This window comes from Toxotes jaculatrix, chromosome 3 (genome assembly GCF_017976425.1).
Source record: "Toxotes jaculatrix isolate fToxJac2 chromosome 3, fToxJac2.pri, whole genome shotgun sequence".
NCBI classification, from domain to species: domain Eukaryota; kingdom Metazoa; phylum Chordata; class Actinopteri; family Toxotidae; genus Toxotes; species Toxotes jaculatrix.
The window spans coordinates 5,591,430-5,663,518 of record NC_054396.1 but is presented as its reverse complement, the minus strand read 5'-3'; the positions used below and the strand labels follow the sequence as shown (position 1 = coordinate 5,663,518).

At 40.1% G+C, this 72,089-nt stretch overlaps 1 protein-coding gene across 1 annotated transcript; it reads right to left on the bottom strand.

Annotated features, from left to right (window-relative positions):
* Window positions 1-14,482: 14,482 nt before the first annotated feature.
* On the bottom strand, window positions 14,483-54,008 carry cntn3b (contactin 3b). Its single transcript, XM_041033820.1, has 22 exons — window positions 53,954-54,008; window positions 51,526-51,661; window positions 42,313-42,488; window positions 38,182-38,280; window positions 35,871-36,074; window positions 33,933-34,035; window positions 33,409-33,593; window positions 32,829-32,965; window positions 30,320-30,449; window positions 29,516-29,666; window positions 26,610-26,737; window positions 25,255-25,430; window positions 21,974-22,091; window positions 20,969-21,127; window positions 20,681-20,830; window positions 19,221-19,291; window positions 18,595-18,829; window positions 18,062-18,171; window positions 16,583-16,769; window positions 15,375-15,487; window positions 15,114-15,279; window positions 14,483-14,574 (listed from the first exon to the last, which is right to left on the bottom strand). Exons 1-22 carry the CDS (start codon window positions 54,006-54,008, stop codon window positions 14,483-14,485), a joined length of 3,081 nt encoding a protein of 1,026 aa, XP_040889754.1.
* Between the last annotated feature and the right edge of the window lie 18,081 nt (window positions 54,009-72,089).

Genomic DNA, 72,089 nt, shown 5'->3' with positions numbered 1-72,089 from the left:
TCTTTTAACATGATATCCAGCTCTGAACGCATATATGAGACAGACTCAGTATTATGATCTTCTTCTTTTCAGTATGCCAAGCTGAATGGGTGTTACCTGTCTCTGCGACAGACGCTCGCTATCACAGTGAATAAAAGAACCTGATTACTTTGGGTATCAGTTATGGCATGGCAATATTCTGCTTTTCACTAGCCAGACAGGACAAAATTTCCCATTGTTTGTCTATATAACAACATGGATGAAAGAATATTAAAGCTGCATGAATCAGTTATTGCATAAACGATGACACTGTGTTTTGTTAAAGGGTTCCACTGTAGTCACAAAACAACATAGAGGCAGCTGTTTTCAGCACAAAATCAATGAAGTGCAATGAAAGCAGATTTAGAGAATAAATCTCGACATACATGAATCTTGTGACTTCAACATCCACTGATGTTCCTTAAACTAACACATGAAATAAACATAAGTGCCACATTTTCATCATGTTTTTTACATTGCTATTTGAGGTTTGACTGGTGCTCCTTTAATTAGGTCGTCTTGTTGCAGCCTCTTCTAGCACAATGGCTTCGTTTCATAGGAAAACCCTGGGACACTGCCTGATAATATATGACATCTTCTTCTTGTGCCTAGTGCCTGTGCTGTCAGTGGGTGAAAACCAGTGTTGAACAAAAGGCATGTGATTCCATCTTATTGTCATTATCGATTATAAAATTTAAAAAAAACTATAAAACTATAATAATAAAACTATAACACCAGTAACTCCATTAAAGCACAAATGAAGAAAGTGTGATAGTGGTTATAACTATGATTGCATATAGCGTTAACTTGTAGTTGGCAGAATCCTCAGACTGTCTAATTAGCACTATTTGGCACTCAGTGAAGCAGGTGATCAACCTCTAATGGAGCTGGTGAGTTGGCAAAAGAAAAGAAAACTTAAACAACTGTTCTCCTCACAGTTTTCTAAATGAAGTTAAAAAGTGATTTTGGTGTCAAACAATGTCACTGAGCTTAGGAGCGTGAGGTTATTGTGTTATATTAAGTTAAAAAATTTGTGGATAGGATGTTTCCTTAAACATTATTTAAAAAAAAAAAAAAAAAAAGAACTTTTAAAAGATCTGACATGATAAGCCATTAAAACAGAATCAGCTAACAGTTTTTTGTTTTAAGAGCCTCTGGTGGAAAACTTAAAACTCACTTTTTTATATATACTGAGGAAAGTAGAAAGTTTCTAAGGTGCATCAAGTCTTCCTATAATTCAGTTTCAGCACCTTGTTTCTCAGATCCAGGGACCGATTTATCATTAAGGTTTATTATTTGAGCTTTGGCATAATCATTTTAAGTTGTTTTAGCAGAAAATTTCTCATGGTATAGGAAAAATTATAAAGCATGAAAATGATCATCTATCACTGTCTTGATCATCAAGGTGCATGTACAGGTATGCTTTGCTGCCATGCAATGCTCTGCAATAAAACTGGCAATGAAAATATTAATCAAAGAAGATTCACCAAAATGCAATTAGACAAGTTAAATTAAAAAGAGAGAGAGAGAGCACAAGTACACATTATAAATATCAGCAGTCTTTTTCTACTTTTGCTGTTTTCAAAAAGGTACATCCAGTGTTACATTATCCACCACCTGAACATTATGGTCAGGTGGTGGATGAGTCTCCACATGAACAGAAAAACATCATTCAGCATTTCATTTGGGCAGACATACAGCTCTCAGTGACACATACAGTATAATTTGCAAGAATCCAGATGTACACCTGCTTGTTACGTGTTAGCTACCTAGATGTTGGATTAAACTATTTGAACACTTGTAAATGACAGCTGCTTCTATTCATCCTCTGCAGAGTGATAATGAATCCAGACTCAGAGGATTAACACTCAGAGAAACTATGGCTCATGAAATTGATTTACTCAATTAATTACTTTACTAAGGTGGATCCTGAATATTCCAGGCTGATCAAATCCAATACAATGGAGATAAAGCTTAATTCCAGTTCATAACAGCCTCTTTTCCAGTTTTATTTTCATAGTTAATTTCTACTGGTAGCCATAAAATTCTCACTGCTCTCACCAAAACACACAGAAAAGTCAGGTTAATTTTATTTATAAACCCCCAATATTACAATTTTGACATAAAAGACTTAACAATGTGAACAATATGACTCCCTCTATCTGTCCTAGACCCTTGATTCAGATAAGGAGAAGCTCCACCAAAAAATACAGGAGTGATAGACATGCAATAGATGCCTGTAAATACAGAGCAGATACGAGTAGCAGTACAGTAAGGATAAGCAGCACAACCACAAAGGGAGAAAAGATGAGGATCCCATTCAGACAGCGTGGAGAGAGACAAGAGGCAGATAACTGCAGACAACACATGATGTAAGAACAGTATTGAACAAAGACAGAGCAGGGGATATTTATGCAAGAATCTCTTGTGGATGTGCAAGTAGTGTGACATTGTTACAGCACCACGAAACCTCTTGAGGAGACGGTCATGTGGGTGGTTGGAGTCAACAGTGAACGTGACCTTGACTTTTAAATACTCTGTTTTGCATCCTTCCTCCTATAAACGGTCCACATTGTTTTGTCTTTTACCCATGATGACATTCTTTCAGTCTTTAACCTTATCCTGGTAGTTTTACTTGTCTAAGTCTGACAAAACGTTAACCATAGCTGTGACAGATCAGAAAACACTCATGTAACTCAACACTCATTTGTCATAGTTTTAGATGGTACTTGCCAGTAGAGACGTTAGATCATAAATTGTGCAAATGAGTTTTAGAAGCAGTGACAAAAAACACCTGTTCTGTCGTTTACGTGGGAGAGCTTGTTGGTAACACAAAGCCACGGTTCACAAAGTTAGCTAAGATCTTTGAACATAGCTACATCACTTTAAAGAAGTGCAGTCGGGCAATAAACACAGTCAGGTAACTGTACAAGGCAGAGAAATCACAGGCCAGCTGTTTTACCCACACTGTCCACTGTAAACATCTATGTCTGTCCGACCTCCTACTGTACTGATCGAACATACTCATCGTTGTTGTGCTCACTCACAGATTTTCCATGCAGTGATGGGTCATTACCAGAATTTCAGTGCTAGCCACAGAGACTCACAGTGCATGAAGACTGAGGCAGCAGACCCAGAGAGATTTCTATGAATTTCTTTTTTTTCTCACGTTCCTTTTCCTTGTCAAAACCTGGTGCCTAAATTACCCACAATGGGCTACAGAGTTAGGTGTGTTAAGCTCACCTCTTCCTAACTCCACTGACTACCAACTAACTGTCGACTCAAGTGACATTACTTGAGGCAATTTACCAGACATCCTGTAGCTCCCTCTGGAGCCTCAAAAGTCTTTTTTTTCCACACATGCAGTGGTGCTCCAAAACACCTGTAAATAGACTTTAACCTGTTATATTGGCACATTTCCCCTTTAATAAAGGTGGATCATGTGGTGATTAGTATATGAATTTCTGTTCCCAGGTAGAAATTTCTCTGACTTATTAAAGTGGAATGATCCTCTTAAGTTTAGGTCAAACATTTTTTTCTGCCTTTTCTTAAACTTGCTTCACCTTCAGAAATTCATAGAGGACGGTTACAGAGACTGTTTTTTTTTAATTGCTTGGGATACAATACAATACAATTTTAATGTCCTCTTAATGTCCTATTATTTAGAATGTCTTATTCTTAATGTCTTCTTTTTAATGTATTTTTATGCTTGTGTAAAGCCTTTAAATTGCCTCTTGGCTGAATGGTGCTATATAAATAAACTTGCTTTGCCTTTAACATCCAAGTCTTTGTTTGGTCACATTCTGGGATAGATGCTGTGCTTCCTACTCACTCAGTTACATTCACAGCTGGAAGCTGCCGAGCACAGTCACAGTTCTCTGCTGTTGGCCACAGAGCAGAGCCACAAGGGCAAACAGGGTTTAAGTGCCTATATCAAGGGCAGTTCAATGGTAGTCGTTGAGGGAGGAAAAAAAACATTCCTCAATCACTTTCCAGATTTTCCCTGCTGGTTTGTGATTTGAAGTGGAAAGCCTCTAGAAACCTGCTTATCTAACTTGACCCTGCTAGATAAACAGCAGTACTGAAATTCAGTCTTTTTAATTGATCTTGATCAAATCTCGTCAGGTCAGGTGGCCTTGTGTTCCTGTGTTGGACTTGCCGGTGGTTTAGAAGTCACCCAATGAAACAGGCAGCACAGCCGCTGCCTTTCAGCACTCCACGCCTGACCAGTGGCCCCCCTCGTGGAAGCCTGGAATTTATCTTCCAAATCTCAGTGAGATCTGAGAGCAGGCTGAGGTGGTTCGGCTGGAGCCCCATGTGAGTCAAAGCGGCTGTGGGGGTGGGTGGGCTTGTCCAAGTTTGTGCTTCTTGTGCCATTATCTTTTTGTTTCTCACTCATGGATACATTCAAATTTGAGATATGATCCACCTTTCAAATATAAATACAATCTGAGATCTGAAAATTCTCTACTCTCTTCTCTGTGGTGCAAAAAAATGTTTTCATGTCCATTCAAGCCCATGGTGCAGTAAAGCTGATTGTTTTAACAAGTTCACATTGTGCAACTCTACTCTCTCAGTCAACCAAATTTGCTTGTGCAATGAATCACTATTCTCAGAACTTTTCATTTCTTCTGAAATGTAAACTGATTTCACTTTATTACAAATTGTATAAAACATGTCCATATTTTGGTCACTTTGTACCACAGTTTGGTTTATATTTTCATTTTCTCTAAAGAACAGCCTGCATACAAATTATGGCAACTGTTAAACATAGCTGTGCGTTTGGGACTACCCAAGGACACGTTGAAGGTTTTCAACAATTTTTAACCATGCTAGCACAGCACTTTGGAGATAGCAATGTTATCTAGTTAGACCAGACTTCACAAATAATTAAAATTTTCACTGTTTCCAGAGGATGAATTGTAATGATTTTGGTGATCACTACCAGCAGGTTCCCATGTTTGTAGAGCTACCAACCGTCCTGTGAAATACAGAATGACCCCGTCATTGGAAACTAAAAGACGTGTTCTGTACTGAACTGATTTGGGATCGTGCTCTCCCTCAGCCTGTCACGTTTTGTTAAACTGCCCAATGATAACAAGCCTGACAGCCGCGGGGGTCACAATCAAGGCAACCGGGAGCACAAGGGAAGAGAGGACCCAAATGGAAAACCCCCCAAGAAAGGTGATGAGTAAACAAAGTCTTTGAATAAAGCAAAGTCAGTGGAAGAGTCCAGGGCCAGGGAACAAAACTTAAACAACCAAAAATCATCCACACAGGAGAAAAAGACTTAGGAACAAAACTAAACGAAAATACAAAAGTCTTTACTTGCAAACAAAGGAAACCAAGGTAAGTCTATGAGGGGGAAGACACAAGGCACAGATACAGGAACAAACACAGGGACTTGATGTGGCACAGACACTGGCAGACTAAAATACAGACAAAGACACAGACTTAGTCACAGACACAGACAAACCAACAAGGACACAGGGAAACGAAACTTAAATACACCAGTGGGCAATGGGCAACAGGTGAAAACAATTAGGGCGGGGCAGACAATCAGAAATGGAGGGAAACTAGACAAAGACAGGAAGTAGACTATGACAAAAAAACGCATGGGCTATGATATCAGAATAAAACAGGAACTACTAACAAAACTTAAGAAACTAAACGAGTCCAAAAAGGTCCAAATGTCCACAAAAGAGTTCATAACAAAACAAACGGGTTCAGAAAACAGACCCCTCAGGGGATAGTCAGGGAATGAAGACGATTACCCGCGGGTGCCACCGTGTTTGTGTGTTTGCTTGTCTTTATTTATATCTTTATTTTTTTTCATGTAGACAAGATAATTTGAGCTCAGTGTCACAAATTTTTAGGTTGAAAATTTTTGACTGAAAGGTGATAAAACAGCTGCAGAGAAACAGACCAGCAGATTTTGATTAGGACAGAATTACAGCTAGATTAGAGATGAGCTGCTGACAGCCCAAATCACACACACATGCAGGACCGGCTCATGTGTTGTGTATGTTTGTTTTCCACTATTAAAAGAAAATTCTTGAATGAGTACACGCCCATGTGGATCAAAAATCCAAAATGTTTGCATTACTGAGAGAAATTGTTACACAATGCTTTTATCAGATGGCCTTGTTTCTGATCAAGACTGAAACAAAGCCTCTTTGTGTTAGGCACTTGAGTCATGTGTCGCCATCCGGACCACTGGTCCTGTGCCTGCTGTGACTACTGGCAGAACAGCAAAAGTTGTCATGTGGGATGCAACTTGATATGATTCATGATTTGGAGAACTGAGAACTGAGAATTTCATGTGGGTGCAATACACAGGTTTAATTTACTTTAAATCAGCAGAAATGAAAATTGCAAACTGGTTAAACTCAAAGTTTAAACTTAAGAAATGATGTGTTGCTTTGAATTTTGGAGTTTTCTCATGTAACTTTTTTTTTTTTTTTTTTACAGTTCAGGTGACTTCTCTTTACCATTGTCAGGTGGGTTGAATAGTAGCTCAGAGACTGAATGTGTCTCATTTTCACACAGTTGCTGATGTGACATTATTGGAATAGAAGACGATCTGAGTTCAGACCCTGCTATTGCAGCGTGCACACTACATCATATGTAAATCATGATGATTTTGTAGAGATGAAACAGGTCATTTTTTGGCACTGATGTCATATTTTAAGTAATGTAGGAAAATCAGCTGTCATGTCATATAAAGCAGGAATCTGTTCAAAAAATATATTACATGTCCCATGTATGTATGCTTTAGTGTGACCCATGATGCTCCTTGTCATATCCAGCAGTTCATTAGAGGACTGGATTTTAAACATTTCTGTCTGTGGGCTTGAAAATACTACCAGAAAGGTCACAGGATGACATCCAGGAGCTCTTTCAGCAGAAATTCATCCAGGTCCCCACAAACTGAATGTATACAGTCAATCTGCCTTTTGAACAATAGCAAACATTAGAGGCCCATCTCAGGTCTAAATAATTATATGCTATTTGAGATGATGTTTTTTTTTCTTCACTTGTGCCCACAATAAAAATTGCCTCTAAAAGCTTTGCTCTGCTGGTGTCTCCACACAGTTTCCAGAGTGATGGATGGAGCTTGCCTCTGATCTCTCCTTCTCATATTGTTCCCTGGCTACACAGGGCAGATACCCCACCATTAATAAACCTCAGTGATTAATTTCCAAACCTCCCTCTTGTGTCTCTTCCCTTGTCGTCTGTAAAAAAGGCGCCCCACTAATTAGTGAACACTGATGGAGCATCTATAATGCCAAGGGACAAAGCTAAAGAGCAGTGCTGCTGTTGAAAAGAAATCTATGAATACTCGCTGTGGCAGAACCCTTTATTTGAGCCAATTTATGTATATGTATATGCTTATACATATATTTATGTGTGTATATATATATAAAATACACACACACAGACACATATATATATATGTGTCTGTGTGTATTATATATACTCTTATACACATATATTTCAGATTTGAATACTTTTTTAACTTTTAAGTCACATTTAAGAATCAATAGACTGAGGCTATGATTATTTCGACACTGTGTGATGAGGCTAAAATTTCCTCCCTTAATTAGTGAAAGTGTCGCCTCCTTAATTAAGTGCTATTTGGTGCAACAACAGCCTTACGGTAAGAATGACCTGATCCTGACACAGAGGTTGAAAAGCATGCATTCAGCACAATGCTAGATTTGAACCAGCTTTCACACTTTGAGGCATTCTTGTCAACAATTGTGTACAATCGCTAAATATAGCCACTAATTTCATTCCTGTGGAGAGCTACATTTTGTTACTGCTGTGCAACCTGCTACTACAATGACTGTTACTGTGGTGGTATTGTATTTAGATTCGTGAATGTACATTTTCTCCTAACTTATTATGTTTTAATTCTGACCATTACATTGAAAGGTAAGATGTCTAGCTTACTTTAAGCTGTCTAACTCATCTAACTCTTTGCAAGTGTTGAGCTACCTGGAATTATTTTTGAATTAAATGTAACTTTCTACTAAACACGTTTTTTTTTCTAGCATTAGGAACATTGAGGGTCACAGCTTCTATCAAAGCAGGATTGCTTTGATATTTTTCCACTAATCGGTCTTTCTTATCATTTTAAATTAAGCAGAAGTTAAATGGGAGGAAGGTCGGACTTTTGATTTTTTCTGAAAAATGAAATTTGAGATAACCTATAAATGAAAATAGCTGTGTTTTTGTCTCTTCAATGCACATTTACATTGAATTTTGTAATCAATCTGTTTGTACATCAGTGGCTTTGTGAGAACCGGACCAGAAGACCTTAATTATAAAGCTATGACTCACATACTGTATTAGAAAAACACTAGAAAGTGTGAAGTGATCTTAGCCTGTGACCTGTATGTTTACACTTCTGCAGAGCTTACTGCTGCTTCTTTCTGTAGGAAAAATGTTAAATGAACTTTTTGAAATCCTTTTATGTGAGTATTTTGTGGTATGAATGACGGCACAGCTCCGCATTCTGCTTATTTAAAAATTATTTTCTTTAACTGGAGGAAATATCACTTTGAAAAACTTGAATAGACCACATGAGCATGGACAGTATTGCTTTAAAGAAAAGATTTCATATATTTCTCATTACAACAAGACGTTCAGTGGCGATCATCTGCATGAATAATAGATTGCATCTCTTCACAGATACTATAAAAACCAAACAAGGAGGTCAGCAAGGGGTGAAAGCAAATGAGCAACCTTTTCTGACACATAAGCTTGAGTTCAAATCGAAGCTTGTGCATTACTTAAAGAAGACCTCTGGTCAGACATAAAGCACATCTATTCTTCATAGATACTGTGTCTGTGTGGGGCTAATGATGGGTAAAATGCAGCGCAGTGAAGAAGGCAGTGCAAAGCTGTGCTTTGATGAATCGGGTGATTATATTCTGAAACACTCCTTTGCTCTACAAACTTCTGTGGCATACAGTAATCCTGTTTAGGTCTCATAGACTAAAAAGGCACCCTTGCCGTTGATGTGTGAATCCCACAAGCAGAGGCTTTCTGCAATTCCTGCCTCAGATCATGGATAGAGGCACCTATGGTTGAATTGAAATTTATGTTAGAGCTAATATATTTCATTTACACCTCAGATTTCACTTGATATCTGTAAAGTCAAAGCAATTAAGTGTTATGAATTACTTAACTGCAGAGCCTATTAATCTATTGGCAGTCTTGTAGTTTCACACATAGTATTGGTTAAAATAGGTCATATTATTGAAGGCCTAATTTCTACCCACAACCAAAAACACTGTCAGGGATTTGACCTGTAGAAAAACATGTACTGTATGCTGTCATGCTCACTCTGTTATGCATAAATTGATCCATTTTAATGCATGATGGGATGCTCAGGGACACAACGTTCCTGTGAACAGATCTCTGTTGCCGTTTATCCCTGAGAAACCCAACATATCACATACGTACTATCATCACGCTTGATAAGATATTTACACCTTTGGAGTAAATTTAGTATTCAGTTGGTCTTGATACCCTTCAGATCTGGTCTTGTCTCTAGGTTCACTAGACCCAGTTTTGGGGGTGTTCTGGACTTTACTTGACCTGTAATTCTGGCTCAATGTTAATTCAATTTTACTATTTATCTTTTAGTAACAAAATGTTCTCATAATCTTTTAAAAATGTCTGTTGTCCAAATAAATGATTCCAAACAAGCTGTTTTTAAAAGATCTTTCTCATGTAATACATAACATAAAATCACAGTTCATTGCTTTGTCTATCATTTTACATATGGTTAAGCATACATTTGTAGTACTGTGACATGTATTGATATTGGAAAATATCAAAATATGATATAACAATTGTTTTAAACATCAGCACTGACTGTCAGGACTGAACCCAAATGCACGACTCCAAAGCGAAAATTCAGAAAAGCAAAGTCTTTATTAAACAAAGTGACAAAATAATAATCACCCAATAGGGGAAAAAGGCACAAAAAACTAAAGTCAAAACGAACAGAAAATCACTCTTTCGAGGAAACCAAAAATCACTCTTACAAGGAACAAAAGGAGAAGCAAAGGCAACTAGTCAAAACAAGGACGATAAAAAGCCAAAGGAACAACAAAACCTAACAAGAGATACGAGGACAAGATATGGACGCTGGTTTTCTTGACAGAGGACAAGACGAACTGGCACGGAACAAGGGGAGACGCAGACTATATATACACAACAGGTAAGGGGAAACAGGTGGAAACAATTAGGGCGGGGAAGACAATCACAAAGGCGGGAAACCAGACAAAGGCAGTAAGTAAAATGAGACAAGAAACACAAGGGCAATAATTTCTAAATAAAACAGGAAACCACAAGACAACATAGACACGAGACAAAACATAAGGCATTATTTACGGACCATGACACTGACCTGTTAGGAGGCCCAGAGGCAAACATTTGCTGTTGTGTCCCTTTGCTGAACCCCTTTCACCTCTTTGCAGTGTCTACGGTATGTACCCCGTTGCCTGCAAATTCCCAATTAGTACAGTGGACACAGCTAACTCTGCAGTTTATTCGCCCAGAAATCCAGAAACTAACCAGCCCTCCTGACAGGAATAACACTCCTTGGTTTTATGGTATTGTCAGACAGTTCGTGGTAGTTTTGAGAAAACAAAACTTTAGTTAGAATATGTGCACAATGGAAAGAAAGTGAACAAAAATAATAAAACTCTTAAAACTTGTGTCCTGTGTCAAAAAAATGTTGACACAGGGCCTCCATAAAAGGCAAGGGCTTAAGATACGTTAGCTGATATTGTACTTTAAAAGTGCAAATTCTCTGGAAAATCTGCATGTTATTCTTTCAAAGAATAAAGTAACCAAAATAAATCGACATACGAACAGAACACTGGCTGGAATAAACATTTTTATTAAGTTATAGTTTTAGAAAAAATCCAACACAAATTCACAAACAATGATTAACATGCACAATTTTAGTATACAAGACAAAACAGTTACTTTTCAATATGAAAATGCCATTCTACATGTCAGTATCTCACAGAGATCATTGATTAATACACCAGTATTAAGGTCGGAGAACACACTATATAAAAGGAATAAGGTTGTCTTTGATGGCCATGTTTAAAAAATATATGCAAGCTATTTACACTGCACCAGATACACTCCTCTCTAGCAACAACAACCACAGAAACCAAACCACTTCAGCTGGTGGCTCCAGCCATTTTCTCAGTTCATTTAGATTGTACTTAATGTTTGTACGTATTTATTAACCACAAAAACAATGGCCAGAAACAATAGTTTTTCTTTCTTATGTGAGCAACAGCAGAGGAAAGAAACATTAGGCTGAACTACAACTATGTAAATAATATGAAAGCTTTGAGAAACTGCCACACATTTAAGCATCGTAAATTAATACCTATCAGCCTGCCATTTGGCAATGAGGTTACCTTATTTGAACATCAATGGAAATGTTAACACCACTTGGATCAAGTATTTGCACACACAAGCAGCTTTGAGGCTCGGTCACACCAGAAAGTGCCACAGCGAAATTCCTCCGCACATCTTCGTGAAACAAAGCTAGTTTGTGAACTACTGTAGCTGTCGAGCGAGTGGCTATACATGCTACACAGATGAGAACATGCTAGTGCTAGCCAATCACAAAAGCCCTCTGAGCTTCTTTTTATTTGTTCAAAATTTTTTAAGGGATTATTTCTGTACTGCGTTTACTTCTTGTTTTCAGGATTCATTCAGTAAAGAGTAATTGAAGGGTAAAAAAAACTGAAAGCTAGCCGTGAAACTGTTAGCTAACAAGCTCATAAGCTCGGCTGATAATAGGTTCACATAGTTTATTCAGTCAAAACTAATCACATGACTTGTCTAAAGGCTATGCCTCTTTTGTGGAGAAAGACTCTTTCTACTTATTACTTAAGTAAAAGTGGATAGAGCAACCCATCTAATTACATGTAATTGTTTGATGTTCTAACAGCACAAAATAGTTCATCAAAGTAGAACCTGACATTGCATCAGTTCCATTTGCCATGAAATTTCTCTGTTTGAAATCCTGGTGTGACTGGGCTTTTATACAGTTGGAAAGAAAGATACAGTAGTTCTACTGCTAGAGCACAACAGCCCAACAGTGGTCGTGTTCGACGTGTAACTCAAAATAATCAACCAGCCAATCACTTTCAGGTCACTGCTCCAATTCAAAGTCACAACCTACCACTACACTACAAAATACTTGTAAAATCTGTGAAAAATTGAGCAAATAGATAAATGAGATTTCTGGTAAAAACCAAACCAAAGCAAAACACAACAACAACAAAAAAAAAAACAAACGAATGCCTTTGAAGTCGTCTGATAGGGAGTAAAGTAGTGGAGGGCATCTGAAACATCACTGAATGTAACACAACAGAACGAGTGCAATAAGAACACGGCCATCAGTCAATCAAGCAGCTGAATTGTGACAGCTGTAATAATGGGGCAGGAAAATCAATATCCCATTGACTGGTCTGCAGCAGTCTAATCAACGAGCACAGAGCTTTATGAAACCAGTCAAGGAGCAGATAGGACAGCCTGATTATGTCGGCCGTTTGGACTTTTTACGAGGCCTCTGGGGTCTGCACACCTGTTCAGATGGCTAAGCGAGGACATCCAGTCACCTTGCATCAATTCCTTGTGCTTTCATTCGACTTTGGGGTGGGGCTGGGGATTAGAGAGTGCAAAATACAGACGACGACAGCCTCAGAGCTAATGACCGTACACAGGCCTATGCTCGGCAAAGGCACAGTAATGTGTAGCAGTTCAGTTGCCTGTATCCTTCCACATCCACATGAACATTGTCAGGACCCCAGTAATCACACCTCGGCTTTTACTTGGGTGGCTTTTGACAGACTCATCCACATGATAAAATGGCGTGAAAAGTAGCTCCCTCAGCAGAGTTGCAATCTTCTGTTGTTACTGTTCAGTCTGGTATGTGTCCAATAGATGGTGATGGGGTGGGTGTAAAATGACAGCCATGCCTTTCGCTCCATTTCCAGTCAGCGCTCTTTTCACCGTTGGCATTAATTATTCTGATGCCTTAATAGCCCATAAATTATGCTACGGATGGAGTCATACATTTATTATACCACAGACCATAAATACTGGAACCAAAATTCCCAACATATATCTCAATCCATTGCGGCTTTCCTAAAGCTTCAAACCCATTTTGTCTTAGGTGCTCCGGTGTACTTGTCTCAATAAAAACTGAATCAACATTCCCTTTCCAATAATGGGCTCCTCTACATTCTGAGTTTCCTTTCCTTCATAACTAATTTCTACAGAAACAAAAGCAAACAATGCCTCCTCTACAACATGAATCTTTCTCCTAAGCTATTTGAAAAAGAAAGAAAGAGAAAAAAAATCAGAGTGATCTCTAGTGAAGGCACTGTTATCCTGTGGTCCATTGTGCACTGGGCCAGCTGGTCATCTGGGGTGTCGATGGTGCATGTTCAGTGATATGATATACGTATCTAGAACACAGGTTGTCTAAATGTAGAGAAGGAACAGTACACATGGGATCTGCTTGACATAGTAACACCACACGTCTCTATTCTCTGCAATCCCGGCCTTTTCACCAGACTGGGAATGCAGAGTGTGATAGGCATTTATTATTTAGAGGAGCATGAGATAGAGAGCAAAATGCCAAGATCTATCAGAGTATTGTAGAGTAGCCTAAAGCTCAGGAACTCTCAAACAGACTTAATTTTATTTCAGAATGCAGAGATATGTTGGTTTGAGGCACAGTTGATCAATTTGCAATGCATCTTTCATATATTTGACAAAGCCTGGTAAAACTTTTAAGTCTGTAACTGATGTTTCTTTTGGCAAAAGCTGCAAAAAAATGGGATGTGTGGTTATTAGTTAATGGTGATGTTACACAGAACTGGTTTAGCTTAACCCATAAGATTCATTTTGAGATAGTAAAATATGAATGCAACCGATGATCTTAGGCTAATCTTTCTGCTGAGAAGATAAATTCTTGTGAGTACAAAACATTTTTATATAGGGTTGAAGAAACCATAAAGCAAGCAGCCTCTGTCAACTACTTTGGTATGGACTGTATGTGTAAAATGGGTTTTAAGGCATTAGTATCTCCAGAGATACTAAGAAGATAAGTCATAGAGACATCATAACTTCTAAAATGAAACCTAGAGCATGGCGGCACTTATGACACTTGAAGAAATACCGAAAGATATCATGCACGCAAATCATCACATCTCTATCTGGTGGTCCTTTAAAAGATGTGGCATGGTCCCTTTAAGAGTTCCACACAGTCCAGTCCTTTCCAGTCTTTCCCAGTCCTTCCAATGAAGCCCGGGCCGTGTGCCAGTCCAGTGGAGGGTTATCTTAGGACAGGCTGACTGAAGGGACGGAGGGGGAGGGAGGGCGCTCCGTAAGCTCTGATTTGACATCACCAGATGGAGCAGAGCAGTGCACTGATGAGGACTGCAGAGAGGTGCAACGGGCTGAGGGGGCTCGTTCCAGAGCCCCGCGCTCCCATGCCTGCAACCAAAACCAGCACAGCAGCTCGTGAAGAACCAGGAGCAGCCCTCCAATCAAAAGAAGAAAACCTGCGCTCTGCTGTGCCAGCCTCTAAATTTCTGACAAGTCATCGTAAATCAAAGGCCAACTGCAAAATTTTTTCCATATCTATATTATTACTGGCTTTCAACAGGAGAGGCTATTTAAGTATCCTGAGAAGATAAAGTTCATATCACATCAAAGAGGAGAGTGGCAAACTGAGCTGCCTCACAATTTTGCACAGCAGCAGGATGGGAGCACAGTGCTGCTTTATATGCTGCAGCGCTGTGCAGCCAGTCAACAAGGAATAATAACCCAATGGCAGAGATGGATGACACCGCGCACGCATTTTTAAAAAGGTCGCTTTTCTCGCACTCAAAATAAGTCTATTACACATGGTTGGAAAGGGATGCAATGGAGCCAAATTAAATGTTCTCTCTAAATTATTGAATCCTCACTTAAGCTGAATCAGTGGTCAAAAGGAAGAGAATATGAAGAAGGAAAGAAAACAGTAAACTCACTTAGTTTGTGGATGTGGATGGGTTCACTGCCCACACCTTCGCCGCCCTCACTCGTGGCCTTGATCTGAATGAGATAGTTGTCATTTGTGGAGAGGCTGAGCTCCATAGTGGTTTTGTTAGTCAAGATAGTGTTAATGTCATTGTAGCGATGTCTCTTCAGCAGCACCTGAGGCAAGAGGGGGTGACGCAGAAAACTAATGTAAAAAACGTCATCCTTGATTATGGAGATAAATCAGAGCTTCGCAGCGAACTGGGACCCACCAAATATCCAGTGACCTTTGACTCTGTCTCCATGGCTACTACAGGATCCCAGTGCAGCGTGAGTGTGGAGCCAATCATGGTCCATTGTATGTTGAGCGGAGCCCGATCAGGAGCTAGAAAAAGGACCAGAGGTAAAGATGTACTGTAGTACAGGGTATGAACAGCTAGTTCCCATGGCTGTCTTTGGAATACACTGTATACAGTAATTTACAGGCTCCCAGTTTATGTAGCAGCTCCACTTGGAGAGATTTTGATATAAAAAACTCATCTTATCAGTCTGAATAATAAATTGTTGCTGCAGCAGAGAACCACACTAATTAAGAGCCCTGAGCCCTGAGAGCTCAATGCACTGCAACTTAAAAAACACATGCAAACAGACAAAGCACAAGCAAATGAAGAAAACATCTTTATCAATTTGACAGCACAGGCACAGCGTTTAGAAACAGTGTGGTAAAGGAAGAAAATATCCAGAGCAAAAACAGAAAAGAAAACTGAAAACAAAAACACCATAGTCACACAGAGCTAAGTGAACAAAAACGAACAAAAACAACAGGTTTAGTCCAGGTGGCTTAAGAATTTTGAGCATGAAAGTCCCTGGTTCGAATCCTATCATCTCTCCACTGCTGCCGCCTAATGAAGGTATAAAATAAACATTTTCAAAATGTTGCATATGTGTTTTCAAATTGTGAAGATGTTTTCTTCACGTGTGCGTTCTTAAGCTGCAGTGCAGTGAGTTCTCAGGGACTTCCATGAATTTTCACTATTTTCTCAAGCAAAAGTGTAGCGCCAAGTACTGTGCCGTCACTGGCAGCAAATTTCTGGACACAGGAAATGAAACAGTGAAATAGCCAGAGATAGCTGCACCCTAATCGTTTTGGAGTCATGAAACATGAACAGTATTTACTTATATTTCAGAATGTCTGTGGGTCGATGAATCCCAAAATTTCAAGAATCTAGATTTCGCAGCACTTTGTCCATTTTAAATACCTGAATTGTCACTGTCGCTACATTCAATTCAACCCACTGATTTATCTTTTTATTGGTCTTTGTTCTATTCCAAGGTAACTGGAAAGCACAACGAACAAAGCTGAAGAACCGCTATGCCTATCTTGTTGAGGACATTACCATGTCATTCGAGTGGGGTTGGCATGGTTCGTGAACGGGGAACATTTAGAAATGACTTCACTGCCTATGAAGAATGGACTCACGTGGTTTCTTTGTGGTGGTGTTGATGGGTGCTGACTGCGGACCAGGGCCAGCTGTATTGAAAGCAGCCACAGAGAGGTAGTACACTGTGTTAGCTTTCAGCCCTGTGATGTTAACCAGCGTGTAGTTTCCGGATATCCGCACTTTGCCAACAGTGTCTGGCTTGGTGTCGTCTTCCCAGTACACAACCTGTTGTGTAGAAAAAAAAAAAAAAAGAAGTCGCAAACAGCCAGATTCTAGTGGTGCATTTCACTACATTATTTAAATTCATATTCCATCATGAAATCTAAAATGCTGCTTGTATTACAGAGGTGGGAGGGGGGGAGTCATGATGAATAATAAATTTTTCACGAGTGGAGTCTCAATTACTGATGCACATCCTCTCAACCACCCCGGTCATATCAACAGGACATTAGTGGGTCATATGATAAGTGACCCAGGAGAGAAAAAAAAAAAAAATCATAACAATTGCCTGTTTTGTTCATGAAGACAACCATAGCTCTAGATATTAAAAGTAAGGATGTTATGGATAAATATGTTACAAATATTCTAAAATGCTTTATGTGTACTAATAAATCACCACTTTCTACAGCAAAAACAAGATGTAGAGTTTGTTTTCCTTCAGGGTAGTAGCCTTCAATTAAGGTGAAATGATATTTGATAAAGCAAATGGACCAAATTGCCACTTGCTTTGGGGCATCTTCAATATGCATGTGTCTGGTATTAAGTGACATAAGAGTTAAGTCAATAAATAATTTAATTGGAATGTGAAGTGTGCCCTCGGGAATACTCCTGCTATTCCATCTCCCATAAATTACTGTATTTCAAATTTGTAATCAGTAAAAGATGTGTATGATAAGCACCAGTGTTGAGTTTACAGTAATGTAATCTTTTGAACAGTAATAAGTGATCACATTAAACTGAAACTGGATTGCATTTGCAATCCTAACAAACATCTAATTAAAGCCTGAGAGTCACACATATGCAGACCTATACTGTTGGTGGCCTATTGAGATTCAGCAGCTTAAATCCACTTCAGAACCACGTTTGGATAAATGAGCCCTGTTCTGAAAGGACAATGTGGCCAGCGCTATGGCAACTGGAGAGCTTTGTGCCGAGGGCCAGAGGTGACAGATATTGAAAGAGCACCGGGGGGGAAAAAACAGCAAAGCCCTCTTTGCATTCTTGAAAGGATGAGGGATTTTATTTTCCTCTGGTGGGTTTGCTGCTGGTGCGCTAAAGTGTTGAGGTCATTTCATGATATTATTACGCTCAAAACAAAATCTGTGCTGAGATACATGAGAAGATATGGTAGAATATTATAAGTAAAAAAAAAAATGGGAAAGGGAGAAAAACTAATTTAAAGAACAATGAAAGGATGGTTACGAGCTGATAAACAAGCCACAGGGAAAAGCTCAATTATCATGTTATATAAAAAAAAAAAAGAAAAAAGAATTATTTTGTAGTGAGTCATAACATACCTCATATCCAAGCACTCTTTCAGGGATGGCAGGGAGAGCTTCCCAGATCACTTCAATTTGTGCTGCAGACACACTTCTAGCCCAAACCCTCTTAGGAGCCACACTGGGGACTGCAGAAATAGAGCGCTGGTGAGAATCCCACAGACTCATCCAACACCATCACACACACTAATAGCAATAAAAGGAAAGGCACAGAATAGACCTGTAGTTTCACTGAAAAGCTATTTCCCCCGCTCTCTTCTAATGGGATCTGTGACTGACATAAGGGAAGACTATCTGCCCAGCAAATTCAATTAACGGGATACCTCCCTGACAGCACGGTGTGGTAAGTGTCTGCTAGGATTTCCTGTAATCTACCAGCATGATAACTAATATCAAGCTGACATTCCCAGCTTGAGAGGGGGAGGGAAATAACAGCACAGGAACTAAAAAACTCATTTCATCATTACTATTCAAGGTCACAGTCGTAAGGAGAGAGATTATAGCTTATTTAAGCATCGCTTTCTGCTGCTGGGCTGTGAAGTCTACTGTACCTTCCTCTGCTGAGTACACTGTGGCAATAGAACTGAAAGGCCCCTCCCCTCGGTTGTTGTACGCCCCCACTTTCACGTCAAAAGGCGAGAAGGGTGGGATGGTGTCATTGCGGAAGACGTAACGTGCCACACCGGTTGTGGAGATAACCGCTCGCGTCCACGTGACTGTGCCCACAGGCCTGAAGGCGATGATGTAGCCGAAGCCCTCTCCGTTCTGCAGTTCCTCGGGCACAGGCTGGGAGCGAAACACAAAACTATAGTGATATTAAAACGCATACAGACAAAGACACAGACAGGCCCGTCTCTGCACTGTACCTCCACAAAGGCTTCTGTGATTAGTCAGAGCCTCTTTCTTTGTCGTTACCACCCAGAACACTCCACAGTCACCTTTTACCTTATCTTTTCCTCTTGCATGGCTATGTAATTGTGGCTAAAGTGCAAAACTCTTCAAAGGAAGTGCTCTCTGTCCCTGCTTTTGGAGGGAAAAATGGCACTTGGAGGCTGAGCCAGAGGAGAGGTGTCTCGCTCTAATGTGGGTCATAAAATTGCTCCGTTCAATTCTGCACAATTAAGCAAAACCATTACTGGGCGATGGAGAGAACAGTAAAATGTGACAGATGACTTACCTCCCATGTTATCACTAATTCAGACTTTGTGCCGCCTCCACCTCCGACATCAGTGGGAGCTGTATCAGGAACTGAGAGGTAAAGCCCAGAGGGGAGCAATTAGAACACAGTTTACAAAGCTCAACGACAAGCCTCAACTGTACTTGTAGCCTTATGACAAGGCTGCCTGCTGCAGATACTGTCTTCTATTTTACACCCCACAAATCCCTCACTCTGTGCAAACACAAACATTTCAGCGAATAGTGAATTACTGATATTGCCCAAATGTCACTGTACATAAACCTCAAGCCAAGATTTGTAATTTTTGCAAATGACATTCGACTCAACCCACTCCATTCCTGTTCCCACTCAGCTGTTTGTGCACTGCAGTGTGATGGCAAAGCTCATAGTGTAGGTGGAGAAGCAGTTGTGTACGTCCTTATGGTATCCTTTAGCAAGTGAAGCATCACATTTAATGTGTCATATCAGCAAACGGTTGAAGCAGCATTTATGTCTGATGCTCGTGTGTGAATGCCTAGCAGGGTTTAATCCTGGGAATTAAGATCCTGATTTTTCTCCGGGAATTCTCGCCTAAATCTGCTCCCGCTTCCCGAAAATGGTGATATTTATATGAGAAATCTGTCGGCCCCAAAAATTTAGTGTTGGTCAGGCTCTAGTGTGTATGCGCTGTGTGTTTGTGTATTATAGATTGAATACTGAAACAAAGAAGCTAAATCTCTCTAACTCTAGCACATTACAGTAGCAGCTATATTCTGACCTTGAAGTGCCATTATTAGGACAATGCAGCCGTTTAAGAATAATGTCTAAAGGTCAGCATTTACTGCACATCTCCAGCACTGACAGTGGTGTGTAACCATTCAAAAAAGCTTAAAAAACATAGTTTGCATTGCTTAAATGGTGGAAGGTCACACACACACACACACACACACACTGACCTCTCCGGCATCACAAAATCTGTCACATATGTTGGATTTCACTTTTCATTATGATTTCATAATGAAAAGTGACTATCTACAGTTTCCATTAGAATGCTATGCTTAGTGCAATTCTGGCACGAGTTTGGGGCTTTGCTGAAACATTAGTCCTAATCATCTGTTTATTGGCCACAACTGTTTGTATGTATGCACATGCTTTCCTCTGACTTCATTAAAAACCTGCTGCTGTTCTACAAATTCAGTGCACATTTTACACATCGGAAACAGCACCAGTACACCACTTCATTAATTATTTAAATCTGCTGATACAGGGACAGAATCAGTCAGTATCTAACATTCATTTTCCTTCGGCATAAGTATAGGTAAACTAGTAAAATCCACTATTTTTATTTTAATTATCCATTATCCAGACTTCGGTGATTAAAATTTCATTTATGGTAATAAATAAATATAAATAAATAAATAAAAATAAGTAAACCTCCACATTACTGTCTATGTGTTCGGTGTGTGTATAGTTTTACATACTGGCGTCCTCCGTCCTGGTCTTGGCCGAGGGCGGGCTGGGCTCTCCCAGGCCTACGTTGTTGCGAGCCACGACCCTAAACTCGTACTCTACCCAGGCATTCAGACCCACCACTGTGGCTGTCAGCATGTTCCCATTGACCACCTCCGGCACTGCAATGTGGAAATGAGACCCAGAGAGAATCAGGCTACCGCACAACTGGACTCAGATTGAATGATAAATAAATAAATACCCACATAAGGACCCACATGAATATTACAAGGGGGACAGGAGGGAGCGTTTCATGCTACCTGTGTCAACAGCCTGCCAGCCCACAGTAAAAGGCGTTCGGGCCTGGATGATGTAGCCAGTGATGGGGCTGCCGTTGTCTCTTCCGGGAGTCCAGGACAGCTGGGCCGTGCTGTCTGTGATCTCCTCCACCGATACTTTGTCCGGAGGACCTGGAGGACCTAAATCAGTCGGATGAAGAGGAGGGTGAACATGAGGTCCAAGAAGCCCCCTCACTACACACATCTCAAGGGCATCACGCTCCCGTTCATTCTGGGCTACATCCTTGTTGTGTGCATACAGGGGACTTTATTCACTGTGTGTGTGACGTGCAGAGCTTCTAAGTCATTACTGAACATGGGATCACTAGTGCAGAGATAACATGGATGGGATCATTTATGACGCTACGGGGGGGGGGGACAGACACCAGTGATAAGAACAAAATAAAGAAAGAAGAGAGAAAGAAGGAAGCGAATGTTTGTGACTCTTTTACACGCTCTGGCGTTACCATGTTGTTTGCTCCGCGGCTCCATTATTCAGACGTTTTCCATGATATTTTGCCGATGTGTAAATGAGCCAATTATAGTCATTTTCTGTGATAAACATTGCCTTCTCAAAGCACCTGGGACAGCTATTACAGTTTGTTAAGGGCATGAATACCAATGTAAATCACCAGAGATAAGGCTGCACACTGAGCCAGACACACCGAGCACATATCAACAAACCTGAAAGTCATACATGCCAGTGAGCGTGTGCCATTTTTCACATTTCAGCAACACATATATAATGTAAACAGAAGCTGACATAACTCTGACTGAGGTAACATCCAATTTTGCTTTCCTTTCACTATATACAGTATTTACAAGAAGCCTTTGGGAGTTTTCACATCTTTCTCTGTCAGACTTCTTACGCCTTGAATGCTTCTGCAGACGCCTCAACACCACATCATTCTACAGTAAATATACTGTGCTCTGTGTTCATACACCAGTGTATGAAAACAAGCTCTTGAATTAAATTGGTTCTCTTACCTTTGACGACCAAGATTGCAGAGGTGGACAGGCTCTCCACATCAGTGTCAATAACACAGACATACTTCCCGCCATGGTTCAGCTGAATGTTACGAATCATCAGATCCCCTGATATACTCTAGAAGAGAATATTATTGTTGAAAAAATACAGCTAAGTAAGAAATGTAGTTTGGTTTCATCACTCAGCTTTTGGCTCTGGGATGTTTTAACATTTATAATGCTTTGCACAATCGCATCGTCTCCAGGCCACTGATTTTTGCATCTCTTCAAACACCAACAACAGACATGGCAGATGTACTTTGCACAAATAATACTTTTGGCTGTCCTTCAGGCGCTACCCAACCAACCATCACCCCCCCCACCCCCACCCCCGACCCCCCCCTACAAACAGCTACCAGCTATAAGCAGGACACACAAAACAAACATAGTGCAGTTAATTGGCAAGACAATCCTAATTATTCTGTAATTACATAAGCTGAAGCAAGTGTAGGGAGTACACAGTCAGTGTAAAGAGCAAATATTGTTTTACACAAGCTGCATGCATGTGGCTGCCATGAGGGAATAGAACAAAACATCACAACAAATACTGTACTGAACTTTTTCGTCTGTGTAAGGACAGTTGTATTTTTTGTGGTTGCACAAAGGACAGTTTTTAAAGGATAAGGCTGGTGTTACTCTGGTATGACTATATACTACTGTATTTTTCTTAATGTGAACAATTCCCATGAAAAGAAACAAAACAAACAATGGGTTAGTCTGACTCTCAATTTCTAACATCTTCTTTACCCTGTCTGGAAGACTCAGCCTCAAGCCAACTGATTCCTACTGAAGACATACATTTTTCAAAACAAATACAGTCTGTCGTTGAAGTTTTAAAAAGGCTCAGCAATGTAAAAAAAAAATAGCTGGACAATGTCGTTTTAATCAAATGTTACTTTTCTGCCATGGATTAATACACATTTGGTATGCAAGTGAGTATTTACTGCACAGACAGTATAGAGAGGGACTGACTCAAAATAAACTACAGTGCCCATGTTCATTGTAATGAAGGAGCATGTCAGCCAGTGCAACAGTGTGACTCACTGATGTTTTTTTAAATGGCTTTTGGACAACAATAGAGCTCTACGGCACAGAGATATAAGCTATGTCAGGCTTTGGATGCAAAGAAAATACTACTGACCTGTCTGCACAGTGTAATCTTCAGCTGTCTGAGATAAAACTTTACAATTTTGAGGCAAAATCTGTGGTCACCATTCCAAAATGGTATGCAGACAAATTCTCAGACTGTTGGACCCAAGTCTCATAATGTTACTGTAACTACGACCCACATCTACAAACCAGTGCCACATTAAATGGTGCCCATGCACATTTACTGTACGTGTACTGTTGTAACCACACTGGCCTTTATATGGTAAGTGTGACTTTTAAATAAAGGCAAAAATACACATTGCCAACGCTATAGCCAAAGCTTGTGTTTTGCTGTATTTTAAAGACATAAGAAATTGTTGTAGTGCAGTTAACCAGTGATCACACAATCTGACATGTCTAAAAATCTAAAAATTGGGATCCTGACACAGCCTGCAGCCAAGATATTATTAGACTCATCTTGCACAGTGTGACATGCTCTGAACTTTATCAGATTGCTATAGTAGGATCAGTTCATTATTGGTTTTGATCGTCTGGTCTGAATCCTTCACAATAAGAGAAATATAGAATATCAGTGGCCTTATTCTTTAAAATGACAATATGTACACCTGGGTAAAAAAGCAATTTACAGTGTTGTATTAACATATTTGTTCAAACACCATTCTCTGTTCTCATTTTGACTGTGCATAGGGATCTACCTCCTGAAAGTCACCTCTTGAAGTGGCCTGTCACTAAGCATGTCAGCCTGTGAAAAGGAGTGTGCTGCTTTAGAAACGAGTCACCTGGGGGTTAGCCAGGTAAGACTCGCTGCAGTCATAGCAGATTTCATCACCCCCGCAGCTAGTGATCATAGCTTCACTCTGCAGCAACTGGACATGAATGCCCGTGGATCTCTACCTCTCTGAAGCACCTGACAAAGCAGAGCCGAGCTGAATGGCACTTCTATGCGGCCATGGGCTAAAAAGACAACCTCTCCTGCTCTCTTTTCTCTTTCCCCCTTCCTTTCATCTCCTCTCCTATCCCCTGACAGTCTCTACTCGCTGCTCGCCATGTCTGATTTTCTCTCCAGTGTCAGCCACCACCTGGCCGACCTGAGCGCTTGCAATTTGAAAGCAAGGCGTCCTGCCTTGGCAGGAAGGAAGCGATGAGGCATATTTGCCTTAATCATGTTAATTAATTCATCAGAAGCTGTTGAGCAGGGGGCTGGTAATCTCTCTGGACAGGGGAAACAGGTTCTGTGAAAAGTATATCTCATTGTATGCCTACACACAGTTCAATGTCATTAGTAATTGCCTTTTGCTTTCATGAAGATATGAATTTGGCATGTACACAACACGTTGAGGGCATTCAGCTATGATGCCAACCTTTATCACGTGAATGGCAGTGATCAGACTGCTGACCTTGGATGATATATTACACCATGAAAAGCAAAAAGAGTGTGTAAAATAATTTCATACTGACAAGCTCTGGACAATTGCCTCTGCCCTTCATCAAAAGGAACAAATATTCAACAAAGAGTCATCACTTATCATTATTTCAAGACATAAGGATTTCAAATGAACATTTACTGGTGCCAGGCCTGCCCTTGGTGAATGCCAGCCAGCTCATTACTTAATTATTTTGGGGCTCAAGATTCATAAATAGGTATGCAAATTCAATTATGGGAGAGAGAGATGATAAGAAAATGTTCTCCCTTGAGGTACGGGAATTAGAAGTTGAAGGGATGAAAAGTATAAAGGCTTTATTAATGAGGGCCCTCTGTATGACCGAAATGGCATTTCACTAATATATTTTTAGAAGTGTAACACATGGCAGCTCACATAGCCAATTCAAAAGGTAAGTATCCCGATTACCGACCTGATAGTGCCATTCACTGAGGGTTTTATGACATAGAAATGAAAGAATGTAAGTGATTCTTAGCAGATATCACTGTCGTTGATATTCCGTTCACCAGCGACCACAGGGAAACTTTCAAATAGATAAGTCTTGGCATAAATTTCTCTGCTTGGGTATTATTGGTGTTTAAGAAGCCCTTGGCAGGGCAGTAGAGCATACCCTTGCACACCACACAGTATGTCCCAATTAATCCCAGAATAGCCAGAAAGTAGTTGAGTTTAATGCTTGAGATGACTCACCCCGCCCACTCTTTCAAAATGATCGCTGTCTCGCTGGAAGTCGATGAGCTGGCCGTTGAATGCCCACGAGAAAGAGACATCCAGAGCTGGATCGCAGGCAATCTGGCAGGGTAACACAATGCTCTCGCCAACAATAATCTCCATGTTAGTAGGCCTCATGGTGATTCTGGTGGGCTCTGGCCAGACAACAGACGACAGCATACGCATGTTAATATCTCTGCCACGGGAACCTTTAACACCACCGTGACCTCTGCAACTGCTATCTCACTCCAATTCATGGCTAAATCAAGCCACCATCATTAAATTACCCATGGATGTGCGCTTTTCCTGATTTTAATAAGCACTTAAATTCCAAGCCTGTCCATTAGCAACATTTAATGACATCTCTAGTTCGCACTTTATGTTCCCAGATCAATTTGGAAAAAAAAAAATGTTTGAAACAGGATTATAGGGATGGGAGCACATTCCCAATAGTGACTGTGGTGGATTGGAGGCCTCACAGTATGTTGAGGAAAGGTCACAGTAATTAAATTCTATGACATTAAATGGTTCGGCTGTCAGTGTATGAGAAGAATAGAAACTAATGAGAAAACTAAGTCAGGTGGCTACACACACAACAGATTAAACCGGAGGACTACATGAACATGTTATGTCACTGCATTCATAAATAATTTTGTTGCTTGCTTAGCTGCTATTTTCCATAATCTATATTAGCCATGTAAACCTGGTTCTCAATATTACACATGCAATATAACTTGTATATGAAATAATACAAACAAGGTTATTCTTAAGCCATACATTGATGGGAACTGGTTGACCTTTATTTTGAAAGAACTGAAAGGAAACCAACCATTTCCTCTTTTCCGGTCTTTGTGTTAAGCTAAGTTAGCCTTCTGCCGGTGGTCGCTTTATATTTAGCATACTGATATGAGAGTGGTGTCAGTCAGTCAGCAAATAAGTGTCTTTCTCAAAATGTCAGAAACCTTTCCTACAAAGAGTTTTACCAAAGCAAGAGCTCATATTAATTAGCAGACAGCTACAACTACAGCTAATAAACTCTGCTAACGACAGCCACCCAAATTAATAGATGCTAGTTAGAAATGAGAAGCAGCTTTTGTTTTCCTTTGCTTGAAATCAATCAATCAATCAAACAAACAACCCACTGTTTCAAAATTTACAATAAATCCTGAAAGGTAAATCTACCACCATCGCCAGTGTAAAGTGCATATTGAAAGCTCGTCAGGTGTAGCATAACAGACGTAACCTTAACAAAGGGAGGCAGGACGTATAGTGATAGGTCGGTGAGGCATGATTTGCTTTTTAGGAAGTTATTGATGGAGAAGAGCGGGGCTCACCAGTGATAAGCAGCCTCCCAGTTGTGCTTGCTGTCCCAAACTGGTTCTTAGCGATGCAGGTGTAGGTGGCTGCGTCCCGTTTGGTTACATTGGCAATCTTTAATGTACCATTAGGAAGCAAAGTAATCCTGAGGGAAACAGAACAGGGAAGCAAGAAACAGCTTTTTACTGAACTGACCGAAGAGAGTACTGTTAGACTGAAGTGCTGAGCTTTCTAGTGCATCTGTTTGTAGTCATTATTTTGTGCTGATATTCAGTATCTTCACAGGTGACTGTTTCCTTGTAGTAAGTTTACCGTACAGTGTTTCTACCAGAATCGTGTTCTTGACAAAATGGAAAAAGCCTCTGAAAACACTTTGACCCTGGTACTTTAAAGCTCTCCCCTAGAATCCAGAAAAATGAAATTCTTTGAGGTGGGTTAGCAGCAGGCAGGATGACCCATCACCCTGATTCAGTGGTAAGTTAAACTCACGGACACATTACTAAATGAAGAAATACTTTTTAAAAAGCTTCACTGAATAACTCAATAATAAAACATGCTTTACAGGCTTTACACTGCTAAGGTCAGAGAAGAACATCTATCATGCTTGTGGGGGGGGGGGGGGGGGGGGGGGGGGGGGGGGGGTCACATACTAGTTGGATGGATATTTAATATAAAAAAAAAAAACTAAGATATTCTATAATAAATGATATAATACAGTGCAGCAAGTGCAAGTACATCCCCTGAAAAAAGTACACTGTTAAGTTTATAACCAACAAAGTGTTCAAGGCAGTTCTTCAAAACATTATAAGGAATAATCACACAGATGTGATTCAGATTAAAAACATGTCCTTTCATATTGACAGTTGATTGAAGTTAAAGTAAATGATGACAGACGGCATGTATTGCCATGTTTTGCTTGGAAAAAGCCATCTTCTGAAAACAGGATCAGATTTTGACACACTGAGGGGTTGGGTCACGTAAAGCGAGACTATGTAGACCCTACTGTGGCCAAAAGTCTCAATTTCTGTGGTAATACTAAATGCTAAAACCTACTGTATCAGTTGTGCAAATGTTGAACGGGCATGATGTCACTGAATTATAAGATCTGTGTTATAAATTATACAGCACTGTCTCTCTAAACTTTTCTAACGTTAGCCACTATGGTATAAGCTACTGATAATACCAGACCAAATAAGGCAAGTAAAATGCATTGTTAGTCGTGCTTTAAACTACAAAAAAAAGTCTATTTTCACAGTTTTTTGATGTGGTATCTCACCATATGTCCAGGTTTTGGACAAAGATCTTTGCTTCTGACTGTTCTGTTTCCATCCCCACAGCTATCCGGTGGGGAAAGGTGAACAGAATTATGTCTGTGCTGCTCAAAGAATTGAAAAACTACATGGAAAGAAAAAAACTAAAAACAATGTGTCTTTCCAGAAACAATGTCTGGATAAATCATAGACCTAACTGTAAACACTGTTTTCACTGGAGCCCCCTTCTACCAGAGAAATAGTCTCGATAAAAAACTGCTGACAGCGTGTTCTGTAGATTATCCAGAGTAACAAGGGGGGGGAGGCTGATGTTTGAGAGACTGATATCTCTAAATTAAGCTAAAGCTCTCTGCATGGATAGACGCCACAGTGGGTAATTGTGAAAATCTGTCCTTCATAATTTGCGTGAAGCTACCTTTAAATGATGTGGTATTTAGTGAAAAAATGTGTACTCAATTCATTTGCTAAACCCTTCTCCAATTTATAGCACAACTGCATATTTGAGAAAACATTTCCCATCCAGTGTCCTCATATATCCAGTGTAGTGCACCTTGAAAGGGTATGTGGGCTTCACATACAGTGTGCTAAATGTCATTCAGCTTGGGAATTTTACCAATTTTCTGCAGCTATAGCTGCAGCTCCCCATCTGGAGCCAGCTAAAGAGCCTCAGTGCTGTTTTGACAAGACGCTTTGCTCGTATTGTTCTCTTTCAGACCTCCTTTTGAATAAGCAGCATGGGAATGATTCAAACAGCACAAAGTTAAGCAGTTCTTCAGTGCGCTAGGGTGTGTGTGTTCGAGTTGTTTTTATTCAGTCTTTCCTGCCTGTTGTGTGTGTGTGTGTGTGTGTGATGTGTATACACTGACTTGCAGTAAGGTTTAGTCACCATCAAAGCTTTTCTTCTCTCTCCAGTCAGGATGATGGAAAGTGTGCCGATGGATTGCTCAAATGTGTCATTTCCTGCCTCTTATTTGCTTTTGGACTTGTCCACCTTTAATTAGTTGTTTAGTATTGTGTGAAATCTGTTCTGTAGCTCAAATTCAGCTTATGGTGTATTCAGTAAGAAATCAGACTGAGAAGGACAACAAACTAAATTAAGCACCACTTTACGCTGGTTTCAGTGGTGCTTGAAGTCTCCTCATTGTCTACTTTGCGCACGTGTGTGTGTGGAGCTTCTAGTCTAGTGAGACATCTTTACTCTCAGATCTGCAACAGCGCTTTTGTCTTTGCAGTTTTAGTGATTGTGTGAATCAAGTTGGATTTGTATGTCATGATAAAGTAGAACATTTTACCTCAGGTAATTACATGTCCAACAGCTTCAGCTTTACTTCTTCCAGCTAAAAGCAGATAGACTTTTATCTTCAGCAGTGACTCCATTTGCTAATGTTTTATCTTCTTAAATATTTCATGCATGCGCTGTTGATTCGACCAGCTAGCATCTTCATCCCTCACACCAAGATATTTGCAGATGAGGGTGCACACAGTATATTAGCCATGTGCAGTTTTCGTGGTGGGTGCCCTGCTCTCATTCTCCTCATTAGCCTCTCCTTCTATGCATCTGCACAAATGCCAAATACACTATTCAAACAAGTCGGCTTGCTGTGAATGTGAATGAAAGCTGCTAGGAATATGCACTTGGACTTTTATCCTACCTTTCAGTTCTCTGCAGGATCTCATTCCCTTTCTTCCACAGGCTAATTGCTGGGGGCGAGGCCTGAGGCTTGCATTCAAGAGTGACTTCGCTGCCTGAACGAGCCTTTAGCAAGGCCTTTAACGGACTTTTGGAGAAACTGGGAGGTGAAGCTGTTTGTGGGGGAGCACAGAGAGAGAGAGAGGGTGTAAGATTAAAAAATATAGGCAACTTAAACCCATGCAGATCAGCCATGCTGTATTGAGATCAACTCTTCTTCAGCGGTCAGTTAAATCTCGGGAGGAACAGCACAAATGACTACTGGCTGAAGGCTACGGACCCACCTGTCACCCCACCCTTCAACTACAACACACACACACACACAAAATCCACCCTTATCATGTCCTCAAACTGCAGAGGTTGCAGTCATTATCCTCACTCATCATTGTATTTTGTCAGCCACCATTTTTACCCAAGTGTCATCACATGTATCAAGACAGAACTGAATTTCTCATCGAGTCAGTCAGATGGAAGTCATCAAAGCTTTGCAAATAAATCAATACCCCATCTACATGAGAAAGCATGCACAATGCCACAAAGCAATGCGTTTGTAGTATCCAAATCAATATGATGAAACGACTGAAAGTAAAATGAGACACTCCATCAGATTCATATTTTTACTACCAGAGCCCATAGTGACATCAAATGAGTCTGCAGACTGATTGCTGAGGAGAGCTATAGCAGGCTGCTGGTTTTTATCTTACGAGATGATCAAACGCACAGACAGATAAGCAGGATAAAAGCAGAGGGAGGGAGGCCATCTTACCTAACACCATTAGTTGGGCACTGGAATAAATAATGCCATGTTTGTTTTCAGCCACACACTGATACATCCCGGAATCTGACAGGTTTAACGCAGCTATAGAAAGGGCCCCATTTTCGATTTGTACCCGGCCCTGAGGAGGAAAGAGAAACAGTTATGTATATCCATTGCAAGGCCAGTCTATTATGTCCAAAGGCACAGCAGCAATTACTGGGGCACCATGAAGGGAGGGGGACAGCAGGCGAGGAGAAAAGAAAAAAAAAGCAAAAAAAAAAAAAAGCCTTGTGGCATTTTGCGTATGTTTAGCCTGGAATGGGGGAAGAGACGAGGGCTGAGTGTGAGGGGCAAAAACTGCTAACCTGCATCTTAGATACACAGAAAAGCAGCGATGTTGACAATAGCTCCAGCAACATATTAAAAAGCAATTTATTTTCTGTGGTTGTTCAATTGGAAAAAAACAATAATGATAGATTGGATGATGACTTGGAGTGATTTTTAACCCAACGAGCTAGTTAGAGACTTTCAGTGCCGCAGGAGGAGTGGCTCCTTAGACTGCTTTCTTAATTATAGATGCATGTGGGGGATTTGGGTTCAGTAAAATTGAATATACTGGTGAGGCAAAAAAGTACAAAATCCCATGAACACTGCTAACTTTCATAGCAAACCAGGTCTAGTTTGAATTTGGTGGCATGTTTCCACAGCAAATTAAATGTATGCACCTTTTTGTTGCTCTGCTGTTTTAAGCCGTCACTCCTATTTGGTAGTGAGGGGTGAAAAAAGTCATATGGTATCTTCTGTGGAGCTGAAAGGAGTTTTGTTAAGTCTGAGAAAAGGATGTTGTCTTGCGCTTGGAAACAAAAAAGAGCCCAAGATGACAACAACGACAACGACAAAAAAAAAAAAAAAAAAAAAAAAAAAAAAAAAAAAAAACACCTATGTGAGAAAAACTCCTAGGTGTGGAGTTTGAATTTATCGGTTTAATGAAAAGATGCCTAGTGGTTACATTGGGAGAAATGTAAGAGCCAGTGTTTTTGGTGCTGGAGCCATACTAATGACTGAAGGTGTGCTCAGACAGAAAGCAAGGCGAATTTGACCGCTAGACCATTATGGTTTATTCGCATCAAACAACTGTATGTTCAGCCATGGGCTAGCTAGGAATATCACACACTGACAGTGTGTATCTGTGTGTTGACTGAACTCAGAACTCTCTGTCTCTGTCTGCATTTAGGAATTAGATTCTTAAAGCCTCGGGATTCACACAATTTTTTTGTTCCAGTTGAAACATTTTCAGCTCAGGCACTCAAAATTGCTTCTGATTGTGTCTTTCCACTGACTTTGTACACAGTTGTGCTGTCTCTAAAATTTGCCTGGCATTCTGTCTGAACACACAGTAAGACCCCATTTACACCTGGCCTTCACTTGCGATCTGTATCTGTATATCTTACCTAGATAAGAAAAAAAATGCATGTCAGAATGATGTAAATGCATACACAACACTTGTGACTGAAATGCAATCAGACCCACATCTGGAGGTGGTGTAGCTCACATAGTGATTGGAGCTAAACCAGGTTTAAATGCCATCTGTATAGTGTCTCTTCCTGCTAGCTCAAGAAAGTCTGGCAAAAACTACAGTAGACAGTCAGCCCTTTGCAAAAAATGATTTAAACATGAATGCTGATTAAAATGGGGCAGAGTCAAGGTAACGGGAACATTATACCACGTGTAAACACAAAGGCCAGTGGATTGGATGTCAATATCCAGATAATGCCTCCAGATACAGATGTTGATACCAAGTCAGGATGCCTTGGCCTCTTTTTAAAATCTGTCTCATGTGAGTCCTTCAGCATTATAAAAGAGAACTACTAAATTGCCAGAGTGCCCCTTTAATTTCAGAAACAATAGTTCTGCCAATAGCAAGTGGAACATGGATGAGACATTGATTCTACCCATGAAAAGCCGGTTCTGATACAGAAAATGGACATGCAGAGCATACAGATCATCAAAAAGAGGAAGATCACAGACAAAATAAGAGCTGTGAAAAAGACACGAGGCGTTTTTAAAATTTTGTAGCTACAAACTTTTAGATGGAATCTGAGCCTTTAGCTAAAAAAGATTAGTCAAATGTGCAGATGAGAGAGAAATTAAAGGGCATAGAAAGAAAAAAAAAAGTGAGAGCTGCTAAAAGTGTTGGGTCACCATGAGCCTCCAGAACAGCTTCAGTGTTCTTTGTCATAGATTTTCCATGTCTGTGGAGGTCCACTGGAGAGTTGAACATCATTCTTTAAAAAGATATTCTCTCATTTGGTGTTTTGATGATGGTGGTGAAGAGCACTGTCTAACAAGACTCTCCCAAATCTCCCGCAAGTGTTCAGCTGGGTTGAGAATTTGTGACTCACACCATTTTCACACTCATTAAACCATACTCATCTGAATTCCTGATGTTCTCCCTGTATTTTTTCAGGTTTTTCTTTTAACTTATGAGCCGTCTGAGAAACTGAAGATATCTAAATACCTCAGCCGTCACTTGCTCCCCATTTTTCAGCCAGTTGTAGGACGGTTTAGGCTTTCCATTGGCCTTACACTCCCAGAAGAGATTTTCCTCGATGGACAAAGCCGTGTCCGCCATTGTCTGGAGCCAGTGAGGTTTAGCTTGGGGGAAAAAAAAAAAGAGGATTACCTTTATAAACATGCGTTTTAATTATAGAAGCAGTAGATTAGTGAAGAGTGGTATCAGAAATCATAAAGCTGTTAAAGCAGCCTTCCATTTAATCATAAAAGTTTAAACTTAACAAGTGGATTATAAACATGATGAAACACATGAGTTTGAATATTGACTGGGAATGAATCTGAAGCCTATAATGTAATATTCACTTTTTACTTTTACAGCCAGGATCCAAAGCCTGTCCTGCAACTCCATGGCGACATTATGCCTCTCATGTTATAGACAAATAGGTTTTCTGTCCAACAAATGAGATTCAGACTGCTGGTCACATGCATGTTTCCTGTCCAAATGTGGATATCTGTTACAGGCATGCATTCATTTCTGCATCTGAATGCGTTCACTGTCATTCAATTTGAAATGGCTGACTAACCATGGAATGAAATACGACCCCGCGCAGCATTTTTGCCTCGCCGATTCTCCGCCACACATTCGTACGTCCCCGCGTCTTCCTGCTGGAAATTAGGGATTTCAAGGATGGCGTTTGAATTCTTCATTTTGACTTTGCTGGGGAAAGGGACACCGCTGGTTCTCCTCCAGCTGATTTCTGGGACAGGGCTACAAAAGAGGAACAAAAAGTTCCCATGATAGCAACTGTCACTCGCTGTGAACAAAGTGTGATTAAGCACAGAAGAAAAGTAGCTGAAGAAAAAGCCTTGTGAATTATTGTCCCCTACAAATCAAACTGTGATCGCTAAGATTTCAGAGGTTCTTAAAGGAACTTTGATTTCTGCTCCCTTGTCTTTTCATGCTGCGTCCCTTGCTCTACTATGGATTGATAAATCTCAGAATGAGTAATGTTACGCTTGTGCATCCTTAAATCTTCTTGAGTAGCACTAATTCATGCATGAATGAGCCAACAGCTTATGTCACACGCACACAATAGGGCTGACTTACTTTCCCAGAGCGAAGCATTCCAGTTTCACCACCGATTCCTTCGCAGCTGGAACCGAATCAGGGAAATGAACTTCTATTTTGGGTTCATATTCACCCATTACTCCTACAAAAAGGAGACAATAGATGACAAGCTTTTTACATCAATGATTAACAGCAGACATTACATATGCATTGGATCAAAGAGAGAGCAGTAACACAATGGGACAGCTAACACAAAAGTCTTTATGCGTTTGGAGCAAAAGTGACCACTGAAGGGCTGGTGAAGAGGGAAAAAAAAAAAAAAATCAGACGTGGCTCATAAAAGATTCAGAGAACACATCAGGGAAAAGTCTTGCTTAGCAGAGATTTATCACCTGTGGCAATGTGACTTCATTTATGACTTTATTTATATTCACATCACTAGAAGGGGTGAAAGACTCTTCACAGAGATAGTAGTATGCCCTTTACTATTACCAATTACAACCCCACAGTCTGGCAGCAAGAGCTTACTTGGGGTCCTGTGCATGTTCTCAGATTAAAAGTCACTGAAGACGTTGAAAAGCTGCGATGTGTCTGAACGTCTTACACAGAGTGTGGAAAACATAACATGGAATTACATCTCCTTCAGCACAATCACATCCCAATCATATAAAGGCCTAAAGGGATTATTAACAACCAAGTCACCCCAAAGGTGATCTGAAGAAGAGGATGTAACTAATCTGTAAAGTTTGCGTAAATGTTTTTTAACATTTTAGTTACAACTCACAAACTCTTTATAAAGGGTGTCTTGTAGAAACCCCTAACCCGTTAAAGTACCATCATGTTGAACTATATCCAGTGAAATGCTGTTCATTAATTAAATCTTTTGATATTGAAACTAGCAATCAGGTGAAAACAATTTTAAATTTAAAGAGCAGCAACTTTATTTGTACTGTAAACGCCATAATTAACAATGTCTTAACAAGCTGTTGCAAATTAAAGGCTAAACCAGCAGCTGCTGATTTCTATGTCTGTAATGACAGTGTTCGCCAGTAAACGTGCTGGCAACTGCAACTACCTAATCAGAATTAAGTCTTGGAGTTGGCCACATACACACATAAACAATCTAGGTCATTGCTTCATGTCAATCTCACACAGGTAGCTAGCAGTTAGCTCAGCAGTTGTAAAATGTGAAATGTGAGTGACAGACAGCTGGTGAACAGAGTTGTCAGAATGTACCAGTTAAACCGCAAAAGCTCTGAACTGAGACCAATATGAAGCAGTCTGTCCTGTCAGTCTGTGAAGCTAACATTAACTCAAACAGCTTAAGTACAGGGCTGTCCGCAGTGGCACTCTGTGTCACATCTGGCAAACTATGTAGCTGTTGTCACCGCATGTAATGCTGGTTTTACATTTCATAATCATGTTTGAATAATATTGAATAATGACAAGTATACCACTCATGCACGAGTTCTGACAATGTGAGCTGAAGTGGTCAGTCTTTCTATAGAAGACATTACTTTTCACTGACTGGCTGACAGCAAGCCTCTACATTATTTTATCTGATTCTATTCAAAGGCCTGTAGTTTAGTCTATAGAAAATAATCAAAAATTAAACCACCATAGTAATGTTGGTGAGAAAAATCATAGTTATGATGATATTTTAGTAATAATAACCTGGAGGTCTGAAAAGATTTGATAGAGATGAAACACCAAACTGAGAGTTACTCACAGCCACAGATGGAAAAATGCTGACATGAAGATTTAATGAACCTGGATTATTTCCAATACCATTAAAACACTTATTAAAATGAGGAGTGAAGAAGGATATAAAGAGGTAATACGCAGCATTGATTACTTTTCAATCTATACAAAACTTGAATGAGGCAAAAAATAAAAGTAATGGACACAACATGAGTGGACAGTAAGGTGAACCAGTGGGTTGCTATGCAAACGTTCCCTGTGGAATATGATATTTACCATCACTTCTGAGGACCAGTGGTGTTGGAGAGCTGAGCACCTTCTCCCTCGTGACGGTGTTGTTCACCACACAGGTGTAGTTTCCTACATCTGAGGGCTCCACTTTAGAGATGTACAGACTCCCAGTCTCTTGAGAGATGAATCGACGACTGTCTTGTTGGACAAAGTACGGGTATTCATTGAAGATCCACGCAAATGCCAGTTCTGGAAAGGAATACATAACAGTTTTTATTGCAGCACTGATCTGATATCACTACTTGTTCAAAGGCTGACTGATTCAACACATGTTAGATCCGGGGCTATATCTGTCTCATGACTCTGACTGGGACAGCTGAACTGAAACAAACGCTCTCCCCTGTGGCCTAAAAATGTTAGCATGTCATTTTCCTCCCCTTATCTCAGTTTCCTTGGGAAGAGATACCAAGACATGGCAAATGCAATAGCTATCAGTGCAGAAGAAATGGGAGACCTAAGGAAAGGGAGCGAAACAAAATGGATTACAGTGCGTGCGTCAGTGGCCCTCCCCTGACACATGGCCTCCATTCCCCGGGTCCCTGAGTGACTTAGTTCATGGGAGGCATAAACGGAGGAAGGGATGGACAGATTGACGTACAGAGGTAGGAATGTATTGTCATGCCCCTTCACAAGCAGCAGGTCTACCATAAGAAAGGAGAGACCTGCCATTATGAATTACCATGTCATTTTGAGAAGTGCACACTGCACAGACATGCAGGACTGAGGAGATGCTCTGTATAATCTACCACCTCCGAAGTGAGGGGCTCCAAGTCACAAGGTGTATGCAATGACTGTCAAGCATAACTGATGCCCCCCAAGGGAGCGAGCCTCTCGGCTTTGGATGTCCGTGCAGCGACGTAGATACAAAGCTCTTTCTGATTAGGCCACATAGTTCAGAGTCAGCATTACCTCCCTCTGAACTGTGTGGCTGTAATGAGAAGTGAATGAATTCTGCCAAGCAACTGTAAGTCAAGGAAGGAGTGGGAATACAGAGTACGGGCTTTTATGCAACAGAAAAAGGAACTTATGTGGCACAAAAAGCCTTTTGACTAAACAAATGTCTACGTGTATAAAAGTCATACAATAATTTATTGTGACAACATTGTATTTAATTTGTCATATCTCAAAGATGTGACACTGAAGGTGGAGAAAAAACCCAAAAGTTTTGCAGCATTCGGAGTCGGTGAAGCACGGTGAAAACCAGAAGGGATGCCTTATAAGTGTTAGATAAAGTTCATTTGAGTTCAAGGTTATGTAACACATCAATACTTTCAAAATTCAAGAGTGGAAAAGAAAAAAGAGGGGGAGGAAGGGAGAAAAAAGAGAGAGCAGGAGGGACAGAGAGGGAGCAACAGGGTGAGGAAGGAAGAATGGGACAGCAGGCTCACACTGCTTTACTTTCATTCATTTCAGAAAATGTGAGAAAACACAATAGTGCTACGGTTACTGCAGCCAACCGAGTATAAGCCTATGTCAGAGAAGAAAGCTGTCAAACTGTATTTCACACAGAGTACTCTGACCCATTATCCCATAGACCAGCTGTACAATGCACTGTGCTACAAACTGTTCTCTTGTGAAGGAAATTGGTTGTTCCAATGTGCAAGCTACTGTATCAAGAGGGAGACAAGCTAGGCAGCAGCCATTGTCCGTGTTCTCAGTTTTGTGCAGGGTGGTGAGGCTGAGCAGTCTGCATTTTTATCTCATTTTTTTGCCTCTCATTTATTTAACACTTTTCATTTTTTTTTTGCAGTTGAGCAATGAAAGCATGTGTGGAGTAAATATAAGGCTGCACTCAGAAGCTGGTTAGCTTAGCATAAAGACCGTAAACAGCTAGGCTGCCTCAGTCTGAACATAACAAAATCAGCCTTGTGGGTACAGCAGATAACCCTCTGTAAAACCACAACTTGTTGCTTACCTTTTTGTCTTCTACAGAATATATGAATGACATGTACCGCATTAATTTGTGAACTTTGGAGGTGCTAGTATGTGTCCACTCTTTAGAGAGTGATATGGATCTACTCATCTAACTCGCAGCAAGAAAGCAAATAAGCAGGCAGGAGCAAGCAATAAGAAGAAACACCAAAATGAGGACCGACCTAGTAGCATTCTGTATAAACAACATAAGGGAAGGATTATTAAGAGTATGTGTACACATAAATGGGAGTAAAAACAGATTAAGCTTGAAGTAAGGGAGTAATCCGTTATCAAAGGTTGCCATGTGGAATCAGTGGAGGTAATTCCTATATAAATAAGAAACCACAGGCACAGGCACAAAAGTGGCATTTGGTGAACTTACCTCCAGAATATGCAGGTGGTCCACATAACAGAACCACTCCTTGGCCCTCACGGACATTGACAGCACTCCTCACAGTTTGAGTTTTGAAGTTATCGAGATCTGATGAGTCAAATAAGATTGAAACAGAATTAGACTGCAGCTCAAAAAAGCATAGAAGTGAATATCAGACAGCCACAAAGTGTGTTTTTTATATAGTCTATATTCTCGAGGGTTTCCTTGAAAAGGATAATTCTGAAAATAGGGGACATAAGTTTTCCCAAACTCCCTTCACTGATTTACTGAGGCATGTTTTTGATGTTACATTTTGAGCACTGGGACTTTAATAGGGCATCATTGATTGCCCTGGGACACCTCCTGATAGCCTCCAACACTTTCAAAGGCATCTGGGGTGCTGATGAAATAGATGGACCTGACTTGGCGACGTTTATCCTGCAACACCACACTTTAGCACAAGGAAGAGATTAGGCTGAAATGGGATAAAATGAGTGGGGGGGGGGGGGGAAACGCTGTGCGCGGACTGAACAAACACGGGGGAGTGTGCATGACAAATGACAGTTTGCAGTGCCAGCAGCAATAAATAACATCATTATTAAATGTGGTGTAATCTTGCACTTAAAAGCATTAGCTTCCCCATCAATACTCTCAGCACAATCTATCCCTTGCAAATGAATGAGCAGTTGCTGGCAGAAAAAAACCTAAACCTGGGATGATAAACCATCCCTGGCTTCATGAGTGATGGAGGGAAGCTGCCGCAGTCCGCTCTGCACTCTGTCTGCACCCTCTGGCTAACAGCCTAGGGTAAGCCTTCCAAACACAAACAAAAGAAAGTCAGTGTGACCGATAAGGGAAATTAGGAGAAGGAAGATTATGGAGAGAAGTGGGACAGAGTGTTGGTAAGATTAATGAGCAGCTCTGTGATGACCGCAGTGGAATCAAACAGAGCCAAGTCACGGCAGGACACCGAGGAGGCCACAGGAGGAGATGGCTGACTTGAAATACAGACAGAGGCGATGTCCTTCTGATCTCACCAGGTTGCCTTAGTAAATACAGAGCCCATCTCCTGAAGACATTTACGATTCCGAGGAATGACATTCACATACCCGGCTGATTGAAAAAGCCCGGCATAACAGCAGCTGATAATTATAACAGCAACGCTCTTGGAAACAGTGGGAGGTGAATCAGAGCGCTCCTAATAATTACTTAGTGGACGAGGAAAGGATGACTCCCTCACCCAGATCACGCGAAATGGCACAGGGAAGGTTAGAGATGTAGCTGGGCTCAGTGCTGGAGGGGATACACTTCTCTTCTCTCTGGACTCTGTGCAGAAGAATAATGGGCTTCACTGGAGTGAAGTGACCACACACTGTAACTCTGAGAGCTAGAGGCCAAACTCACTGTAGCTGCAGTGATTCCTTTGTAAGCAGAATCAGTCTCTGCCATATAAGAATGGCTGGCCGAGAGATTACAGAGAGTGACCATTACAGCTCGAAGATGATTGGTCTGGGCAGTGGCGCCGCCGCAGAGCCATTTCCTGTTATATATTGTGTCTCACAGACTTCTAGATTAAAGCTACTTTCACCTGTTCCAGAGAGATCACAGCATGGCCCTGCCAATGTATGTTTTCTATTTAAAAAAAAAAAGAACGTGGGTCTATTTTTTGTAGCCTTTTGCCCTTGTTTCTATCACTTATGATAAAACTGTAATCACCTAAGTACAGACTGAGCTTGTTGGCATATCCAACAGACATGTAGTAACATAAGCAATAATTTAGTCATGTTTAGTCAGCAATTAACCAACAATAAAATGGGCAAAACTATGGCAGAAGATCGGTTGTATAAAACAAGAATACGGCAATATGAAAAAGATAAATTTCTCATCATAATACAGTATATACTTTCAAACTCTTTTTTAGGAACAAGGTACTAATATTGGGTAGCAGCCTCTGTTCTTCTTGTCATTGGTTCCACAAAATGTTGGAAGCTTTCCTTTGAGATTCTGCTCCATGTTGACATGAGTGCATCACATTATTTCCATAGATATGGCAGCTGCACATTCATCTCCTGTTCTACCACATCCCATGGTGCACTTTCATGCTGGAAGTGGCCATTAGAAGATGGTAAATTGTGGTCATAGAGGCTGCAGCATTCAAACAATGTTTGACTGGTATTAAAGCCAAAAGTGAGCCAAAAAAAACATCCCTCACACCATTACACCACCACCAGCCTGGACGGACTGCTGACACAATGCAGGTTCAGTGCATGGATCCATGCTGTTAATGCCAAATTCTGATCCTACCATCTGCAGCCTCAGGAGAAATCCAGATTCATCAGACCAGGCTACGTTTTATTCTAGTCCTCAGCTGTCCAGTTTTGGTGAGCCTGGCTCCACTGCAGCCGCAGATTTCTGTTCCTACCTGACAAGAGTGGAACCCAACGTAGCTCATCCACTTCAAGGCTGGATGTGTCGTTCACTCTGAAATGCTTTTCTTCTCACCACAGTTGTAAAGAGTGTTTATCTGAGTTATTGTAGCCTTTCTGTCACCTCCAACCAGTTTGGTCAGTCTCCTCTGACCTCTCTCATCATCAGGGTGTTTCTGTCCACAGAGCTGCTTCACTGGATGTTTTTTTTTGTTTGTTTGTTTGTTTTTGGCTCCATTCTGAGTAAACCAGCCTGCCTGGCACCAACAATCATGCCACGGTCAAAGTCACTGAGATCACATATTTACTCATTGTGATGTTTGATGTGAACTTTAACTGAAGCACCTGACCTGTATCTGCATGATTTCATGCATTTCACTGCTGCCACACGATTGGCTGGTTGATAAATGCATGAATGAGCAGGTGTTGCTGATAAAGTGCTCAGTGAGTGCATGTTGATACTATACATTGCAACTCTGTGTTTAATTCTACACATTATTTCACTTGTTTTTAATGCATATGTGAGCTGTGGGAGGACGTGTTAGCTCATAGTGGGCGCAGCTGAATTCTGAAGGCAAGCAAAGCAGCAGAGGAGGCGCGACATTTCTATCTTAGGGCAGTGGCCTCATTACACAGAAAACAGCCATGCTGATCTTCTAGACCTCCCTCACTGTGCTTTAGGCAAGACAATAAATGTCAAGCAGCTCTGCTCTTCACTCGGTCCCCACAAGTGAGATTCATTACTGAGCTATAGGGATAATGGCAACCCATCTCCTGAGAGGAAGTGAAAGGCTCTCTATCCTTGGGACATGATCAATAGTCAGCAGGCTTGATCAAGGGAGGAGAGGTGCCTCTACAGTGCCTGTCTGGAAGTTAGGACCCTACTCCACAGCATCACTTTCCAACCCGACGTTTGTCTTTTAACCCTGTGAGACCTGAACTATGAAAGAATGGTCAGAAAATTCTAATTTTTCAAATATGAACTCTTTATTTGTCCCTTTGACAAAATGTAAAAAAAAAAAAATTAAAAAAAAAAAATTCTAAGTATATTTTTTGTTTGTATCACACATGTCAAAACATTTAGAAAAGTGAGGAGTGTCTACCAGGAGTCAGTATACGAGCATAAGAGTTCATCTAAAAGGGTTAAATGCAAAGTTTATGCTTGATGGTGATGCAATGAGTCCCAGAAATGTGGGTATCATATATGATACGTACGGGCTCACAGGGTTAAGCAGTAGGCTGGCAAAGCAGCAAACGGCCTGTCATGCTTCCAATCAGCTGTATATGTTATATATAAAGAAGTAGCTGGTGATTACAAAGATACAAGCACTTCCTAAGCAGTGTTCATCTGCTTTAAAATCACAGGGGCTGGTGTATCACTCAGCAAAATATGAGTCAATTCGGACTGAGCATAGTTGCTGTCAGAGTTGGAGCCGCTAATGAGAATCAATGGAGTTGTGAGGCCGTCAGGAGCTGCCTCACCCACTGTGTTTGTTGCATCTGACATTTCATTCGATTACCATTTCCCCTCTCGAAAATCTATTCCCAGGCAATTTAAATGAGAAATCGGAATAATAAATGAAAAAAAGGCCTGGACCACAAGCATATTACACACATGTCAGGCTGAGATACAGCAGATACAAAGAGATGCCAGAATGTCATAACTGTGTCAGAGCCGTGCCAGAAACCTGTTAGCAATTGTAGGATCACTTACATGCAAATTGGAGGCTGGCTCTGCGGCTGAGGATGGAGCCCCATGTGTTGAAGGCCGTGCACTGGTACACCCCGGTGTCTTGGTCCTTGTCCAGGTTGCTAATGATCAGGCTGCCCCCAGACATGTGACGCCGGTAGTCATTCCCCAGATCAATGAGTGTTCCGTTTAGTGACCATCTGGAAAAACGCAAACACAATCAGTAGCTGAGCCCCCTGGAGATGCATGCTCGCAGTGTTTTTCACAGAGATCAATTTGATCAGTCCGCCCACGTCATGCTGAGAAGATAAAAGGTGAGTAATAAGAGTAGGGTTCAGTATTATTAACAGAGAAATGCAAATGTTCTGCAAGTCCCTCACAGCACGTTAGGAGGACAGGAGAGAAAAAAATTTTCTCCACATTGTCAACGGCTATAGCTCCCAGTTTTCATCAGTTTAGCTTCATTTAAGTATTTTGTTTAGCCATTCACTTTGGCAAAATTCCCAAAGTTGAGTAAATTTGCTGTGGTGAGTATTGATTTTCTCTTGCTTGCATGGTCCAGCTTGTAGGCCTGCTAGAAGGATATCAGAAAAAAAAACCCCAAAACAAAACATATTGACAGATGAATATTTGATGGAAATGTTAGCAGGATATCTAAAAAAATGCATTAATATGTATATTTTTGCATTCAAAATCTTAATTAAGAAAAAGTAGACAAGTAGTATTGGAAACATATACTTAAAGCATTTTTTAAAAAAGTAATCACTTTGCATCCAGAATGGGCCCTGTCACATTATCGTATAGCTATTAGTTGGCTACGGTAGAGCCAGAGAGAAAAACATATGTATAAAATGTCCTAAAATTCAAGATTAAACTTAAGACTCAAATAAAGTACAATTAGCTCAGAGCTGGGCTTAAGTGCAGTGCTTGAATATGGTTACGTAGTCACTTTCCACCACTGCTACCACACTAAACGAAGGTGGTGAACATAATACCTGCTAAACATTAGCATGTTAACATTGTCACTATGAGCACGTTAGCATTTAGCTCAAAGGACCAGTGCTCATCAATCTCTGCCCACACTGGAATGAAAGAAACAAACCCCATAGCTGTAGCTCTACTTTATGTGCAGTTTGATGTGACTTTGACTGTCTTAACATTTTGTGTTATTAAAATTACAAATCTAAAGGATTGTGCAGCCTTGGCAGAGTTATGCTCTCTCTGAGTGATTTCTAATTACTTTATGTTTGTGCTTTTGTGTTTCTGAATTATTGCTTTGACACCTTCATATTGCATTGTCTACAGACCATTTCCCTCAAGGAAAGGTCACGAGATACTCTGTCATGCAGGCTGAGTTCAGGATGTGACAGCTAAATAATCACAGCGACCAACAGAGACAAAACACTGAATAATGTTCATGCTGAACAATGAAAACACTTTATATCTCATTCTCTGAAATCTACAGTCTGTCAGTCTGATGGCAACATATTTGAAGGAGGTGCTAAATGAGTGATACCTGTAGGAGCAGGGAGGCTAACAGGACTTTATCTAAGAACATTAACACAGATGAAAAATTACTTTTCCTTATAGGATCTGAAAAACAAAGCGTTATTGGAATGCCGTGTGTAAGTCTGCCACAGCAACAGGACCGTGAAATGACAATTCCAATGATAAGGAGAAAAAAAAAATCTATATCATTTTTTTTTTCCTCCCAGGCAAACTAATAGGCAGTTAGAATGATGCTTCATGCGGTCTTAAAGCCAGCCATGGCTCTCCCTGGTTTTCCTGCCTGACAGACTACAAAAGACGAAGCTGTCTTTCATCCTGTAGCCTGAATTATTCATCTAACAGTCTGTGCTAGTCACTTAATCTGACTGATTTTGTCACTGTTCCAACAATATCGCTTTTAAATGCTCTGTACTTATCATGGCAAAGCTCATGTTTCTTAGAATATATACTGGAAATGAAAACACACACTATGATACATAATGTGACCATTTCAATAAAACATACATTTTAAACATTTTAAGTTCCTGTTTGTCTCCATTTGAATTCTCCCATCGTCTTCCTCCTCTGTTTGTGCCGAAGGAAGGATTATTGTATGTGCAAGAGTGGAGGAGGTTAAATGGGAAAGGATGAGAAGCTAGTTAGACTTGCCGCCACCCAGCATGATTGAACTTAATGGGAGAGGAAGGTGGGCAGCCTGGACAGATCACACACCCCTGGAGCAGACGGCTGGCTGGGTGTACTGGTGTCTCTGCACCGTTAACACAATCAGTGAAGCCACCTACCTAGTCTTGCAGCAGAAACACCTGAGACAGGCTCTGATATTAGAAGACACAGGAAACCTGTTATCACAGAGCTCCTTATTGCATTTTTTTTTGTGTGAATCCATAGAAGGTGGATGTGATTAAAAGTTCAAGAAAGATCAACAGGAGCAAATAGACTGCTGTCATTTTGTCATAGGAGGTGAAGTACGTAGCCTGATACTTAACATCAGTGCCATCTAAACTACTTCAAAGATCATTTTGAAAGAGACATGCAGCTGTATTGGTCTGCCATGATTGACCAGCTGTAAACAAAATAATAAACCCGTGGTTGCAAATTGTCATGTGGTGTCAGAGGTAAGCAAAAAGATTTGAACCCTCAATACTTAGAAAACATGAAGAAACATCAGTACAGCACACTGTAAACCCAACTGGGCTGTAATCTCTTTACACCAAAGAGACAAGACAGAAAACACAAGTGAGAAATGCAACTTTCTCTTACTGGTGTCCTCTTTCTCTTCTGTTTGAGGGGCTTTTTGACTTTAAAGAATATTTTTAAAGTTGACATTTTGAATGTACAATTTTCCCACCAGCAATAATACACAGTTCCATGACTTCATTTAGGCAAATAGGATGAATATCAGTCTCAGTCTCATCTGCCTTAGCTCTTCTTCGTGCCCGACTGTCCTACACCCACCATCACTCACTATATAAGGAATTTTATGTAGAGGACTGTATTGTGTGTTTCTAAATGCACATTTTTGGGTTGACACAGCACAAGACTTAGGGGACATAGGACATAAGGGGACAACTGTTCTTTTCCCATGTGAAACCAGCATTGCTTCTTTTATCCATGACCGTTAAACAACCTTAACTACATGTTTATTATTGTAACCATGACGACAAAGGTCCTTTAACCTTAAAAAAGCACTTATTTTAAACCAAACCACAATCTTTCTCTAAAAACAAACCAAGTAGTTTTTGTGCATAAACCTAACCAAACCGTGACCATTCCACAGCCTTCAAAGCATGTTTATTATTGTCATCATGACAATGAAGGTCAAGTGCACCTGCCACTAGGTACGTTCCTTTCAGAGGGTGGGGACAAGGTCATTAAAGTAGGATGACTTGATGGAGGGTTAGTAGGCCATCTGTAATTATAGATGTTCATACATTAACAAAGGTTGATGAAGTAAGCAGGTTTAAATGTTATAAAAGCAATTAAAAAATAAAAAGCAAATGTCAAAGGAAGGACTTTCCACAACCTGGCAACTCAAAAATCTTACAACTGATCTATAGAACACAGGCAAATGATTTATTAGCATTATTGAAGCCATTAGTTAGAATGTACACAAAATGTACTTCTATGGAAAGTGGTACCAATAAACCTTTGTTAATGACTATTGATTGTATGACACTTTTCTTTTTTGGATCCACTATATAGGATATTCTTACTATACACTTGGACAATACCCCCAAAATGGTGAACACGCTATTTAGTGGACTTTATTGTGATCTCAGACACACAATATGAGTGTCTCTCTCCTTAAAACATTAAAATATTTATAACCACCTGATAGTACTGTATTTTCTTTCCCGTTCTATAACCTTGGTGGTTAAAGACCAGACTGGGACGCCCAAAGGGGTCCCAATAAATCTGAGAGGTGACAAAATAATTAAAAGACTAAGAAATAAAATAAATGCATGTTACACAAATTAGCTTCTCTGATTCTTTTTTCCTTTATAATTCCTTCTCAAACGCTCCTTCAGTAAAACAGGTAAATCATGCAGAGCAGAGCGCTTAACGTTAGCGCAGCCCAAAACTGAAACGCACTGGATCTAACCCCACATCAGGCAGAGAGCAGCTTACAGTAAGTCCAACAGAATCCAGGATCCAGGAGAACAGTCCTATTTGCTGCGGTGTGCTGCAGGCGCAGGCTGATCTGAGCATGCTCTGAATGAACTCCCCGTGACCTTGAGGTTCACATCAATTTTGCATGAGGTCTCCTCATCAAATAGACTGGGGACTGTACTGCAGCACTGGCTCACCTGGCTTTCCTTGAGGCCAGACACCCACAGAGACGGCAGTGACCACACAGACCACATACTGTTCGCACACACGCGCACACACACAGACACACAGACACACACACACACACACACACACACACACACACACACACACACACACACACACACACACACAGAGCCTTAGAGCTGATAATGGAAATTCAACTGCTGACCAGGGTACTCTCTACAATTATGTTTAGTAGGTTATTGCTGCTGCTTTTTAATAAATTGATGTTCATTTGGCTTGAAAGCCAAATGTAACACAATAAATATCCTTAAAACCATCCTGTGCCAGTGTGAGTGTTTGTGTGTGCGTGCGTGTGTGTGTGTGTGTGTGGCTCAGCTTCAAAAATCTTATGGAAATAAAAATACACATTTACAGGAATACAGGAATTTGTTTACAGACATACTAATAAGATTTACAATTAATAGTCTGGACATGATGCTTTCATTCAGCGTAAAAGTAAATGAAGTAAATAAATGTATGTTCATCAAGAACACAACAGTAAAAAAAACCAAAACAAAAACAACATCAATGTCCATATATCTGCCATCTACAAATTCAAAATTATAGCTGTCATTTCAGACCAAAGTCCTGCATTTTTCAAGTTGATCCTGTTGGTTTTGAAATGATCTCATAAGCCCAAGAGTCACAGAATTTTCTCACCCCATAAAAGGACAAGTAACCCTCCAAAAGATAAAAATCGATTCAAATTGAAACAGTTTCTACATCCAGCACCATTATCTGGCTCTGTGCTGCAACTGAATTCATAACAGAAAAATCTTCTATCTTATAATCACACCCTCCTAGGTCTATTTATGTCCCTGGTACCCTGCACCAACCAGTAAACAAAGGTAGAGTCATACATCTGCCTGAAGTCACATTACATGATAGCAGACACCAGCTAGAATACTTTTTTTTATTCCCCCTTTCCAATCACTGCTGTGCCCTTGATCCTGTGTTACAGCAGATTCATAGTAAACACAATGACAGGTGTATTCATAAAGCACAGCTCTGAGCCCTGGAGTGTGCTCTGCTGCTACGCTGGACTATTTGTCAACTGAAGAACTGTCAGGGTTCCCGTTCGTATATTCGCCGTGTCACCGAGTGGGTGAGGTGAAGGTGGAGAGGAGCATCGCAGTGTTGAAAACAAAATCGGTGTGGAGCTAACCAGCAACTGTATCTCGCAAGGGTTTTACAGCATGAACACAAATGATGAACTGAAGTACTGTACTGTAATATAACAGAACTATACAGAATTTTCAAGCTTGTCAAACAGCCTATTAAAGAACTGATTCATCTTCATATTACTGTTTAATATCATCATTCTGTAATTTTCACTGTATTACAGGTGCAATTATGTGAGGACGTGTATATTTTCCACCTTCTTCAGTTACTGGGTTCCTGCATTTTCCAGAATCCTGGACTGGACATTGCATTCTGGTCTTTTTTCCATGATGGATTTCTCCATGTGTGATTGCTGAGCATCAATGCAAACTGATGAGTCTGTAAAGCCTGTAAAGCACTCACACTGACAGTCCCGCACTGCAATTCATCCCAATCAAAGGATGAGGCTGGTGATACTATACGCTGTATATTTTGTTTACTGTCAATCAGTTCCATGAAAAGACCAACACCAACAGTGGATTGATCCTACCCACAAGTGTGCTCTGTGCAGCCAAAGTCGGATATATCTTATTCCTCTGAGTCACTGAGCTCCATCACTGTCCAAAAACTCTTAAAAACACATAAACGAGCCACACTGTCGCTCTGGGTGACATGTTTCTTTATTTCCATTAATGTGGGTGCTGTCATTTATTATAAATCAATCCGACATCCACTAACCCGCTGCTATAAATACACATGAGCTGTGTATCATAATGTGTATTGTCCCAGCACAGTTTCGTCCTGTTTGAGTAACATTTGATAAAAACTCCCCTGTTTTCTGAAATGACTGAACTGAGTTTTGTAAAGATCTTTCGCTGGGATTTATTTTTTGGGTAAAAAGCAGTAGAATGTAATGGCACTCAGCATGTCTTCTGTGTGTGAGTAAAGAAGGATTGGTCTGTTAATGTATAGTAATATATATTACAAACATGTCCATGTGGACAGCTATGTTTATGTTTATGACACGAAAATAATGACACCTTACTATATTGTATCTATACTGGCATTATTACACAGTGTGCTACACTCTACATTAGTGCAGCTGTGCTAGTAATGTATATTTGGTCACACTGAAATGGATTCAGAAAACTGCTCCAGAAAATGTAATGTATCCAGGTAATGTTATAACTAATAATTTAAACAGTGTTAAATATGATGATTTTTGAATGTCGTAATTTCACCCCTGCAGGATATGGAGGAAACACCCAGTTCTAAGTGAACTTACATACTCACTGCTACAAGCCCATTTGTGGCTCGCTGACAAGGGTTAATGCCATCTATTCTGACAAATTCAATATTGGGTGGCCCAATTTTCCGTATGGATATTAAACCAAATGAATGAATTTTTCTTAATAGCTGCAGTAACTGAGGAAATTAAGTGTGCAGCTCTGAATGTAATACCCTCTCGCTTGGCATATCTAATTATACAAATACTGTTCGTTTGCAGGGTGTAGGCCCGTGCATAGTTTGCAGACTGGTGAAAGTCACAGCATGACCGATTCCTAGAGGCATTTTTTTTTCCAGCCTGCTCAGGACATTTTGAGGCTCTAATTTCAGTGTTAGTGAAATAAATTGCCAAGAATTTATGCTTTCTATTTTATCACCAGGACAAAAAAAAACTCCTCTCCTTGCCCGAAGGGAAACAAGTCAAGGACAATCAGTGTCAGAAAAACTGATACAAAGCAGCCCAAATAAAGCAAAAAAAAAAAAAAAAACACTCCTTCCTCAAAGTAAAATTAGGGACAAAAATCTCACGTCTTTAAAAACATTCCCAGACATGTCAATCCGTAATGGTGAGGCACTGCTCACTCAAACATAAATTCTTCCTTTTAAACCTGGTTTCAGATTTTTTATTCATAACAGAGGGCACTGACTCCAAGCACTAGAGCTACTGACCTAGAAGGATATCACCAGTGTGAGAAATGTGTGTTGTTTTGAAGGCGAGTGCTCCAAAAAACTCCTGGTACTACAGTCCAGCTCTGAGAAAACACAATGTGCAAATTAAGAGAGCAGCCGCACAAGGCTCGCCACAAAAGCAGGATGATGTTTCTATAGCTTTATATGAAATCAGAAGAATAGCACTATTTTTACTTTAATCACTGGGTCTCTTAAAGATGTGGGTGGTGTATGTGTTGTGTATTTTAATTAAAATCTTACAAAAATGTGTGAAGGTTGTAAGAAACAAACACTGCATTACATTATTTGATTAAAAAAAACTCTTAAAAGTTGCAGTGTCTTTTTTTTTAGGTTAAATCACATATTTGACAAATTATTACCATGTAAAATTGGATATGATGAACATATTAACAAACTATTGTTATTGCTATTTTTATTCAACCTGGCTGAGGAAAGTCCAGTATTAAATCATTTTAGCTTTGTTTTGGTCTCCATCTGGCACATTAGCTGCTGAATGCCCCACTGTGTTCACCAGCTAGTCACCAACTTCGTTTCTCTGCTGTTTGGTGCCTGGCAAGTAGTAAGTCCATTTATGAGAGTTATTTTCTTTCTCCCTTCTGCTGCTGGACACGCAGTTGATGAAAGGAGTGAGACTAAACCAAAACAGTAAATTTGTGGGATGTAAACTGAAACAGTGAAGCTGGAAAGCACAAAAGCTGTCTGTAAAGCTAATTGGAGCCGCAGAGCTGATCATAAATCTCTCTGTGGGTTTGTGGGTTGTGAGCCCTTTTACAATACACAGAATTATTTGAGCCATTGTTTATATAAAATATCGATTAGTGCAGCTTTAATATGAGGATAACGTGTTACACTCTGATGGCGATAATCTCTGCACTGCTACCCTTGTGTCAGACCTGTGCTTACTCAGCCTGGGAAAAAAATTAGGTGTGTAGTTGAAGAGAAATCCTCTTCAACAACACAAGCGAATGCCGGAATGCTCCAAGTTGCTGGTAAAATAATACAAATGATGGTTTCGGCTTCATCCTCGGATAGCTCAGGTTGCACAACAAGTCTAATGATACCCCCCGCTGCTGTGCCTGGACCATGTTTTCAGCACAGACACATTATAGGAAATGTAAGCATTAAGTGGAATGTCACTCACAAGGTTATTCCCTCTCTTCCCTGCTTGCTGTGCATCTACATGGTGCTGACCAAGCTCCGAAACACAATCTACCACAAAAAACCACCGCCAGCTGCCATTTTCAGGCAGGCTCCCCGCGCCGCCAGGGAATTGCCGGGGAGATATCAAAGGATGTGTGGTGCAAATGAGTTGCTGGAATCTCCTTTTCTCTCCTAATGATTTCTTAAGCCACGCACCATATTATAAATCATCAGCTTCATCCGTACAGTGGCTTAAATCTTATCATTAATAAAGTTAACCTCGCTCACATCTGAGGTGTTGGCATATTCATCAGCCACAGTGGCGGCTCCCTGGCTCCAACTATACATCATAGCTCAGGCTGAAAATAGATAGGCTTTTTTTTTTTCAATTAGAAATGGATGCTCAATTAAGCCATTGCTCTTTGAAGCCCGTCTTTTTGTTGAACGGTGCGTAATCTCTCTCGAGCATGGATGTCCAGAAAACGTTGTTCTTTAACAAATCAACAGCAATCAGCGTTATCGGTACTTTCTTTGATTTCCGTGGAAGCAGCGGAGGAGATTCACAAGCAATTAAGCAGCAATGGATTTTCACCATGTGATGCGGATGTGGAACCAAAGCAGGTAGACAGTTGAGCTTGTGCTTATGGGGAATGTAGCTTTGATGTGGTAATTTACCTGTACTGTGGAGGAGGGCTCCCTTCTGCCTCGCACGTGATGGTAGCCTGCTGGTCTGGGGAGTTGATTGGTAAAATGAGGTCACTTGGCTCTGTCCTCCATCTTGGCCCTTGAAATATGACATCGTCTGTGCAGGCTGGGGGAAAGGGGAGAAAGTCTATAGCAGTACAAGCCAGAAAAAATGGTCTCTTTGACCTTAAGAGAAAATAGTGGAAGAATTCAGCAAAAGTATTGACAGTGTGAGGACAAATAGTTAATCTTGCTGAAATACAGTAACTTTTCTGAGACTCAGTGTATATTACTTTTTCAATCTAGTAGTATTTTGTCTCCTAGTCCCTGAACAGTGTTTCTTTTTCCCAGAAAAATCAAAGGAATGCTTTAGGACAATCCCCATGATGTGTTGTGTATATTGCTTGTCTTTCTATTAGGAAAGTAAATTCCATTCGCTCTTGTTAGGCTGCTAACTGCTAATGCTGACATATTTGGTATGTATTTCACTGTATACGTCTTCATTTTTTTGATGAGCCTACCGCTTCAAACAGTGGAGAAAAACCCCTGACCACGGCAGTTATGCGTATTTACTCCAATTTTGCATACTGAGCCTGTCTCCCATTGTGCCAGGCCTCACACTGTCACTTGAGCATCATGATAAATCATCATATTGCTGGTATGATTACTCTCCCTCCTTGAAAACTCCAATGGAAAAATGCAACGAAAAAAAGCACTGTAAATAAGTCATATAGTCACATAATGCTTTGATTATTGTGTAAATATTAAGTTAAACTGTCTGAGATGCCATAATGCTGTTGCACAGAGCTCACATATATTGAAATGATGCAAATAAACAGAGGTGTTTGGTACTAATTATTTGCCAGGAACAGTGTCATAATGATAGATAGAGATCACGTTGACTATTGATGTACAAAGTTAGTTTTCACATATTTCTTCAGCAATTCATTGTTCCTCAGAAATGGCAGGTTTGATAAATAAAGCAGAAGTGATCTGTTTTCTGTGTCATACTACACATGCACTGGCTAATTCAGGCCATGACTATGTACTCATCTGCCAGCAGCCTAAAAGGAAAGGATGTGGAACACAATCTGGTACTAAATGAAAGCAGAGTCAACAGACGGCCAGAGTAGGCCTAATTAATATCCTACTGCTAACAGATTGCAGCATGTGGCTAGCAGTTCTACGTGTGGTTTTAACTGGTAATGATATGTCAAGGAATCAGCACATATTTCACTGTGTGACAGGAGTAGAAACAGGATAAGATAAACAATCGCAGCAACTTTTGGTGGCTTTTTAGGGACAGTGAGAAACTTGAATTAGCTTTAAAGTATACTACAGCAAAAAAAAAAAAAAACTGTTAAATTTAGGGGAACTCAGGAAACACAGTCACTTTTGAAAAGATTGCTGTAGAATGATCAATCAATAAATGATCAAACAGCTGCTATCACATCAAATTCATCCACCTTACTCTGTGGTTTAACAGCCTCTCTCTAATGTGAATTTGAATAAAATGTCGTGCAAGCTAACATCTAAGGTGTCAGTCTGTTTTGTGAAGTCCCAGTCACTATAGAGCCAGACAACATGTCACTTCAGATGTCATAATGATTGTTATCAGCTGCAGTGATTTTGGAGGGTTTCCAAGCATATAATCACATCACTGAATAAGAACTAGCACCTATAGGCAAGCAACCAAGGCCTTGTTAAAAACACTTGTCCGCTAGGAAGGTGAGACTGCTTGGATCTTGCTCCCTTGAGTACTGGGTGTGAATTACCCATGAGCCAATTTGAATAACATTCATTGGGATTTACAATGTCATTTGAACAAGGGTTGACATTCTGGTTGAGTGTCTGTGCTTCTCCTGCTCGAATCCCAGGTGGCTATCGGCACATAAGGGCAGAATGAGGCACGGTGGCAAGTAGATTGTGCTAAAATGCAGGGCTGGATTCATTGCATGGATCCTGATAATGATCTGGACAGGCCATAAACAGGAATAGGATTGGGCTCCCAGTTGTCCCTGACAGTGTACTGTAAATGTGCTGCAGGACACTGCTCTAGGGAACGGTGAAGGACATCACGCTGGAACACTGTACAAGTAATGACTGCAACTTAATCAGTGTAACCTTTTTGGTCGAGAAGATTTTCTGAGGTTATTTACAACTGTTCTGATTCTGTCTCTTCCTCACTAATGGATGAAACTCTATATTGTATATAAACACTGGTTGCTAAGAATAAGATGCTATTTCTAACCTCTAACCTTAGAGACAGACATTCAGCTCGAGACTGAAGAACAACACATTCTCCTGCTATTAATATGCATCAGAACAAATGAATTTATTAGTAGAGATGTTGTTGTGACACAAAACATGACAATAAGTGTAGTGAAACCCAAATATAATATGTGTTAAAATAACTTACCTGCAAGGCATCCAGTGATTGATAGCAGAACAATTTGTTTCCATGGTAACATCATCTTTAGTTGCCGAGGGCTAATAAGACTCTCATCCAATTGCGTGTGAATGGAATGCTCTCTCTTGAATACAAGAATTTTAATCTGAAGGGAAAGTAATTATGAATGTGATTAAAATGTGACATTTTGATCCAAATACGACAAGCATTGAACAGAAAAAACATGATTATAGCACTGCTAAGTTACATAATTGGTTCGTATTATTTCGGAGTTACTGCAAGTGAAGAGAAAGTGAGGAAGCGCGAAGCAGCGGGGGGAAAAAACAGCAGCTGACAAAAACCTGAGGATATAAGCCGCCAGTACGATTTTCAGGTGGCACAGGAGAAGAAACAGCTGCTAAATGGGTATGTTTTCTTTTACTGTGCGTGTTTCTCATCCCGCCTAACAAGCTCAATTCCGCAGCTTTAAAGAGAAGTGAGGAGGGAAATGATTGACCTCAAAAGATACTTCTCTCTCCCTATTTGACTATTAATAGGAGCTGGCAGACTGTGTACCAGCATCCCACAAAAAAAACCACTTCACACTTTGACAAAGGGCTTGGTGATACTGAATGTAAGCAAACTGATTGTTTTCACACTCATATACATTAACCTTATTCCCTGAGATCAACAGGAAATACAAGAGGGCCACACACACGTTTCACTGTCAGCTATTAGCACTGACTGATGTGGTGACGTACACTGTGAGAGGACAGAAATTTGCCAACAATACCATTTCTGCAACGGTGATTATCCCTTTAAAGGGGCACTCCAGCAATTTTTACACATCAAATCAATTCACTTGCCAGCGGAAGTACTGCTCAGTCTGCAGCTGGATGTCTGCTGTGGCTCAGGAGAAGCTTTGTCAAACCTCAGACAATGACGCTATGTCATTAGCATTACTGTCTTCAGGAGAATACTGTGCTGGGCAGTAATACGCTGCTGACTAAGGCATCACAGTACTGTGATTGCAAGTGGTGTAAGTGGCTGCATTTTTAAATGTATGCTTATATTACAATTACTTATCTCAGTATTGCTGTTACTTAGGGAATCACTTGTTTTTTGTTGTTCAGAGGTGCAGGGTGTATAAACCATGCAGCTTTCAACATGTGCCACCTACAGTGTCCTGGGGTAAGCAAACTGTCTGCCAGTTAAATACTGGGGCTGTCACATTTTATTAAAAACTCAAACTGCTATTTAACGTGAAAAAAATCTGATCTTATGATCTAAGCCCAGCAGTATAAGAGCAAAAGGCAGTGCCTTGTACTCCAGCAGTTGTAAAATGCACTTCCACTCTGACCCACTGCAGGCTCTGAGGCTCTGCTGCTTTTTTTAGTAAACTAGGCTGCTGTTAACATAAAATGGAGAAATCTAGTGAGCTGTCCTGAGCTGATAATCATGACGTTAACCCATTTAACCCCTTAAACCACAAACAGAAACATTGTGGATAATAGTGAGGATGTTAGCTTACCTTGTAAAATAGTAACTGCCTGCAGGTGTGCAGTTAAAAAGCATCATGGGAATTGTAGGTTTCAGAGATTTTGGAGTTTGAAACATACAAGGAACTAAAAGTCTAAAAGGAAATCTCAGCCTCGGCTGTATCTTTTTTTTTCTTAATCTGTCTCTCTTGTGAGTCCTCCAACTTTAGTGTAACATGATATTAAATTATTTTAATAATTTAATATCTGTTGTTGTCATCGTCAGCAGTAGATTTTTTTGTCAGGTATTTAATTCACTGGCTTTGAGAAAATCAGACATTCTTTAAATCACTATCGGTATATAATTATATAATTATATTATATATATCATAATAAAAAGTTATACTCTGATAGAAGATTTTATTCCTTTCACTCACCCCTATTCCCTGTTATTATCTGAAGGAATGATTTTCTCCATCAGATATCTCATCTAACTGATCAATGACCTAAATGGCCATTAAAACTTTTCTAATGTGGAAGTGGAACTGAGAGCTTTAAGACTGTAATTGTGGTATCAGTGGCACAGGAGGGGCTTTGCTCAAGCTCTGACCTACATCACAGTAAGTGGAAACTGATACGCCTCTCAGGATTAAGAATTCAACCCAGCCCCTCATCCTTACAACACTACCCTGTTGTGCAGATTAACCCAGGGCTATCTTTGGAATTCTTCAAACAGACCTAAATACTAACCACTCACTTGTTTCACTAACTTGTAACTGTGGGATTGTGGTGGTGGTTTGACATGGGAAGCGGGACTACATTATCTTATGGAGGAGTGTGAAGCACAGGCAGAATCTACGGGGTGGGAATCATCCCATTTGCCCGATCATAACTTAATGGCCAGTATTGGCTTAGCTCAACTGTCCTGGTGCCAGTAATTGTTCCTCATCTGGTGTAATTACAGACACAGTGAGATTCGGAGTGAATTTCCCTGTGTCTTTCAAATTTTAGGGGGGCATTTTGCCACTCTAAAAACACATCGCTTTGGATTACACAATGTGAGATTCTACTGGGGCAAAAAAAAGATTTTCTACTGTGAGTGTGGTATTAACTGCCATCCGCTTTCTGCAGGATCCGCCTTTGTCATCACAACCCATCAGTCCAAAAAGCTTCGACATTGTGAGAGGGAAATCTCCTTCAAACGACTTTCTTTGCAAGTTGGGTGTTAACACAGTTCATGGCACAGTGTCTCTGCTGATATGATGGATGTTTTTCACTGAGCACAGCTTCATCCTGCACAGACATTTTCATTTTTTAGCGTTTTTCTTTGCGTGTTGATTTCTGAGTTAATGGTTCATTAAAAGGCACTGTACATGCCAGTATTTCCACCCATGGTGTAAGACGGGTGTGTCACCTTGCCTTTAAGAATCTAATTTTCAGGGGACAGCTTTTCAGTGGCACTCGGTGGAGAGCTTAAATGTCTCACAGCACTCCAGTAGCTGTTTCAGAGTCTTTTATACTGTTAAAACTAATAAAAAAACAACAATAAAATAATAATAAAAAATAATTCTAGGGAATACACCCAGCACTTGTCTTTTTTCAAAAGCAGAAATGCTAAAACTAAAAAAAAAAAAAAGAATTGTAGCACTTTTGACCTTCAAAAAGCTGTGACTCTCAAACCTTGCAAAGATGAATATCAGCTTTAGCAAATGCAAAAGAAAAAAAAGAGAAAAAGCAAATAGTGGACACAGAGAAAACTGAAAACAACTCCTTCTGGGCTTTGTGGCAATCAAGGTGAGGTGACATTTTCTTTCTTGGACTTTCTCAACTGAAATGATGAGCAAAAGATTGCTCTGCCAAATGTAATGAGGCATCACACTCACCTCACCTCCACAGAAGCTAAACCTAATGGAAGTCATTGGCTAAACACATTCCAGAGTAAATGAGATGACTTCTTGGTTAGTGGGGCTGTTGTTGGGCACATAATTGATAGGAGAGGTGGTTAAAGGCATCCACTCCCCCCCCCCCCCCCCCCCCCCCGAGGGCAGCATAATTGCAAAACAATCTAATAAGGGATGGAGGAAAGGAAAGAGTTTCTGTCATAAGGGTGTGCACGTTCAAGGTCTGCATTCAAATCACATGCGGTACATAAGCAACGCAGAGCTAGGAGATCCACATATATCTGATCACACACACACACACACACAAAAAAAACCCACCAGTGGCACAATGGGAATGAATTCACTACAGTCTGTGATGCATTCATTTCCATTTAGTTATTGTCTTTATGACTATCTGCTGCCATCTCCATTAAATCATTCAGCAAGAGAACCTGGGAGACAAGGATCCGCCACCAGGGAGGGACTCAATCTGAATGCACAGCTGCTCTGTGCTATTGCCACTGAATGAAGAATTCACAATCAACTGTGCACTGATACCTCCTCATTTACTCTGGCTGACTGAAGACCTGCACAAGTCTATTTCTTATGAGCCAGGGAGGATTTAAAAAATATAAATAAATAAATAAAAATAAAAATAAATAAATAACTGAGGTGATTAACAAATAAACGCAGAGCTTAATGTCTGTATTTCACGGCTTAGGCTGCAGCGAAATACTTGTGAAATGAAAAGGAGAAGGAGCAGAGAGGGAGTAATTGTTCGCTCCTGCGTTATCTAAGGTGAGTGAGCAGTGCTTCCTATGGCAAATTATGCATTAAGGGTTCAACTCAACAAAAAAAAAAGGCATTTCATGTAATTACTCCCTCAAAACCCAATCACAACAGCTGTTACATTAACATTCATGAAAGAACTGGCTGAATGCATATTCTCTCTCTCGAGATGTTTCTTCCATTTCATTTCAAGTCGAGCCTTCCAGGCTTGAAAAGAAAAAAAAAATAAAGTAGCCACTTCACCCGTGAGGAAGACATGTCACACTGTGCATGTATGAATAAGACAGTATGATTGGAGCTGTGGATGTGAATGAATGTGTTTACCTGTGAAATATCACTCAAGTGAAAAGCACTGACATTACAGTACTAAAACATTACAGCCAAAATGAAGGTTTTTACACAAAATATATCAAAATTGTGATTTTCCATTCACTTGTAACATCTTCTGAGAGCTTCTACATATTAAATATGTTTACTACATTGTAACTAAACATCCGAGGAGGACACTCTGCCGACGTTATACAGCTGTGTATTTTCAAGCGAAAAATCATTGAATCCCTGGAAGACAGCAGGACGCCCCCAGTGACTCCCTCCGATGTTAAACACGGCTGCATCCCTCAGCTGCTGCCTAACGCAGGGGCAGGAGAGTAAGTGCACTTAAAAGAGAGGGGAGCAGCGATCCATTTCTCAACCCCATCATCAGCCAGGCACATCCCCAGACCCTCATCCTAGATACAGCCGCAAACACATGACTGGAGGTCAAGGATGAGGAGCAGGAGACACTTAGGCTCTTTGCATATATTTATATATCTATATATTTATAAATGTTTTTTGTCTATGCCATGCAATCTACTTCACAGCCTTTCTGGAAAGGAAACTGGCTGTACAATGTAATTGCTTTTCTGGTTCAATCAAAAGGGGGTTTCAAAGCAAATGGTGCTACAGTACAAACTGATCTCTGCACTGCCACGTTAGATATTACTGCGTTATAGAATAATTCGCTGCATGGCTTCAAAGATGCGCTTCACCCCTCATTTGGCTATTCCTTGTTATTCTCAAAATATTTGCTAAGGATCTATAAATAAACATGAATAGAGGGGAGAGAGACTACAGTCCCTGCTGAATACTGGGATACTTTGTAGATGAAGCAGGCTGAGCATTTTTCTCTCACTGTTGGGTCTGTCCTTTTGCAGTCTGGATGGAAAAGAAAAAAAAAAAAGAGCAGACCACCAGTGGCCAAATATTTGGTTTTCTGGAAAATTTAGAGCAAGGCTGAGCTGTTAGGATGATTTCTTTAATAACACTCTCCAGCAGGCTATCATAATTATATGAGAATTTTTAAGGAGGAAAAAAATGCTACACAAATATCAGAATATGTGAGTATATGACATTCAGATAAAATTAAATGGCCATTTAGAAAATCCACATGAGCTCGGACTCTTTTCCCTCAGCAGAGTGAGATAATTACCTTAAACAAGTTAAAGAAACGAAGAGCTTTTGTCCAGGCGGACAGTCCTGATGCTGTTGCTCTGTGAGACTGAGCAGAGCAGCACTATGTGGACTTTGTCCTAGATGAGGGAAATGAGCCCCAACAGTAAAAATCCCAGTAGGACCATCCAAACCATTTGAGGTTCGTCTGGAAACGCAGTCATCAGCATCATGCATGTGTGAGCACTACCAGCATGCACACTCCGTCTCTGTGCCCCCTTTTAAAAAACACGATGATGCCACATGGATGGATTTTTAGGTTATTTTATTCTACTCTGTGTCAAATTAAGTTGTATTTGCTTCTGCTTGTTCTTTTATTTTCTGCAAAGCAAAAGCAGCAAACTTAACAGGACACAGTTTCTTATAGATTCAAACCAAAAGGCAAGAAAATAACGTGCAGGCGTGCGTGATAATTTTTGACCGGATACTTACTTGTTCTAGGAGGCAGTTTTTTTCCTCTTCATTAAACTGCTTTGATTGTAATTCCACTGTTCGTTACATGTGTTATTTCTGGATCTAGTGAGCGGATTACATTTCTCACAGCAACTCTTGTCTTCTCAGAAGCCAAAGAAGAGGCTGCTCTCTGCTCCAGCAAGGTTTGCGCTCTGCACTTAATTCTGCTCCGTCTAAGTGCGTCTCTCGGTCTTTGAGGATGGGACTAACAGGAGCCTCTACCTCGGTAAATTCCACAATCAGTGAGTGAATATGCCAGATGAGGACGATAGGGGCTACGCTGGGACGTTCCTCGACCTCCTCAGATTACACTCCACAAGATGCTGCCAAGAAGAGGAGAGGACAGCGGTGCCTCTGAGCGGAGACTCACATTGTGCGCATCCCCGGGCTCTGCTCTCTTTGTGCGCAGGAAGAAGCGCCCACTGGTGACGCGTGAAAACACCCATCGCAGCACAGTAATGCGCCACCAGCCTGTGGGCACCTGCCATTCCTCTGCTTAAGTGAGTGCACATTTGATCTATGGATATTTGTCGTTAGGATGAGCAGAGATCAAGCAGAAACGTCTGCACATATTTTTGGGGAAAAACGCTATTTATATATATTCTTTAAAAAAATAAATAAATAAATAAAAAAGGGAGAAAGAGCCCGCTGCAGAACATAAAAAAGAATTAAATAGGGTCATTTATCATCATAACGAACAGACTCTTTGTAAAACATGTCTTACAGTGCATTTGTGGTGAACTGGCACATGGATATTGCAGTTGGTTTGGTGAAATGCGGATGCTGATGACCACCCGGATGGTTGGATTTATTTATTTATTATTATGATTTTTTTTTTTAATGTGCATCAGTGAAACTGACCCAAAAGAGGCTTTTATGAAGCATATCAGACATCAAATAAAAAAAAAAATCAAGAATCACCTGAATTCAGTGTAGAATGAGCCCACACAGTATTTTTCAGACACAGTCTTTAGAGAGTGTGAGAAGGATTTCATCCTGAAACACAACTGCACTTAGAAGTACACTACAAACTAGATGTGCGGTAGAGGACCACATAGACAGGTGCTTTAGTGCCTTTTGGTCTGTAAATACGGTGTCACCTAATTTAAATTTCATTGTTTTTATGATGCAACCATCCGAAATCATAGTGTTTGTGGTGAGTTTCTTCTTCTTCACAGGCTCTTTTCAACGTCTTTGCTCTGCGGGGGCATTTGATCACATGCTTATTATAAACACACAGGAGAATAAAATGGGATTTTTGTTATTATACACACCTGAGAAACTACAGTAGATTCTTGTTTTGGGCAAACACAAGGATGCACATGTTCCAAGAATACATCTTGTGACTGTTATTAGGTCATCTTTGTTTAAAGCTACACTAATCAATATTTTCAAATTAACAGTGGATTAAAAAAAAAAGTGCAAAGAGTCCACTGCAGTGACAAACCTGCAGAGAATCATCACCTGACTCTGCAGTTTCTTTCTTTTTCTAAGAAAATTTTAACATCTTTCAACTTATTTGTTTTGGTTTGGTTTTTCACCCAAAGGCAGGGTTCGTAGTAGTGAAAGCATAAAGTATAAAGTTAGTATTTATCTGCAATTTTAAAAATGTATGTTATTGATATTGATTGAACAGGCTGAATGAATTATTTGACATACTCTGGCATCAAAAAAAGAACATTTAAAAATGTGTACATGGTTTTTTGTTCAAAAATATTTTCTTTCCAAAAATCAATAACTGGGCAGGCGCTGATGCTGAGGACCTGAGCTGCATTTTGAAGCAGTCATGTCATTTAAAAATAAGCTAAATCAAACTATGAATACTGAAAAGAAAACTGTCAAAGGGAAAGCAGCTTTTTTTTGTGAGAACAACTTGCAAGTATAGTGGTAGAATAATTTAATGTGCTAGTTCCAGAATAGTTTAGTGCTGGTTCCAGCAGCAGCACATGGCAGTTTTCAGTCAAAAAGCTTTGATAAACACAATGTACAATACTTGGCCAGCACCAAACAGCAGTCAGATGAAGTTGGCGACTAGCTGGTGAACATAGCACCAGCTAGTCGCTAAGTTCTAGATATGTTCATCAGGAGGTGGTAGAGACCAAAATAGAGCTAAAAGGACTGTAAATATTGGACTTACATTTATTATGTGTCCAGAGACATGACTCCAAATAAACATTAATGTTGCTCCGTAACTGCTGGATGTGTAATTGTACAGCTGTTCTCAAACACGGTCGTCATATCGATTCAGTAGGTTCCCTTTTTTAAAATCCATGATGATATGTTGTGTTCATTGTAAAGTTTAAGTGTAAGGAAGTGACAAAGACTTTTCACCATCAATACAGACACAGAAAAACATTTGATACTGAAGAATTGAGTCATTTTTTATGGATCAATTCAGAAAATGGCACTTCTTCCCCTGGAAATATCAGTGATACTGCCATATTACAGTCTCAGTTTAGGCTGATATACTACATGTTTGATTCCACTGAACAACAGTGGAATCAAACATGCAAAGCTCATTGTCATCAACAAAAACAGAGCTCCTTTTAGCACTTTTAGCCATTTTAGCCATAACGATCTGCTGCATTGCACTACTGTGTCACAGTTTTCATGTTTTCAGCCGGAGTGAAAGGGTTTTGAGTTACTTTTTGTGAAAACTAGCCCATTTATCTCATTTTTAAAACTCTCCATGAGCTGTGCCAGTGATTCTCTTTCAAGTTCAAGGAAGTCTTGAAAGATGGACTGCCATCAAAAAAAAGAAAGAAAAATAGGCAAAGAAGAGAGAGAGCGGCAGACATTGAGCCTCATGTTTCACCAATTGTCACTCATCACACTAAATAAATCTCCCAGTCGCTGCATAGATAATTGCTGTTAGTTTTATCTAGTGCAATCCATTTGATTGACTTAAATATTAAAATGATGGAGATATGAATATTTAATGTTTCTGGGCACAAGAGAACTCCAGGGGGTTTTCAGAGAGACTGATGGAAAATACAGGGGAGGTGAAATGCCATTAATTAAGGTCATTTGGTATCTTATTGGTTGAGGAGAGGTGTGTGTGGGAGTGGGGGGTTGGTGTTTGCCAGTTGAAGACAGTTGAAGGTCAGCAGAGATATGAGGCCACTGCAAAGCACCTGCCTTCATCCACGAGCAACTCAGGTGGTGAAATAAGTTACGTAACTATTTACTATTATTATAATTATCTCATAATAATTATTAAATATTATTACACAACTACTCTGTATCTAGGGGCAAGTGTCAGTCTCAGATAGCACAAGTACTGCTAAAGTACAGAGCTCCTTTATAACTGAATCTGATCTCTGACCTTCCTGTGGAGGAAGCCTAAAGAAAATAGAAGCTCTTTTACAATTGAAGGTTGATGTTGTACATTTTAAAGCAGTATTCTATATCATGGCAACTGTAAAGTCACTGGACCAACTGTAACACTTATTAGACCTTAGAAAGCAAATAAATATTCCAAACATTCAAATAATCTGCATGTTCTCCCACTTTAAAGAGAATAGCTGTGTTTTATCTCTGCATCTAATTTCACCTTTTGATGATGACAGAAAAGAGTCTGCCTTGTTTTTAATTTTTTGAACCCCAGGTTTTTTTTATTGCTTGCTTTGTACTCCATTCTTTACAGGCTTGTGGTATTCTCACGTGCCATGTGTTATTATTTTCAGAACACTATACGTCGAGCTACTCAAAAATGCCATCAGTCGGTCCTTCGGTATACAAGATCTGGGACAGTGAGCACTTCACAGTGAATACTGAAGTGTCCAGTCCGTTCAATCCACACCGAGTCTGACCTCTGTTCAGCAGTCACTGTCCTCAGAACCAGCTGTCCTGTCAGCAGTGCAGCTCTCGAGGAGCTGAGAGGACAAATTGTGTTCACCAGACTGACTAATGTCACAAATGTACTGGACAAAAATATTTTTCAATTAGGCTCCGTGAGAAGTATACGTGAAGAAAATCACATTGCCTTTATTTATTAATTCATTGATTTCATTTTCCCTGCCTTTCGAAGAAAGCGAAGTGCATTCAGAAATCTCTGGTGGCCTTGATCAAACACTGTATAGCGTACATACTTGTAATAGCTTCATAACATACAGTGTAAACAGTGGGAGATTTGTGTGATTTAACAGATTAACTGATCTGTAACCCTTTCTCTCAACATGAAAAAGAAAATAGATGAAGTATAAAAAAAACATGGGGGGTTGTGGAGTCAGCGTGCATTGATACATTTGATAAAATAAAAGTGTATCTGCTTTGTGTGTCGGGCGAGTGAGGGACGTCAAAAAAGCTTCAAAAATATGTTTTCTGTGTGGATGGGCCTTTAGCTCTACAGGGTAATAAGAACCATGTTGATAGGACATTGTCTGACTCAGTATGGTTACAGAAATGTGTTGAACATTGAAAACAACAACAACAATAACAACAAAAAAGCTAAAATTCATGGATAGTTTAATTCCTATTGTTTTTCTTTATATCTCTGTTTGGGGTGAGTAGGTTTTCAGTTTTTGCCAACGGGGTTCCCATCATGCTTTCGCTCACATAAAAAGGGAGTGTAATGTCAAAAAGAGGGTCTGTCCCAGCACTCACACTTGCAGTCTTGCGCACTTAAGTGCACATTTGTGTTCCTCCAAGTAGTAGGCAAATGTTCCCCATGTCTAAAAAAATGGCAAGGCACAGTACAGTTTAGCTCACACATGATTCACACTCACCCTGATAATGTTTTGGAGCAGTGTAGTTTATGGCATGCAAAGATTTAGCATGAACATTACACTGATAAGAACAAAATTGTATGTGAGGATTTTAACATAAACATTCAGTTTAAAACCCTTTTGTCAGTGATAAAGAAAAATGCGTTCCTAAAGTTTTTGTTTGGCAGGAACCTTTCAAAATAATATCCTGTCTCTTTCATGTACAATAGACCTATGTGCCTGTAGATCACTTCATTCAATTACTTGACTAATGTGTTACTCCTGTCAGATAGCAAATTAGCTTTTGTTTTTCACTGTAACCAACTGTAACTCCGTGTGGTTCATTCAGCTTATTTTTTCCTTTGTGTTGAAGCACAACACAACATCGAAGCCTGAGTGAGCCACATATTTGCATTCAGGTGAGTGATGGGACGTCCTCATTAACCCAGTGTGCTTGAACAAACCTCTTGGGTACTGTTGGCAATAACAGGGCATACATCACACAAGTCACACTTGATTACTAGCAAATACAGCGTCTGCATATTGTAGACAACATCAGAACCCCCCCCCCCTTTTTTTTTTTTTTTTACCTAATGATGAATCATATTATATCATACAGAACCACAACAAAGTCTGCATCTGATGATGCTGGACTGGAAGCTACGAGGAGCATCTTTTTAAATGATTTCTGAGAGGATAACAGATGTCTATCCTCAGTAGGCTTTGGAGAAACTGGGATCACAGATTCCAGTTACATGTTTTTGACGTGTGCTCTAGTTTGACTGAGTTGTGACTCTGAGACGAAGGGGTGTGATATTTGACACACATTGCTTCAATCCGGTGTCCGTAGAGTGCAGTGCCAAGACCTTCTCTATGTGTTTCTAACTGGAGCTGTTGCACCAAATTGGGGAATTCTTTAAGAAGCCATATGTTGGCATAAACATATGCAAATCGGTTTTTTAAAAAAAATCCTAAAAAGAGGTCACAGGGCTGGGGAGCTTGAAGCTTGCTAACACAACTCTGAATGTTGTGTAGCTAACTGGCTTCTCTGACAGTCCCCCCCACCACCCCAGCCCCCCGAGCAGAGAGCGTACATAGAAAAAAAAAGTGTTTGTCTAATTATTAAAGACTCATGCTACTTTGCACCTTCTTACTCTTTTCATACTTAGGATTGAACTTGTGCCTCTGAAAGGACACTGTATGCAGAGAGAAGTTAGAGAAAAAGAAAACAAGTGGAAAGTGATCAGAGAGATGAAATGCACCTGAGGGTGTACAGTGCTTCCCAGTGAGATACACAGCTTTGACTGAGAGACTGGTGAGTTTTTTAAGCTCCACGCTTGGCAGCATACAGTACTGCTCTCACTGTTGTTACTGCCAGTTCTCTAAATTTGGAGGTATAACAACATCCACTGGCGAGAATAACACTTTATATTTTATTGGTGCACTTTGGGTCTGCGCTGCAAAGACACACCAAGAGATGTGGGTAACACCTCAGTGTGAACTTGTCAAAGGTGAAACAAGTGTAAAATGTAGAAAAAGCTGAAAAACACAAAGAAAAAGAAACCAGCATTGTTACACACTGTATAGATGTTTTCCTGTGCAACGCAAAGGTTTGTAAAGAAGAAAATTTAACATATACCATTACATATGTGGAGAGATACAGTAGTTGAGGTGAAACAAAAGTAATCACAACAATCATAACATTTTGTACATGCACAGATATACTGTAATTGTACATAGAATTACAAACACAAACACAATGCAAGACCTACGTGGCTGATGGCCTATGTTTCAACAACCCATGAAACAGGCTGGCTTTAGCTGGTATTAGTTTTGATATGAATTAATACATTGGCAATTTTTTTTAACATAACATCATGACTATCAATAAATGATAATAGACTACAAGTCTGTTTAGTGTTTCAGGTAGATAAAATGTTCAAGTTTAAAAAGGTTTAAATGATAAAGTTAACTACAACGACAAAAAGAAGGCAACTTGACTTACACTGGCAAATCAATGGAGGAGGTATGGAACAGCCTTGATGTGAGTGTCAGGTGCGAAATGATGTTTTTTGAAGTGTTATTAATACAAAAATCAAGTAAATCTTGAAATTGCAGTATTTTTTGGAGTTTATATCTGGCAACATGACGACGTACAAAGTTTGGATTTCAACATCAAAATCCCCTGAATTTGACAAAGCAGCCAAGCAACAAAAGACACTGACATTTAATTAAATGTCTACAACAACAACAAGAAAACATTTCAGTTCAAAATGTTCAAAATTGTATTGTAAGTATGCCCCGATATCACACTGAGGAAGCTCCAGCCACAGTGTCAAGGAAGCAGGCGGTTTAATTTCACAGTGTAACCACGATACACATGTAACTCCAAAACTGAAAAGAAAACAACCAATAGCAAAGCTCCAAAGTAAATCAGGGACGGACGGCCTTGGCTATTGCTGGCACGGAGGCATAACAAGTGCTGTATCACTGAATATTTTCCTTATGAGCAAGTATTTGGCATCGCTTAACATTTTGCAAAGAAAATTACAAAATCATTACAAAATAAAGCAAATACACATTCATCTAAAAGATTAAACCATTACATCATCAATGATGATAAAATGAAATGTCTTTGCTTGTGACCTCCATTTATGGACAAGCACGGTGAATGTGATCATTTAGAACAAAGAAACCTAATACTAAACTCAAGATCACTAAATAACAACAGAGTTTCATCATACTCAGCTCTACATGCAGGTATACAGCATATACGCAGCTCTGGGCAGGGATTTATGCTACCATACACCTCCCTAAAAATAGCTACAGGTGCACCTCTTGCAGAGTAAGGTACAATCAATCATTTTACAGTCTTTTATGTGATCTGTGGTGTTTACTGCACAGTGAGACTTTCGTTCCTTGGCTTTAGCTTTAAAGGCAAAGCCTCCTCCTGGGCGACATGAGTGTCCCAACAAAACTGCACCATGCCTGGGGAGAAGCACTGCCTTAAGGGCGAACCTGGGGGAATTAATGTCCCATCCTTTGTCGTTCCATGACCCACAAGCTTTGTAGCTCACACACAAGTATGAAGCGAAGCACATCAAGACACTTTTAAACTTTATCAAGTAAAAACTGTCTGCCAACAATTACGCTGACAGGAAGAGAAGCTGCAATAGGCATAACATTAAACGTTACACCGGCAGCCTCAGCACCGCAGGAGTTAAATGGTGGAGGAAGTATTCAGATTCTCAGAGCAGCAACACTGAGAAACAAAAATGCTCCAGTATATGTAAATGTTGTGCAATGAAATTGACAGTGAAACATACTTAAAATGTCCCTTAATTTAGAAAATGGGCCCATGAGAGCTATACTAACATGTTATATTATTAGAAGTACCTTTACTTTACAGTACATGAGTAGGGGGCATGAATCCACAGTGTACTCACCTACCAAGACACCACTACACCAAAAATAATGCTGAACACACACAACTGGGATAGTAAATGGTTGCAAAGCTGCAGTTTACAGATGAAATCCTGGCTGAACAAACAAATGACACACATGGTAAGAAGTACACAAGAGTAAATGATGTGCTCTCACCCACTGTGTCTCATACACACGCTTTGTTGACTTGCTCTTTTGATATGTTACTGCTGTTGTTAGAATTACACACCTTGCCACTCATCTTTCTTCTGGCCTCAACCTTTTTGCTTCACACACACACACACACACACACACACACACACACACACATATATATATATATATATAGATAGATAGATAGATAGATATAGATATAGATATATATAAAAGAACAAATCAGGTAAAATGGAGAATTAGCACTGCTCAGATCATGAGAGACAGTGCTATTAATAATTAGACAGCTGCTGGTTTTGAATCAGTTGGTGAGTGTTTGTGTGACCTGTTCTTTCTTTGTGTGGACGAGGACTATTCAGACCAACACAATCCTGAAGGTTAAAACAGCATCTTGGCAGGAACGTTTGGCTCTGCACTGCCCACCTGCACCCACCTGGAATCTATCTGTTCCTGTAGAGCACTTGTCTGCATCTTGCTCCAGTGTTTTTTTTTTTCTTTTTAATTCATATCCTCCTTTACATCCTGCTGTTTAATTCTCCATCTTTGTATATAGAATTCTGCCAAAAGGGGGGCAGAAACTCATATATTCCCCTACTTATAATGCGTTTTTTAATTGTATGTGTGGATGGATTGTGAGGCCATGCACCTCTGGGTACAGGCGTATAAAAGGCCACCCACCCTTCCTACAAAAGGGCAAGACCCATGAATTAAAAGACACAAGTGATTTTGTGTCTCTTTCTTGTCATTTTATGTCTAGTCATTCTCATTTTGTGTCTCTTTCTGGTTGTTTTGCATCTGTTTTTATTTACTTTGTGTCATTGATTGACTTTTCAACAAGCAGTGTTGACAGTCACTCCATGCCCCCTGACCACTTGGGCCCCTGGGCCTGTGCCTCGTAGGCCCATTCAACAATCCACCCCTGTTTGTACGTGAAGACTGACTGCAGGAGCACAGCTCTGTCAGCTCAGGCTGCACCAAGACCTAACATTGTTAGTCACAGTAAACCCGAAATCCACTGGGATATTCCCCAGTCCCCGTCATTAACACCCCACCACTGGCAATGTAACTGCCGTCTAATTCTCTATTTGTTGTCATTCAACAATGTATATTTTATAATCAAGCAGTGTTGACTATGTCTAATGTTGTGATGTCTGCTCTACAAGTGCCCCCTTGCATGAATCACACAGTAAAGCAAAGACTGTCAGGATATGTTCTTAATATACTGAAATGACTGTTCTGAGTGAGGTGTAGTCTCTTGTTTCAGTCTGAGACAGGAGTCTGACAGCTGTTTCAACACATTCTGCAGTGTGTCTCTTTGGGACAGGCCTTTAGCAGAAAATCCAGTCCCTGTTTGGTGTTGCAGTATCCTTAATGCTCACTTCGTGTTTCCACATAGAGTATTCACTAAGCTATTCTGTAAGTGAATATGTGGATTTGAGAATGTGTGAATATTTGTTTTGTGCTATTTCAGTTTGCATAAACAGTGGCAGTTAGTGCTTAAGGTATTGTGCCACTTGTTAAACCTTGTTGAACAGTGTTAGTTCTCACTGAGCTATGAGCATATTTATTGGTTCTTCAAGTACAGTTGAATATTTTCATCTGTGCAGCTGACGAATAAAAGGAAAGCTTTATTTTGGGCTGAGCAGTCTGCTGCCCACTGATGCACCAGAGATCTGTTTCAGTGGGAGCCTGCTGCGTTTTAGCATTTCAAAAGCAGGCAGGTAGGTTTCTGTGATGCTTTAGGAGACAGCTCTAGGCCATCATGATCCTGATTGTGGAATCATTTGTTTTCTGGCACAGAGTAAGATGAAAAGATGAAGGCTATGCCACCCAGAATTTCTATTTGCTAAATACGAAACAACAGCCAGCAGATGCTTAGCTTAGCATAAGAACTGGAAGCTAAGAAAGCTGCATACCAAAAAATATCTAAACCTCAGTAATTGGTATATGTTCTTTGTTTAATCAGTACAAACACAGAGGTACATGAAAAACAGTTTGTGGTGTTAGGTGTTAGGGTGTGACTTCCTGGAGTCTTGTCGCACTAAGGTTGCTTGGCAACCAGTTGAGACTTTAGGGATTCGCCTGTCCAACAAATAGTTCCCTACAAACACCCCCCCTGCAAAATCAGCTTTAATTTTCATTGTTACATGGATCCACTTTGCGTCACAATGTCCAGACTTTGCATACGACCTGCCAGCCCTTTAAAATAAAAACAACTGAGATATCTGGGACACCACAGTCCCTAGAGCTGGTCATGTGATTATGGCCAATGTTTTATTTTTTTATGACCTCTGTTGAAAATGTGATATAGTCAAAACAACATGAGGCATGTGTGACAAGAAACCTCATTTTCATCATTTTGAAAAACAGGCTCTGCCAAACTGTAAAATTACACCACACTGTACAAAGAGCTTAATTGTCATTAATTATTCATCATTACTAAGCCAACAATTGCCCACAATAGATGCTGGAACTTGTCCTAGTCATGCAAATTTAATATACTTACATGTGCACAATGCAGTAGTTAGCTTTTAGGAATTCTGAGCATCTACATGCAATAGTTTGAGAAACTGAATCTATGAAGCTGGACACACTTTCTATCAATGGAGCATCTACATTTATTGGCTGTTGTGGCTGAACTCAGTGATGAGCCTTTTTGAAGTTGCACAGAGTGAATTCATACGGGCTCTTTGATGCCCCCAGGAAGTGGATACATTAATTATTTTAATTAGACATTAAAAGTACTTATAATGTTTTATTACAGTATCTTGGAAAGCATGGGGGTGGGGGTGGGGGTGGAGGGGGCGTGCAGTATCAAACAAAATGCTTTCTTGCATATGCTGTTAAAGCATCAAAAGCAAAAAGCAAACATATTCATTACTGATGCATAAATGTGTACATCACTTTAATACTACAGCTGGTTAAAGTGGGACTAATTTTAGCTACTGTATACTGCATAGCAAGTGACTTTCCTCCTGGGGATTATTATAGTCTTGTCTTGCTGTATCTTAACCTATAATACTGCATCTATTTTTTTTATTATTATCTTTGTATTATTATTAATCTGAGTGTGTGAGTAGAAGAGAAATCAAAAAGTTAGAATTTCAGTCTTCACCTTATTTGACCAAATATTTAACTGCACATTCCAACAATAGAGACGAGTTGAGTGTGTTCTCAATCTTAACCTTTGGACTAAAATACATTCATGTTCAACTGAGCTTTCACTGACCTTTGCATGAACCTCCATAACATTTTATGACCACTGAACTTATAAAGTACTGCAGAATCATGCCGATCAAACGCTGCATCCCCATTAAATGCAAAAACAGCAAAAAAGTGGAAAGAAAGGGGCTGAGAGGTTATATAGGGAGGTTAGGGAGGCATAAAGATGGAGATAAACAGTGAACAAATTAGACTGGCTGGAAAACATTAGCCATTATACACTTCCAAGCAGCTTTTGACAAACTAATTCACCGCAGGCAGACACTGGAATAAGAGCAGGGGAGATTGTAAAGATGGAATACAGGGAGAAAATGCATTTCACTAAAGTTTTGAAAAGAGCTTTTAGCTCAGAAAGTTGGAGATTTAGAGGAACACACTTTAAGCAGAGCTAAGAAAATTCGGAGGGATAAATAAAAAAAGTGTTTTAAGTAACCAGTATACAAGTAAGTAATCATATGCCTGTCACAGGTTACTTAAAATAAGAAATCAGACATGTCAAACTAGATATGAACTTCGTTACAGACAGATTTCACTCTATGTGGGTCAGTGGTGT

What these genes read in the sequence shown, in the direction of transcription:
- cntn3b (XM_041033820.1), bottom strand. Translation starts at nt 54,008, where the DNA reads ATGATGTTACCATGGAAACAAATTGTTCTGCTATCAATCACTGGATGC. An exon ending in ATTTTGAAAGAGTGGGCGGG is followed by an intron (nt 22,092 to 25,254) that starts GTGAGTCATCTC and finishes ATTCTCTTCTAG; the next exon opens with AGTATATCAGGGGATCTGAT. An exon ending in AATTAGTGATAACATGGGAG is followed by an intron (nt 18,830 to 19,220) that starts GTAAGTCATCTG and finishes TTTCGCTCCCAG; the next exon opens with CCTGTGCCCGAGGAACTGCA.